Source organism: Magnolia sinica, chromosome 3 (genome assembly GCF_029962835.1).
Source record: "Magnolia sinica isolate HGM2019 chromosome 3, MsV1, whole genome shotgun sequence".
Lineage (NCBI taxonomy): Eukaryota > Viridiplantae > Streptophyta > Magnoliopsida > Magnoliales > Magnoliaceae > Magnolia > Magnolia sinica.
In genome coordinates, this window is record NC_080575.1 from 68,849,946 (window position 1) to 68,922,034 (window position 72,089).

Sequence of the window (72,089 nt, forward strand, 5' to 3'; positions counted from 1 at the left end):
TGTGAAATGGTTGAAATGAGAAATGTTCTACTAGTTGACTTAAATATTTCCCCTCTCAAGGGGCGCATTCGGGTGGTATGAGAGAACAGTGGTACTGACACGAGGTATTCAACTCGTCTAGCAAATGGAAAACCTCAAGTTTGGACTTGGATTAGGTACATACTAGGATTTGATTGGAGGGAGGTAGTGGTTACCTATGAAAAACTTTCAAGCATGCTTTCCTTCCGACTGCTTTGGATAGATTTCCAGCCATTCGTTTTTTTAGGACGCTCAGATGCTAGGATGCTAGGCGGGGCTTACTATAATGTTTGTGAGAAATCCACCTTCTCCATCTATTTTTGGAGAGCATTTTAATTAGGCATGAGACAAAAAAAAAATGAGGAGGATCCAAACTCGAGTAGGCAACATAAGAGGAAAATTTTGAGAAAGAACTGCACAATGTAGAAACCTTTTTGGGCTCCACCTTAATGTTTATATGCCAAAAAACAAAAAATCTAATACAAAACTTTTGTGGTCATACAAATGCTTCAACGGTGGTTATTGAATGTCCACTTTTTCCTCTAGTGCAGCCCACTTGACTTTTGGATCCACTTCATTTTTGTCCAAATGTTCTAAACGGATCTCCAAAAACAAATTAACAAGTAGATTTCTCACCAACATCACGATGGGCTCCACCAAGCATCCAAGAACGTCATGTTAAAGGTTGTCCAAGGAGATCCATGTTCCTTTGCTTGGCCACACATTTGAGAGGCAGATTGGCTGGTGCACCACACACGGCCGACCTGGCTGGTGTAGATAAGTGTGTACAAAGATGAGTGCTGACGCTCCTCCTGAGTTGTGTGAATGGTTGAAAGGAGATCAAATTTACATGGCCCCACAATGATGTATTTATCATATCCACACCATGCGTCCATTTGGAGAGATCATTTTAGAGCATGAGCCAAAAAAATAAGTCATATCCAAAGCTCAAGTAGACCACACAACAAATATCAGTGGGGGCAATGATTCTCACCATAAAAACATTTGTAGGGCCCAACATAGCGTTTATTTTCCATCCAATCCCTTCACAATGTCACACAAACCTAAATGAAAAGGAAAAACAAATATCATATTGATCTAAAACTTCTGTCACCCCAAAAATTATTTTTTGACGTTTAATCCTCCACTACTTTTTGCAATGTAATCCACTTAATCTTTGGATCTATCTTATTTTTAGGCTGAAGCCCTAGGATGAGCTCGTCCAAATGGACAGATAGTTTGGACATAACACATACCTCATGATGCAACCAATAGAAATTGGGGACGTCAACGCACCTGCCAGGTCGGTGGTGTTTGGTACACCAGCCAATCCGTTGCCACACATTTGACAGATTTCTATAGTCCAATCAAAATCCTGCAACATATCTCGGCACTAGAGTTGGGCATCAGACCGAGTCGGATCGGATTCGGTCCAACCCGATTCGATCTGGAATGCTAGTAGACTGATCCGAATTCGATCCGATCTGAGACCGGATCCGGGAGATCTGACTCGATCCGATCCGTTTCGCGCTTGGCCTGACCCGACCCGAGTCCGACTTGGCCAGGGAAACCGAGTCGGATCTGGTTGGGCATGGATCGGATCAAAACTTTTAACGGTGAAAATCATTATCCTCGCTGCTATTTTCAGTGTGGTCCATTTGAGCCTTAGATATGCTTCAACTTTTTTTCAAATACTCTAAAATGATCACCAAGATTGGATAAACGGTATGGATTTAATAAATACATCATTGTGGGGGCCATGTTATTTTCATTTCATTTGAGTCGTTTGTACAATTCGGAGGTCGAGATGTACACTCCCCTCGCCTTTACACGACACGTGGTGCAGATATGCTGTGCACGAAAGCATAGGGCAGTGGAAGCAGATTGCGTACGGAGTAACTCAGTAACCTTAGTGTACTGAGTAAACTTTGTGGGGTCCACCGTTATTTATATATTTTATCCACTCCGTTAATCCATATTAACAGATAGTTTTAGGGCTTGAGCCCAAAAAGAAAGCATATCCAAAGCTTAAGTGGATCACACCATAGGAAACAGTGTGATTGAACCTCTACCATTGAAAAATTTTTGGAGGCTACGAAAGTTTTAGAGCAAGCTGATGGTTGTGGTTTCTCTTCATCTATGTCTTTGTGATCCCATGAACAGGTTGGATGACAAATAAACATTACTTTGGGCCCCAGAAAGGTTTCAACGGTAGAACTATAGAAATCATTATTCCACACTGTTTCCTATGGCATGGTCCACTTGAGCTTTGAATTTACTTCAATGTCGGGATCAACCCTTAACATTAGCAGGAAAAATGGATGGACGGTGTGGATAAACTACATACATTCAGAGTGGGCCCAACTGAGTTTACTCAATATGATAAAAGCGTATGAGTAACTCAGTATGCAATCCGATTTCCAGGGTGGTGGCTTGCTTAGCAAGAAAGCACACCGCATGCACAGTGCATTGCACTATATTCACGTTAGCAAGTTACGTGGATTTGATCATGGGGTATGTGTTATATCCAAACCGTTCATGCATTTGGCAACCTCGTCTTAAGGCTTGAGACAAAAAATAAGATAGATCTAACTATCAAGTGAACCACGCGAATTGCTTAAGGTGAAAATCATTATCTTTGTCGCTATTTATGGTGTGATCCAGATGATCTTTGGATATTATTCATTTTTTGGGTAATGCTCTATAATGATATCTAAAAATATATAAACGGTGTAGATATAATAAATACATCACTGTGGGTCCCATATAACTTTAATCTCCTTTGAACCGTTCGTACAACCCAGAGCTCGAGGAGCGTTAGACGTCGCGTCTTTACATCGCAGGATGCGGATTTCCTGCGAAGGGCTTTCGCAGGAAGTTCCTGCACAAGTATTCTGGGTGGGGCCCACTGTGATGTTCATGAGAAATCAAACCTGTCCATCTATTTTTCGATCTCATTTTAGGACACGTGTAAAAAAAAAAATAAGGTGGATCCAAAACTCAAATGGCCCACAAGAGATGACAAAGTGAGAATTTATTTTTCACCATTGAAATATTTATATGGCCATCAAAGTTTTGTATCGGTCTAAGTTTTTTGTTTTCTGTAAAAATGACCTTATAAGCAGTTTGGATGGCATATAAACATCCAGACAGATCCTAAGAAGGTTTCAACGGTAGGAATTCCTTTTCCCACTATTTCATTTTGTATGGCCCAGTCGAGTTTTGGATCATTCTAATGTTTGGTCACATATCCTAAAATGAGATCAAAAAATGAATGGATGGGTTGGATTTCTCATAAACATCATAGTGGACACCACTTTGCATCCCAGCACAACAACTTCATGAGAAAACCTTTGCCTTTCACAGCAGGCGTCCTCTCTCCTTCATCCTGAGAAAACCTTTGCCTTTCACAGCAGGCGTCCTCTCTCCATCTTCCTGAGAAAGCCTTCCGTAGCAGCAAGTGACTTACAACAGCTATATAGCTGGTGTGTACTAAGTAAACTCCGAATCAGGTTTGGTCAGACCAGATCGGGTTTCGAATCAAATCGGTCCGGATTGACCATAGCCCGAACCCAATCCGAAAAATGTTCGGATCTGAAAGTCCCAACTCGACCCGCACTGATCCAGTCCATTGGTTCGGATCAGAACGGGCCGGATCGGGTAGGATTGGGTCGGATCCATCGGATCGGGTCAAAAATGCCCAGCTCTACCCGACACTAACAGGGTAGTACACAATCTAAGTCCCTCAATTTTACCTCAAGTCAAACACCGGTGCCAAATTCAGCCCAATCCAAAAGTCAGATATGTCACATAAAAGAGAAAAAGTTTAGAGTGTATGCCAACGGTTGATTTGAATAGTTGCCACCTTGTAGCTTATATGCAATCTAAGCTATTCAAACCCTCAGACCCTTCATCCGGCTTGTATGAGAAAATGACCACTGTAGACAAAACCTTTTACCCAGCGGTTTTTATGAAAGAAGACAAACTTAAGTTACCAAGTTAGACTAGCACGTGCGGACAGGGACTTTGAGGATGAAATTACCCCTCCTTTTTATTGCCGTTGCTTTTCCTCTCCCTCACTTCCCTCTTTCCATTTTCGAAAAAAGAAGACGAAAACTCCTGCACTGCTGCTTTTCTTCTTCCTTTCAACTGTTTTTTTTTCTCTCCCTCCTTTTTATTGTTGCTTTTCCTCTCCCTTTCCACTGCTGTTTCACTGTCATTGCTTTCACCTCCTTTCCTCACCCGTTAGAAAGACAAAAAAACACCCTTTCTGTGGGCCCCCCTTATCAACATTTTGTCTTCTTCTGAAAATGGTCGGTCCAATGAAGAAAACACGCACCACAGGTATATTTTAAACTCAGTTGGGCCCACATTGAATGTATGTAATATAGGAAACGGATTGGCTACTCCCCCTAACACCAGCCCCGTGGCTGGTGGTCGGTGATCCGTTGGCCCCACCATGATGTACATGGCTTCTGGTCGGTGCTCTGTGGGCCCCACCATGATGTATGTGTTTCATCCATTCCATTCATCCATTTTTAAAGTTCATCCAGGGCTTTATCCTAAAAATAAGAGGGATATAAATCTTAGATATACCACAATACAGGAAAACAATAGTGATTGGATATCCATCATTTAAATCGTCCTGAGGCCCACTGTACTCTTTACCTGAAATCCAATCTGTTTATTACGTCATAAAGACCCAGATGAAGGGTAAAAACAAAGATCATCTTGATCCAATACTTTTATGGCCACCAAAAAGTTTTTAATGGTTGATGTTCATTAAACATTGTTTCCTGTAATGTGGTTCAATTGAGATCAGGATATACCTCATTTTTTGTATAATATCGTAAAATGATATATAAAAATAGATGGATAGCATGGTTGAGACACATACATCATGATGGGGCCCACAGAGCACCGAACACCAGCCATTGGCTGGTGGCATGGGGAGAAGCTAATTCGTTTCATGTAGTATATCCACGCCATCCATACGTTTTTCTATCTAATTTAAGGGGTTGAGCCTGAAATTGAAGCATATAAAAATATGAAGTGGATCATACCACGAGAAACAGTGAGCATAATGATTTTCTAGTTTGTCCTGCTGATTTTCTAGTTTGATCCACTCAATTTCATATTTGTTGGAAGTGCATGGGTGGATGTATAACATACTTTGTAATTTTGGTAGATGATGAAATGATCATCTTTATACTTTGTCCCATTGTATTTTCAGTTTGTCTCACTCAATTTCCAGATTGGCCCGCTCAATTTCCAGTTTGGCCCGTAGTATATCCACGCTGTCCATCCATTCTTCCATCTAATTTAAGCGGTTTAACCCCAAATTGAAGCATATCAAAAGATCAAGTGGATGATACCACGGTAAATAGTGGGCATAATGATTTCCACCATTGAAACCGTAGTGGGCCCAACAGTGATGTTTATTTGTTATCACATCTTTCTTTTTTAAAAATTATGTGAATGAACCGCTTCGAATATAGAATAAGTAGCCTAACATACTTTTTTATTGTCTATATAAATTGGCCTACGTAATCACTATTTGTGAAGAAAAAAAGAGTATATTCTTTAGCACACATATAAATACCATGATCAAGTATACCTTTCAAATGATGCAAAATCTTTTTCCCTACTTGTAAATGAATCTAACCTAGAAATTTCATGTGGTAGTTAAGTAATTCCACAATATACAAGATGTTTAGGCTAGTATGAGTTAAGTATTTAAAACTTCTAATCAACAACTTGAAACCCTTTAGGATCTATTAGATTGTTTTTCTTGTCGTTGCTCAATTTCAACGTAATTTCCATGAGTATGCACACTAATTTAGAATGTTTCATCTCAATGATTTTTAGAGTTTCATGAATATACGTGTTCTCAAATGTAAAAATTACATCATGTATTTAATTTATCCTGATTCAAGATAATACGCCATAAGACCCATATTTGTCATTTCAAATTTACGAAGTAGCCTTTATAAACTCATCAACCATAACACTATCATTGTCTGTGAATATTAGATCACTAATGTATAAGGATGTCAATAATACATCACCATGTTCATTGTGTTAACATAGATAACATGCTCAATAGGATAACTTGTTTGTTTGTTATCAAACCTATTCATAAGATCATAGATACATTGTTTTCAATTATGTCTAATTTTGTCCACTATGTTTATCTTATGAATTTTATGTTTAATATGTTTTTCAATTCATCTCTGCAGGCGACGAATATTCTGCTATAATCTCTAACCCAACATCTAGGTGTACACTGACATGGTGGTTTGACAAGGTGAAGGGTGGAGTAGAGAAGCACGATAGTCGGCTAAATCTGTTTAGGCAATCCCCTTTCTCGTTTCTATTGCATATTACATCATTTAGATTTATAGGGGCTCTATTTCACATTCTTCTTGTAAGATACAAAGGTGATCTAGTATTTGAGATCAGGGGGAGACGATTACAGTTTACCGAGATGGACTTCGCCCTCATTACCGATCTTAAGACTGGAGATCTTACTGTACCAAATATTTCTTGCACTACGAGTACATTAAGAGACAAATACTTTAAAGAATATCTAGTATTAAAGAAGCACCTAATGGACGTGTTTGAGAGATTAGTTGACACCAATAAGCATGAAGACGTCGTGAAGGTTGCCCTACTTCTAGTTGTGGAGTACTTTCTTAGGGGAAACGAACCGAAAACCAGGTGTAACATGGATTATATTCATCTGGTGGACTCGCTAGATAATTTCTATAGGTATCCCTGGGGTAGTTTGGGATACAATACAATGTCGCAAGGAATCGAATCTGCCGTTGCCGCTTCAAGTTCCCCTCGGTACACTGTGTATGGTTGTGTCCTTCCTTTACAAGTAAGAACACCTTTTATTTTCTATATGTTTTCCCTCTATAGTTAATTTTGGATTTTTAACCGGTGCAATTTCATTCTAATAGGTATGGGCAGTATAGATATTACCAGCCCTACAAGAATGTGTTGTTTCATATGTTCCCCATCAAATTCCACGCTTCATTCAATATCGAGGCTGGAAGGGTTGGAGGTACAAGAGAATACATGCTATTTTTGAGAGTAAAGCTGTAAGTTTATATATATATATATCTCTTCCATTTACTTTTCTTAACTTGACGTATACGCTTTTATATTTAATATTACTCTTTATTCTTTTGCAGACATCAGTAGTAATGAAATTAGAACCAACACTACGAGAATGGGAAACAGATGCCGTTCACTCGGTGCGTGACAGTTTCCAAGTGAGATGTTGTGAAAAATGAAATATATTTTATCTACCATTGTTAAGTTATCCTTACTCTGACATATCCATGTATACATTTTGCAGCTCACTAGACTCAGGAAGATGATGAGGAGGATGAGGAGGGTAATGAGATTGATCATGAAGAGGATGACGAGTCAGATGATAATGATAAGAAAGGCGTGGAGGGAGAGGGACCGAGGGTGGGTACTATGAAGAATGTTCTTTTTATGGAGGAATGTCGGATTGAGAGGGAAGAGTTAAAGAAGGAGAGAGAGGAATTGAAGAAGGAGAGAGAGGAATTGAAGAAGGAGAGGGACGAATTGAGAAAAGAGAGGGAAGAGATAAGGAGGAAAGAAGCAATGTTTAATGAGAGGGATACCTTACTGAAAGAGAAAGAACAATTTAAGAGGGAGAAGGACTTATTTTTTGAGGAGAAGGAAAAGTTAGCGAATGAGAGGGAGGAGTTTAATAAGGAGAAGGAAGGTAGTCGTACACAAAAAGGACGTTTTGTGATGGAGGAGGGTGAGGAGTTGAGGAATAGAGGGGAAGTAAATAATATTGACGATAAAGAACCTGGATACGAGGATCTGGATGTGCAATCGTATAGTAATGCCAAAGGTAATGTATTAAATGCATCCACTTCTCATCCCGTTTATGAAAGAAGAACTAAAAGGATACCGAAGCCATCATATTACAAGATGTCTCCGTACTTGTCCCTGTCTGCATTCGACACAACCCATGGGTCGGTTCCTGAACCCAACCAAGTAACCGCCTTTGCTACTTCTCCGATACCATTTCCTTTACATATGGATCCTTTCAGAGCATTATCCGCACATGAGGTGAAAGAGGTAGAGGACTGGTATGAGAGAAACAAGGACATCCCAGCATGAAAATGGTTTAGTACGATATGGATGAAAGATGCGTGGGTTGATAGCAAGGTAATCATTACTAATTTATTCTCTATATGCATTGATTGACATATAATTAATTGTTATATTAATCTATGACTAAATCGTACTATCCTATTGATAAGGCTATCGACACATACATCAAGTTCCTTGAAAAGAGGCATAACAACCTTTCAATAACATATCGCCAGGATTGCAAGTTCTGTCCTACGTATTTTACAGTAACTGTTTATTTCGTCAATCTTTAATCTATTTGAAGATTTTATTTTCTTACATGTATTGAACTTTGAGCATGTTTATAACAGCAAAGCCTTGAGGGGTATTTGCCGGTTTTGATCGCATATCGGGCCTCGAAATCAACATCAGAACGGGCCTTGCTAATAGGCTAGCTGACCACAGCTTACACAATTGCCAAGCAGCGAGATAAACCATACGCCAAAGCGATTTGGTAACGGGTAATGCACTCGTCATAGAACATCATTTGTTACTGTTATGTGTTCTATCATGTTTTGACTAATATATTATTTTGTGAATCATGGACAGGTATATGCGCCCATAAATCATGAAAATTCACATTGGTTTTTGTTGGTCATCTATCCTAGAATAAGAGAAATCGTTGTTGTAGATAGCTTATGCACAAATGTAATGCCGAAGTATAAGCAGCAGATGAAGAACATGATTGATGCACTCCCCATTCTCTTCCATGCCACTGGAGACAGCATTGCGCTTGAAGGGAAGAATTGGTCCGTTAGAGTGGATGAATCTGCGCCGAAGCAGCACAATGGTTATGACTGTGGCATATTGGTAATGAAATTCATTGACATTTTGTGTAACGGTCTCACCTTGGCGGGAACAGACATGTAAAAATTCACTGCCGATTGGAGGAAGTCAATAGCATATGATTGCTTGTCTCTAGTCCGTAGATGATATTTGTCCAGGGCATGGGAGGATTTTTGGAAAGATGTTGTATTATATGGAGTATTAATTTCATTGTTGAATATACTTTGTACATTGTTGCCCCATTCATGTACCATTTCATGTTATATACATTGTATGAGGTTTACAGTAATCTTGGAGTGATAACAAATTTCCATGTCTATGCATTTCAGTTTGAGTTCCTTCTCTAATCACGATGGCCTTGGGAGGGTTGATCCGAGGGATGGGTTCACTGCAAAAGGGTCGATTAAAACTATATTGGATTATCTTACTGGTTCTGAAATTATTATGCCAACCAGCAAGATAACCCAATATAGTTTTAATCGGCCCTTTTGCAGTCAACCCATCCCTCGGATCAACCCTCTCAAGGCTATCGTAATTTGAGAAAGAACTTGGACTGAAATGCACATACTTGAAAATTTGCTGCATATTTGCCGGAAGTACATGGGTGGATGTATAGCATGCTATGTAATTTTGGTAGATAGTGAAATGAACTTTGTACTTTGTCCCACTGTATTTTCAGTTTGTCCCGCTTAATTTCCAGTTTAGCCTTCTCAATTTCCAGTTTGTCCCGCTCAATTTTCAGTTTGTCCCGTTCATTTCCATGTTTGCCCGCTCAATTTTCAATTTGTCCCGCTCAATTTCCAGGTTATCCCACTCAATTTCTAGTTTGGCCCGCTCAATTTCCAGTTTGGCCCGCTCATTTTCCAGTTTAGCCTGCTCAATTTCCAGTTTGGCCCGCTCAATTTCTAGTTTGTCCCGCTCATTTTCCAGTTTGGCCCGCTCATTTTCCAGTTTGTCCCGCTCATTTTCCAGTTTGGCCCGCTTAATTTCCAGTTTGGCCCGCTCAATTTCTAGTTTGGCTCGCTCATTTTTCAGTTTGGTCCGCTCAATTTCCGGTCAATTCGCTTCACTTCACGATCATTTCCATGCATTTCACGGTCATTCCCGGCGATTCCGTGTTGATTCACGATCATTTCCATGCATTCATGGTGAATTCCCTTCACTTCATGGTCATTTCCACGCATTTCATGGTCAATTCGCTCCACTTCATAGTCATATCCATGCATTTCACGATCAATTTGCTCCACTTCATAGTCATTTCCATGCATTCCAAGGTCAATCCCAGTGATTCCGCGTTGATTCACGATCATTTCCATGCATTTGACGGTCAATCCCGTCGATTCCGTGTTGATTCACGGTCATTTCCCTTCACTTCACGGTCATTTCCATGCATTTCGCTGTCAATTCCAGTGATTCTGTTTCATTTCACGGTCAATTCCCTTTACTTCACCATCATTTCCATGCATTTTTTTTCTAAACAAATAGACTAAAGTATAGGACTACTCCATTACAAGTCGTATTTTGTATCAAGCAATTTATTTGGGAGAGGGAAATCCAGCATATCTTGTTAGCTTGAGGGGAGGCATTGGAATTTCCTTTGCCTTCAACACAGATGATCTGCACTCAATTATAATTAATTTATAAGAAACTTATATATTAATCGAGTTCGTGTTGGGTCAGGCAACCCAAGACCTTAATCCGAGCTCAACCCAAGTTTTATCAGGTTGGTGTTTGTATGGCCCAACCCCAAGACCAAACTCGATACATCCTGCCCAAGCCCAACCCAATGTTGGGTCGGCCACAGGTTCATCAGGTTGAGCCCGCCCAACTTCTAGCCCTAAAATCATATACAGTACGTCAAGTAACTAATTTTGGTTTAGAAGATATTCTTGTTATATGAATAAAGAAAGAAATGAAAAAAAAAAAGCGATAATTTTTTTTTGGCATATGCTTATATATACATATTTATATAAATATGTGTTAGAGAAAAATGTAGGTAAAATAAAATTCTCCATGTAAAAAAACAAAAGACTGGATACGGATACAGTTATAGCTATGGTTATAATCCGTAGCGATAGATCAGGGGTGGAATTTCCGCATCCACGATTGATCGCCAATTGGGACAGCGACTTGCGGTGGAATCGCGGGAGCTGCGGTGGATCGCCGATCTATGGCTACGATTATAATCTGTAGCCATAGAAAACCGTAGCCATAGGTTCTTTCCTCTTTCATTTTTTTTCGATTCTTTTTTTTTTTTTTTTGCTGTTGTAATCCCCACGTCCTTTTGTGGGTCCAATCATGAGGTCTGTGTTATATCCAAACCGTCCATCTATTTGACGAGCTCATATTAAGGCTTGAGACGAAAAATAAGATAGATCTAACTATCGAATAGACAACACTGTAAAAGGCAATGGGGAATTGAACGTCTACCATTGAAACCCTTTTTGGTGTTATAGAAGATTAGGATCATTCTGAAATTTGTTTTTCTTCCTCATCCAGGTCTTTGTGACCCTATGAATGAACTTAGACAGGTAGGATTTCTCACAAACATCACAGTGGACCCCCAAAAAGTTTTTAATGGTCGACGCTCATTCAACACTGTTTCCAGTTTGTCCCACTCAATTTCCAGTTTCATTTGACATAAATCACTATGCATGCTTCAAAAAATCAGTACAGTGCAAGGCTTGTCGATGGGATTAAAGGGCATAAAAATGTACTTTTGTTAGATTTGCTAGTCCTTGTAGGAAAAACAGTTGCTTATAGTTTTTCTCTGAGTTATTGAATGAATGATTGTAATAAGATTAGTAGTGAAGTTAAAGTCTTATTTAGGTACATTTTTCATGCATTTCTCGGTCAAGGGCGTTCCCTTCATGGTCAAGTGACCTTACTGACCAAAAATGACCCATATAGGGTTAGTATGGGAGTATAAGTGCCACTAGGGCCATTTAGATCAAAACTAGAGTTATATATAACCCCATTTTCTCACACCTCTCTACCCTGCACGAATTTATGAAATCTCCTTTTCTTCATGTTATTAATGGTGTGGGATGATAGTACTCCTAGATAAATTTTGCTTTCCATTGAGCACTGCATTATTTCAACCACATGCAAACCGCTCATCTAGTGGGCCATTGCTTGAAAAGCAGCTGCAACACTTCCATTAACCTGTTAAGTTCATAAATTCTTGCATTGAAGAGGAGAAATGCTTTGGCTATATGTAAGAGAAATTTGGGAGGGGAGTGAGATTTTTAGTGGGAGTGGCACCTAGGTAGAAGGTTTGTGCAACTAAGGATTTAAGCCATTGGACACCTTGATATCCACCGGCCAACACCTCTCTGGTCATCAAGGATAGCATTGATCTAGAACATCAAGAGTTTTCATAGTCAGGCCTGTTTGGATAGGAAGAATCCAAAATGTGCATATTGGAAACCTCCATGGAAAACTAAAAATGTGAAAATCATGGATGGAATCCACAGTCTGCAATTTGTTTTGCAACTAAAATTTCCACGGAAATTTATTTGTTTTTACTTTTGCCATTGTTTGGATTGTTGCTCTTTTTAGTGTGAAAAACCAAAAAGAACTCTCAATGGTTGGTTGGTGTTTCCAGCGAAGAGAGGAAATGCCCACGGAGTAGCTTGTTTGGGAGACATCAACTCAAATAAACAGAAAAGATTGTGTGGACCACTGGGCAAATCCAAAATCCCAATATCAAATTGGACAAACAATCCTAACCTCTAGCTCGCGAACATTTGTTTGCGTAAATGGGACAGTTAGATATTTTTCATTGTTAACTGTCCAATAAATGTCCACCAATCTGATGGTCAGATAATCATATAAGCTCAATTTTTGGTTCATGAAACATCTACACTGGGTAACATAATTTGGACAGCTTAATTTGACTACTCATATGCAACATGTGCAATTTCTAAGTGCATGTGGATCATCCATCACACTCTGCCAGAGTATCAGAGTTTTTCTGTATTTTTTTGGAAACCTGTCTCTATAATCCCTTGGTAGATTTGCTTTGTGCTCGTCTTTTAATCTTCAGCTATCATTTTGTGATCTGAACTGCTTTTATCGAGTTTTACTGCAATTTTACAAGGTTTGCTTATGAAATATCTCTCACTCAAGAGTCAAGTCTATTAGTAGTTTCATATTTTGCTGCTGTTTGATATTCACATGTTCGGTTTTGTGATCTTCTTTCCTTTCTGCAGAATTTTAAAGTAGGTCCACTGGTTGGTTTCCACAATTTTCAATGCGTCTGTGTAATTTTCTTGCAATTTCTCACTAAAATTGATTACAATTTGCCCTTTGCTATGGTCTGTTCTTTGTATGTTAGGCACTGGTTTTCTTTTCTTTGTGCAGTCCTTGCATTATACTATAATAAATGGTCTGAACTAAGCTTCTATAATTTTTGTGGTTATTGATAAAAAGAAAATCTGAAGATTCTGAACTGTGCTCTGTTGAGTTGCTTTTTACAATTATTATTTTTTTTGTTAATTTTCTACTGGAATCAATATGCTAAAATAGATTCCACTTGTTAGTTTTCTAGAAAGTTTCCCCAGTCACTGCTGGTATTAATTGTTATTTGATGACACCAATTGGCAGGTTTGCTTCCTACTTTTGATCTGTGTAAATTAGGTTGCCTTTTCTTTCTGCATATTTTTCATTACAGTTCTGTTTACCCTAGTAATAATCTTAATTTGATTTCTAATGACTTTTGTATGGTTTTAGCATACTAGGTTTTGAGAACAAATAGAGTGGGATAAGTTGCTTCAAGTCACATAAACTTCTTTTGGTCTTTTTATTTATTAATTTAATTTCTTTTCAGTTCCAGGAATTTATACTCTTGATTAGAAATCCTGCAAAACCAGAAATTTCCTGTTTTTACAACTTCTCTAGACTTCCAACTGGAATGGCTATCGTCCCCCAACAAGGCATTTTGGGGCTTTGAAAGAAAAGAGTTTTGCCTCCCCCTCTATTTTGGTATGTTGAGAAAAGGTGGCCTATATATATATATATATATATATGAATTAGATCTAGCAAAATAGCTTTAGACATATGTACTTTCTCTTTAGTTTTCTTGCTACATTGTGAGTTTATTTTTTATTTTATTTTATTTTTATTTTTTTGAAATTATCCATTGGGACATTTAACTCTTTTTTTTCCTCTTGTTGTTGTTGTTGTTACTATTATTATTATTTGTTAGAGTTCTGTGTATCTTTGCTATTTCTCTTTTTTCTTTTTTCTTTTTGCAGAATTTTATTTGAAGTCTTTCTGTAAGAACTTCTCAGACTGAAACATTTTTTTTGTTCTGCGATTTTTGCTCTGTATTTCCTCTTCTGATAAAGCAGCTGTGGTAGAAGGCCTTTCTTTGCTGGTTCCGTAGCTCAATTTTGAGAATCTGGTTTAATTCGCCTTTTTAGCAATGGATTCACTGAAGGAGAATAAGCTCATGAATGCTGGCCTCATCTTTCTAGCAACAATTGTGTTTGCAAAAGTCATTTCCGCCATTATGATTGCTAGAGCTAGGAAACGTCTCCCTCCTACTGTCAAGGCGTGGCCGGTTCTTGGGGGACTTGCTCGGTTCATGAAAGGCCCGGTCGTGATGCTAAGGGAAGAATATCCAAAGCTTGGGAGCGTATTCACATTGAATCTTTTGAACAAGAATATCCAAAGTTTTGTACTTCTTTTCTAGTTTTTATATCTTTCTCTTCCATCAAAAGTAGCTGCAGAAAAGGTGAACTGCAGTTCTTCTGACAGGTTTACTTCCATTCATCGGTCAATTACCCCCCCGTTCATTTCCAGTGTTAAAGGGAGAGTGAATGAGTGAATGAAAGTGAAAACATGATCCATGTATATTATATACCAGGGGAAAGGTAGAGATAGATGAAGTTAATTTCACTATTCTTCCAAGCATTGTATATTTCCTCTTGTTGATGTCACAGATGATGTTTGATCTTTGATGCAAGTTGTATTACAGGCATGTGGAAGAAGGAAAGCAGTATCAGGTGCTATGTCAGAGATTGGCAAGTTTGAATGACGAGTTTATATCATACAATGCTCCTTCTGCAGCCTTTGATTTCATAGCTGGGAAGAGGATTGAGCAGAAGCTGGTTGATTACAATCAGGAGGTTAAGAGATTTAGAGGTAATGCTTTTTTCTTTTTAAACCTTCTACAATGTTCAGTGAGATCATGAAGTCTGGCAATGAGCTCGGCCTGTGCTGAGTAGAAGCCAGATTTTTTATAGGCCCACCCATAGAGTTCACGTGTATGATGATATTCCATGATGATGCCAATTGGTGGAAATCCACGTAAAGAGGGTGAAAGTAGTGAGGGAAAGGTTAAGGCAAAGAGGATTGATTCCATTTATATTTTTTTTTAAAAAGGAATATAGATATAGCTACGGTTATAATCCGTGGCCATAGATCAGTGGTGGAATCGCGAGATCTATGATTGATCCCCGAATGGAACATCGAGTTGGGGCGGAATCGCAGGATTCGCGATTGATCGCCGAATCTATGGCTACGGATTATAACCGTAGCTATAGTCGTATCCCTGTTTTGACATGTAAAATTTTATTCTACCTACAATTTTTCTCTAACACATATTTTATATAAATATGTGTATATATATAAGCATATTAAAAAAATTTCACAGTTATACTTTGTCTCATTTCTTTCTTTATTCATATAGCAAGAATACATTCTAAACCAAAATTAGTGAAGGGAAATGACCGTGAATCAACACGGAATCGCTAGGATTGACCGTGAAATGCATGGAAATGATCGTGAATCAACACGGAATTGCCAGGAATGACCGTGAAGTGAAGTGAATTTAGCGGGAATTGAGCGGGCCAAACTGGAAATTAAGCAGGACAAACTGAAAAATGAGCGGGCCAAACTAGAAATTGAGCGAGCCAAACTGAAAATTAAGCGGGCCAAACTGGCCTAACTGGAAAATGAGCGGGCCAAACTAGAAAATGAGTGGGACAAACTAGAAAATGAGCGGGCCAAACTGGAAAATGAGCAGGCCAAACTGAAAATTAAGCGGGCCAAACTGGCCAAACTGGAAAATAAGCGGGCCAAACTGGCCTAACTGGAAAATGAGCGGGACAAACTAGAAAATGAGTGGGACAAATTGAAAAATGAGCAGGACAAACTGGAAATTAAGAGGGCCAAACTGGCCTAACTGGAAAATGAGCAGGACAAACTGGAAAATGAGCGGGACAAACCAGTGTTTAGAGGCTGAAAATGAGCGGGACAAACTGGAAAATGAGCAGGCCAATTTGGTATTGAATTTGTCTTTTTAAAAAAAACATTCAATTTGTCTAGAGGCTGAATTACTCTCATCAAACCAGTGTTTTCTAATTGCCATGTTTACTTAATGTCATTATTACATTGTTGGGTGCCATGAAGAGACAGGAAGCCTCCAAAGATATTTTCAGGAGACAAAAAGAAAAAAAAAAAGGCTGGGATCTTCAAGAGTCTGAGATTTCAGCAAAGATGATATGACCTCAGCAAGCAAGAAATGTGCCACTTGTGTAGAGAAATAAAAAAATCATTCTATCACCTATATCTTGTTTGTAGAATGCCTAGGGATATGGAACTTCTTCAAACGCTTTTTAATTTGTTGGGTTCTCCAAAAAAGTGGCCTTGGTCGTAGGTGGTTGGATGAAATTGTTGTTTAATTAAGTAGGGCGAATTTTGAGGATGCTTTCATTTGACATAATCTGGTGGATCTAGAAGGAAAGGAATAAGAAATTCTTTGAAAATAGAGTATCATTAGAAGTGAGTGAGAGACATGATTAAGAATTTTTATCAGTTGGTTGAAATTAGTGAAAATGGGTTTTGTGTCACTTTGGCATCTGTATGGAAAGAGCTTGAACAGCGACAACATGGACAAAAAAATTTAGTTGGTGTTATGAGAAGTGACTAGGGAGAAACAATATGGTGTTTCAGACCGGTAAGACTCCAACAAGGCAGGTGAGTCTCATTTAGGCTGGTTAAAGTGGAAAGAGATGTAGAAAATGCAGATCAAATTTCATTGTTAGCAAAACTAAAAAAGTTGGTATAAGGTATGTGCTGATATTTTTATCATGTTTCGAGGGAAGCTGGTGTGGTCACTGATCATTTCCATGCATTTCACGGTCAATCCCGCTGATTCCGTGTTGATTCACGGTCATTTCCATGCACTTCACGGTCATTTCCCTTCACTTCACGGTCATTTCCATGCATTTCACGGTCAATTCCAGTGATTCTGTTTCATTTCACGGTCAATTCCCTTCACTTCACCATCATTTCACAGTTATTTTTTTCTAAACAAACTAACTAAAGTATAGGACTACTCCATTACAAGTCGTCCAGTGGGACCCACTTGAGGTATGTATTCTATCCAGGCCATCCGACAATGGGGCGTGGCATGCTAAGGGCCTCAGCTTCCACCTCCAAGATCCTATCGAACATTTGGTTGTCTGGGCTCGGCTGCATCCACTTCTCTTCTGAGAGGAGACTTGAGTAGTAGGTGATGACATCATCACAGATGCAAGCTTTATCTATCCATCTTATTAATGGAGAATTGGTAATACAATAAAACAGAGATAGCAAAGCTAGAAAACCAAGAAAAAACAATGAAATTATTTGGGAACAAAAAAGAAAAAGAAAATCATAGATGCTGAGTCTATTGACATGGTTAACTTGCTTATTTCAAGTCCTTGTTACACGGTGCCATGATTTTGTGCTTTGCGCTTTTTGTTTAGATTGAGATGGAGAAACTCCTAGTGCAGTTGGTAGAGAATGAGATGAACAAGAGATTGGTAAACTTCAATGTTGTAGGTTCATTATCTTTATCCTAAATATTCTGGTAGACTGACATATTAGTGGATCTGTTCAGAAAGAAGGTACTTACAAAGGAAAGAAATTCAATGCTATCTACCACTTCTTTGGCTATCAGGCCCGGGGTTCTTTACCATTGAAGTTTGACTGTGACTATGCCTATGTATGTTCTAAACAACAGCAGCTTTCTTTCCTTTTCCAGTTATGTTGATGATCTGTGCATGATTAAGAATCAAATCTGTGCAGGTTCTTGGGCACATCTGCTATCACATTCTAGCTGCTGGTTTGAATGGATACATGGCAACTGTGACCAACCTGAAAAATCCCTTGAACAAGTGGCGATGTGGTGCTACTCCAATTACAGTATGTTCTTTGTTCTATTTAATTAGATCAAAATGCTCGTTAGTTCTGATTTCTACAAGGAAATGTCAGAGATTATTCCCAGCAGCAAAAATGGAGAAATTGGAAGTTTCATACAAAAATGAAATCAGTTTACCTTTTACCTCAACAGGAAAAAAGGGATCTTCAGTGCTGCCTTCTAATTCTTCATGGTGTTTTCTCATAAAAAGAAAATTTCTTTTTTAATTTACAAGTATTGTTTTCTCATAAAGACAAACTCTCTCTCTCTCTCTCTCTCTCTCTAATTTATGAACTTGTTCTGATTACTGAAGTATTAACTGTAGCATTTGTGGATTTCTTATCCTTGATATCATTCATAATGGAGAAGCATAACATGGCGTTTTCTATGGATCTTAGGCAATGATGACTGTAAAGCGATGGTCGCGGGGTCCTAAGGCCATCTCGATAGGCAAACCTGCTGTTCACCCTGCTACTATTGACTTGAAAGGCAAAGCATATGAGTATGTCCCCAAGTCTCTATTGCTCTGACTTACTGGAGTTTTGCTTGTTGAAATCTTCCTCAGAATCTGGATTCTTGTATACTTGAGGGCATGTTCTGGATACAAGGAATCAGAGGGAAACTATGGAAAAAGTAATGATTATCCAATGATTGTTTCTTTGAACATTGTTGAAATGTGGAATCTTCGGATTTATTAGACAACGATCACCTAGTTTTTGGCACTAGAGAATCCTGATTGTGGATAAGTTTAATGATTACTTTGTGGAATCCACGCATCCAAACAGTCCAACCGTCTTTTCAGTGGAAAAAGTTTTTCTATTACCATATGGATTTTTATCCAAACATGCCCTAAATAGAAATGATTTTGTACAACAGCCTGTGAACTCATTTAAACTTTGTAAAATATTTAATTAATTAAAGAAAAATGGCTTCCTTTTGCTATCTTTATCTTATTTCTTTTTAATTTTTTGATTTCTAAAAAGGATGTGTTGTGGTGTGCACATAGATATGAGTATCTGTATCGTATCGTTTGTATCATATCCATGTCAACACTAGATGAAATGTGATACGTATTGGTCCGATATGAGAAAAGTGACCCGTATTGACCAATATGGGGCGTATCAATGTCGATACAGGGCCGATACAAGCCGATACACCCATAAAAGCCTAATTTTGAATGTTTTTTTTTTCAAAATTTCACTCGTCTTTTTTTTTCCCCCCCATTTAAACCATGGAAGAAACTCATTTTAGGCTAGATCCAAACCTATTTTGGGATCAAAACAAATTATTTTAATGGGATTCGACAAAACGAAGCGAAGTGGATCATTATGGGAAAAATCGGAGAGAAGGGTAAACCTTCACTTTCATTTTTATATTTTCATCTTCTTTTTGTTGTATTTCAATGTAATGGGCCCGAGTTCACCAAATCATGCTTGATTTGTGTTTAATTAGGGCCCATTTAGTTGACATTCAACAAATCAAATTGACATACAACATTCTCATCAAAGAATGGTCCGATACACCATTAAATACATTGTCGAAACACACACAGTCACAAAAGATAGATTCTTGGATATCTCTTTTTCCTCTTCTTCTTCTCCTTCTTCTTCTTTTTTTTATTTTTTTATTTTTTTATTTTTCCTCTTTTTGCTTAAAAAAATTTCTGACCAATACGGGCAGATACAACCCTGTTATCATTTTTCCGCTGGCCCGATACACCAACTGATACTAACATTTAGAACCATGGGTGTGCATAATGCCATCACCATTTACCCATCGATATATGTGGCATATGTGTAAGCCAATTTAGACCAGTCCAAATCATGACCTCCATTCTAAATGGACTAAAGCCAATTTAGACCAGTCCAAATCAAATTGACATACAACATTCTCATCAAAGAATGGTCTGATACACCATTGAATACATTGTCAAAACACATACACTCACAAAAGATAGATTCTTGGATATCTCTTTTTCTTCTTCTTCTTCTCCTTCTTCTTCTTTTTTTTTTTATTTTTTTTATTTTTAATTTTTCCTCTTTTTGCTTAAAAAAACTTCTGACCAATACGGGCAGATACAACCCCGTTATCATTTTTCCGCTGGCCCGATACACCAACTGATACTGACATTCAGAGCCATGGGTGTGCATAATGCGATCACCATTTACCCATCGATATATGTGGCATTCGTGTAAGCCAATTTAGACCAGTCCAAATCATGACCTCCATTCTGAATGGACTAAAGCTGAAAATCACACTAATTGGATGTCAGACCACTGTGATGTCAGAAAGGCTTCTCATTAGTCAAGGTAGGACTCTTAAGTCCTAACTGCAGTCCATGAGTATTGATGCCTAAGGGAAATGAATGATCATAAAAGATACTGTAGCTTAAGAGCTCTTTCCTCAAATGTTATCTGCAGCAAAGCAACATGTTGTCTTCTTAATGATATTCTAATAGTAAAACACATTGTTTTTGCTTGATTAGTCTTCATTCCTTTCTGACCAATAGAAAGATGTGCAGATCTTAGCTATTGTACATAATCCTTGCTGCCTTGAGCTGATTGGGGTTTTGGTACAGGATGCTGAGACAAAACGCCGCAAACTTTTTGATGGATGACTTCTACCGAAACCCAGGGCCTCTTCAGTTTAAGATGCTAAGCCCCTGACCCTGTGTGTCGAAGATCAGGACTACATGGGACGGATCAAGAAGCTTCAGGAGTACCTTGACAAGGTTTCCTTCCCAATTGTGTTGCTTTTGTTTTATAACTTTTCATTTTTTCATCTCATAGCCCTTCTGAGTGCTGCATCCATATTCATTATAATCTATATGAAAATGGCTGATACCCGATGGTTTCATTGGCCGGCCACACTGATACTCATGGTTGAAGCCAGTACCATCATGTATAATAGTATAAGGATATTTTGATCCGTGTGTGTGTGTGTGTGGTGTGTACTTATGGTTGAAGCAGATACCATCATGTATAAGGATATTTTGATCTGCGTGTGCACGTGCACATGTGTGTTTACTCTGTGTGTGCACATGCGCACATTCGCAGCTGATGGCTGCAATAAATATAAGGCTGGCACTGGGCCAGGCAAAATCAATATTTTGAGTAGGCCCAGCCGAATAAAACCCATCTCTGCCAGTTCAGAATCCATGCCCGAGGACCACCCCATTGCTAGGCCTAAATAAATTGCTGGTAGATTAATTTATATTATTTCCATTTCTCATTGACGAGGACACTCCCTCACCCTGTGTTTGTGTGAATAGTGATAAAAATCTTATTCTTGGCAATTTCTCAGCCTGGAAATTTCTAGGGAGATTTAAAAAAATGTGAGGTTTTTTTTTGGGATATTATTGGGAAAATCTCCCGAAAATGATATATATATATATATATATATATATATATATATATATATCTGTCTGCACGTGTGTGTGTGAAATGTAACTTCCCATGAGGTCAAGCTGTGTGGGCTCCACCATGATGTGTATCGAACATCCACACCATGCATTTGGTGTCTCTTGGTTACAGGATATCCCAAAAATCAGCGGTATCCAGAACTCAAGTGGGACACCATTTGAAACAGTGAAATCATGCCTAAAACATCTAAAAGCACTTGTTGGGATCAGCTGAGTTTTGGATACGGCTGAAACTTGGTGTGACCCCTCATCCAAGTGGGACACATGATGGATGGGTTGGATTTCTAAATCACATCTTAGTGGGCCATGTAAATGATCATGAAGATTTCAATGGGTGGATATCCACTCTCAATTGTTGTCTATGGTGTGGCCCACCTAAGTCATGGATTGCTCTGATTTCTAGGCCTGTGGCCCACCATGGAAGGAGGCATCTGATTGATGGGGTGGGTGTCCATCACACATCACGTCGGGGACCACAGAGCTCAACCTCATAGTACCTTTTCCACACACACATGGCAAATTCCTTGAGGTTTATACTATTTTGCAATTTGCAAGCTAACATCACGACAAAAAAAAAAAACGCAATATATTAAAATTTTCTGGTATTTTGAAAATCTTGCAATAGTAGTATTTAGTGTATTTTTTGTGATATTATCATGAATTTTTCAAAATCTGCTATATTTGTCACTGTTCATGGCTGCAATAAATTACTGGCGAAGTCATTTAAGGCAGCCCTTTTTCTTCTTTACAACTCTCTCCCCACACGCAACAATCTGCCCAATACCCATTTAAGCCATTCTTTTATGGGTCGGGATGAGAACTGGCAGGAATCTGTTTAATACCCGGTGGCCTATATTTAAAACGAAAGACACGCATGTCCAGTATTTTCTTGATTGTATTGCGTTCTGTTTTCTTTTCCCATCTTTAATGCTCATTTTTCTTTTCAGGTGAAGTGCATTGTGAAACCAGGTTGTTCACAAGATGTACTGAAAGCAGCCCTTAGTGCCATGGCTTCTGTTACAGACATTCTTACTGTAATGACTTCACCTTCCAGTGTCCAGACTCACTTCTAAGTTAAATGAAACTTGCCATCTCCTTAAGAGTCCAAGCAAGAGCAGCAAGCACAAGGCCCTGAACCCTTTCATATTTGTTTTCTTCATATTTTTATTCTCTGTGATATCATTAGGAAATTAGGATGCTTTTTGCATTGATTTTAACACTATCTCCTACCCGCCGCGCCAAGCATTTTGTAGCCTGCTTTAGGCCTGAAACTTGAATATGATAGTACAATAACCGTGAGTCTTGTTAATATACTGTTTTTAGGAATGCGATACAGGCGTTCTATCCTCCTGTAGAAGAAAATTTTGAACTCTCTGGGTGGACAAATGCACCTACTGAAATGTATCAAGATTGAATCCAGCACATACGATTTCCATGCACTTCATGGTCATTTCCATGCATTTCACGGTCAATTCACTTCACTTCATGGTCATTTCCATGCATTTCACGGTCATTCCAGTGAGTCCGTGTTGATTCATGGTCATTTCCACGCATTTCACGGTCAATTTGCTTCACTTCAGCCCTAAAATCATATATGATATGTCAAGTAACTAATTTTGTTTTAGAAGGTATTCTTGTTATATGAATAAAGAAAGAAATGAGAAATAAAAAAAGAGAAATTTTTTTTATATGCTTATATATATACACATATTTATATAAAATATGTGTTAGAGAAAAATGTAGGTAGAATAAAATTTTACATGTCAAAACAGGGATATGACTATAGCTACGGTTATAATCCGTAGCCATAGATAATAGTAATTCGGCGATCAATCGCGAATCCCGCGATTCCGCCCCAACTCGCTGTCCCATTCGGGGATCAATCGTAGATCCCGCGATTCCACCGCCGATCTATGGCTACGGATTATAACCGTAGCTATATCTGTATTCCTATGTTATTTTTAAAAAAAAACATGGAATCAATCCTCTTTGCCTTAACCTTTCCCTCACTACTTTCACCCTCTTTACATGGATTTTTTTTTATTAGTCGCATACTTGTGCAATGAAGACCCTCTAAGAATCAGATCCTTTGAATCGGAAGAAAGCTCTTTGATATCACCAAACAAAATTTCTACAAATGACTTTCCACTAGATATGGACTGCCATGGAATTAAAATGGATCACCCTAACATGAAATGATATAGCAGCAAAAAGATCTGAAAAACTACTAAACCACAATAACCAATAAAAAATCAAATTGAAAATGCACTAACATGTTTCCATGCTAGGAATTCAAACGATATATAGAATCACAAAGAAAATCAATTTAATTCAAAAGGCTAAAAGGGAGATGGGATCACATAGGTAATGTAAAAAATAGAAACATCATGGTAAGCAAAGAGGAATCATAAATGTAACTTCAATTCATTATTAGGTGAGCTAATATATGAGAAATAAACAAAAAAGTGAAGTTAACAGCTATGCTGCTCCTAAACAATAAACAATAAATGGATGAATAGTGAAATTAACTTCATCTATCTCTACTTTTCCCCTGGTATATAATATACATGGATCATGTTTTCACTTTCATTCACTCATTCACTCTCCCTTTAACACTGGAAATGAACGGGGGGGAAATTGACCGATGAGTGGAAGTAAACTTGTCAGAAAAACTGCAGTTCACCTTTTCTGCAGCTACTTTTGACTTGATGTTCTAGATCAATGCTATCCTTGATGACCAGAGAGGTGTTGGCCGGTGGAGATCAAGGTGTCCAATGCCTTAAATCCTTAGTTGCACAAACCTTCTACCTAGGTGCCACTCCCACTATAAATCTCACTCCCCTCCCATTTCCAAGCTATTCACATTTGGTCACATTTTGAACGAATGCTTCCCCACTCCCATACCCATACCTATTTCTGCTTCTCCCTTACCCTTTGTGCAGCTGTACTCCAAAACAGGAAACTAAACTTAGGCAATACATATCGTGAACTCCCCGTAGGGAGAAGATGACACCATGCTAGGGATGGGGCCACAAAAAGGGGCGGCATGAGGGCCTACTGCTCCTCAGAGTCAGGCGAAAGAGGGGGTGCTCCCTCTTTCTGTACACAGCACAGGACCGCTTTTACTGCACGGTAAAGCTTCTTGCCTAGCTTATCTTGTCTCTCCATCCTTGCATCAAGCGATTGGTAGAGCTCTCGTATTTCCTGTAAGGTAAGAGGTGTCTCGTTTGCCCTTTCCTTTTCGGAATCCTCTTCCCCATCACTTTCTTCTTCTTCTTCATCGCTCTCCTCTTCTTCTTCCTCTTCGATCTCATCCCCATTTTTTCCGAGCCTCGACATCTTGAGTTTCGGGCTAATGTTCATATGGTTGATCGTAGTTTCGTTGATGAATTTCACGGGCTCGGGTTCCCCATTCAGTTATATGCCTTTCAAAATTCAGTTATTTGCATTTCATATGTTGCTTGGTGAAGTTATATCATCTTTGCTGAAATCTCCCAGGCTGGAAGATCCTAGCCTTTTTTTGCTGTCGTAGCCTGAAAATATCTTTGGAGGCTTCCTATCTCTTCATGGCACCCAACAATGGAATAATGACATTAAGTAAACATGGCAATTAGAAAACACTGGTTGGATGAGAGTAATTCAACCTCTAGGCAAATTGAATGTTTTTTTTTAAAGACAAATTCATTACCAAAATGTTCCTAGATCTTTATTTTTATTGAACAATCGCTGCCCCTTTCTTGATGTATTTCGATTATTATGAATAAACGTGCCATTAAATGAAGGGGAAGTTTTTCCAAAGAATTGGACTGAAGTTGGTGGTGAGATCTTGTTAATTTGTATTATCATTATGTAGGGAGAAGTTTGCTTCAGTGCCTAATGGTTCAGTGGTGGTGGCTTTGCTGTGGCTGCAAGTGCCGGTGGTGGAGCTGCTGAGGCTAAGAAAGAAGAGAAAGTGGAGGAGATGGAGAGATGCTCCATTGCTTTCAGAGTAATGTAAGTTATAGTGCACGTAGTTGCTTTGGGATACCTAGTCCAATCCATTGATGTAGACTGTTCATCTTTAACCCCTACATATGATTCCAACGGATCACTCTTATTAGGCATTCATGACCATGCCATCCATTTTTAACAAATGCCAACTAAAGATGCCACTTTTGACTCCTGGGACAGTTTCCCCTTTTGTACGTAATATGTTGATTTCTCTGTTTCTACTGTGATTATGTGAATAGAGCTATTGTTACCAAACGGAAATAGTGTTGTGGCTCTATGGTAAAGTATTATCTCTACTCCATGAAACTAGAAAGTAGCTGGCTGATTTGCTTTGCAACTTAAGAAAATGGTAAGATGCTCTTTAGCTTTTGCTGGTTAGTGATGACTTATTCGTTTCAAACAAGCAAATTAATGCATACCTCCTACTGTTGTAAATTTCCATAGGTCAAAGAGCTTTAGAAGGCAACAAGAACCATACAAACCCTCTATTCTGAGGCCAAGGTTAGCTCTGTCAATCAAATCTTGCTCCCTTGATTAAAATTTATGGAAAATGAGTGGGCCAAACTAGAAATTGAATGGGATAAACTGGAAATTAAGCGGGACAAACTGGAAATTGAGTGGGCAAACATGAAAATGAGGGACAAACTAGAATTTCAGCAGGCCAAACTAGAAATTAAGAGGGCAAACATGGAAATGAGCGAGACAAACTAAAAATTGAGCGGGACAAACTGAAAATTGAGAGGGCCAAACTGGAAATTGAGCGGGGCAAACTAGAAATTGAGCCGGCCAAACTGAAAATTGAGCGGGACAAATTGGAAAATGAGCTGGCCAAATTGGAAAATGAGCCAGCCAAATGGGAAATTGAGCGGGACAAACTGAAAATTGAGCAGGCAAACATGGAAATGAGCGGGACAAACTAGAATTTTTGCGGGCCAAACTGGAAATTGAGTGGGCAAACATGGAAATGAGCCGGACAAACTAAAAATTGAGCGGGACAAACTGAAAATTGAGCGGGCTAAACTGGAAATTGAGTAGGACAAACTGGAAAATGCCACCTCCAGAGCCATGAATAGACCTGAACAAGGAGAGAAGGGCTAGCTTTGCCAACTTCAACTGCTCTTGGGAGTAGTTACTAAACTCTAAAAGATTGAAAATCCATTGTCCTTACACAAATGTGCAAGTCCTGAAACATGACAAATATCAAACTGGTCATAGCATTTTTTTAGGTACGTTAGAACGGTGCTTTGTTATAATGAATACCCTGGGAAATAAGCCACTTTCAAAATATCCACTAATATAACTTCTCCAATTTTACCAATTGTAAATGGTAAGTCTTTAGAATTTTAAGAAACAAAACTATGTGAGATTACTTCAGGATCATTTGAATTGGGGGCATCTAGATGCATCGGATATTTCAATTACCAGGCATTGCAATGCCTGGATGGTGTAACTACTGGCAATTGAACATAAAACAATGAAAAGCTGAAAAGCTGCAAACATAACAAAAAATAATGGCTCTTCGATATAAACACGTAAAACTTGTAGTAGAAGACAGAGAACTTTGTGGGGATGTTCTACACACAATGAAGCCAAAATGTGAACTATTTAGACCACCTAAGGTGGATCCCACATTTATAAGGACAGGGTATATCCAAGATTCTTCATCAGTTATAGGGGATGCGCCTAATATAAGTTTCCAACAACCCAGGGTATATCTACCAGATTACTCAAATTTTATGAAAATGTTCATAAAGCGTACATCCTAACTTATCCTCTTGGGGCTACATGCCTCCAGAATGCTAAAAATATCTCCTGATTGCTGAGAAACCAGTTCTGAATGGTCTCTCAGTTTGGTGCTGGATGTCTTGGAGGGACCAAACATCCAACCTTTTCTGATTCAAATCCTTTCAGATGGAAAATCAGAATAATATTGGGATACTCCATTATGAACCAACCCTATTGGTTCATCGATAAATTCGTGATCACTTCTTTGCTAATTGTGTAGTAAATTGGTTGTAGCATCACCCGTGGAGGATTATTTTATATACATTGACGATCTCCCATGTCCTAATAAGACTCCTCAGCTCATTTGCCAGTGTTGTTTCCGACCTTTTCTTAGGATTATACGTCATATGTTGTAGGAAGAATTTCAATCCTTCTATGAATAAATTCCATCTTTGTTGGGAGTATTTGAAATTTTATTAGGGTGAGAAGTTGGGGTTCTCCATCTTCGAATTGGTTGTGTGAATAATAGTACAATACCTTGTTTGCTTTTAGTGCTCGTATGTAACGGTTATGGGTTATCTACAAATGTGATGTGAAGAGTTGATCCAAATTACTTGTCTTCATTTTTTAGCAACCAGCCAAGGAAAACGTACCTAAATAAGACTTTAATTTCACTACTAAACTATGGAGGTGTCCCAAAAGAATATTTTATGGATCTTCTGAGGAATGCTTTGAATGATGCTCAATTTCCAGTTTGTCCCGCTCAATTTCTCAATTTTCAGTTTGACCCGCTCAATTTCTAGTTAGGCCCGCTCAATTTCTAGTTTGTCCCGCTCAAATTCTAGTTTGGCCCGCTCAATTTCCAGTTTGGCCCGCTGAAATTCTAGTTTGGCCCGTTCAATTTCCAGTTTGGCCCGCTCAATTTTCAGTTTGGCCCGCTCAATTTCCAGTTTGTCTCGCTCATTTTCCAGTTTGGCCCACTCAATTTCTACTTTCCGAAATTCCTCCATGCTACAAGTTCTCCAGATGCAAATAACTGAAAAATCATGAAAACATGTCCCTCATAATGTTGTTCTGTTTTCTCTGCCACCCCACCCAACACTTACACATCTGCCATAGAAGCCCTGCCAACCGTGAATTTGGGAGTGCACTCAAGAACACCCAAAATAACCTTTTGATTCTGTGTATGGTATATACGATGATCAATGTTCAACATTTTGATTGTGTTGTGGTTTTTTAGGTCGTATTGTTCGAAGGTTGGATGCTTGGTTTCAAACCTCTACCAAACGAAGTCGTCAAAGCAGTTGACCCATAGGTTAGCCCTTGAAAAAGGGATCCAGCGCTCACATCTGTTTAATATTGCATGTGCTGGTCCATGAATACTTTTGTGTTGTGCTGGTCCATGAATACTAAAATGAAGAAAAGGAAAGCTGTAAATTAGTGGAAATGTACTACACCAACCGAAAGAACTCATCCTGAAGAGGTGGTTTGATTTTGTTCTCTGATAATCCAAGCAAGACTAAGAATGGTTATAATTTTTACTATTGATTAGTTTTTGATTTTTGTAGTTATTAAAAGACTAGAAATTTGTAGTTTTCTCAGTCTTCCATCAAACTCTTCTTAGAAATTTGTAAAAAGTTAGCTTTTATGATAAATACTAGCAATTAATGCTATTTAGAAGATTATTTCCATGCATTTCACGGTCATTTCCCTTCACTTCACGGTCATTTCCATGTATTTTACGGTCAATCCCAGCGATTCCATTTCATTTCACGGTCATTTCCATGCATTTCACAGTCATTTCCCTTCATTTCATGATCGTTTCCATACATTCCATGGTCATTTCCATGCATTTTACGGTCATTTCCCTTCATTTCACGGTCATTTCCATGCATTTCCTAGCAATTCCCGAGACCTCAACCCAAGCCCAACCCAAGTTTTATCGAGTTGCTGTTTGTATGGCCCAACCCCAAGACCAAACCCGATACATCCTGACCAAGCCCAAGCCAATGTCGGGTTGGTCACAGGTTGGTCAGGTTTAGCCCGCCCAACTTTCAGCCCTAAAATTATATATGGTACGTTAAGTAACTAATTTTGGTTTAGAAAATAATCTTGTTATATGAATAAAGAAAGAAATGAAAAAAAGAGAAATTTTTTTTTATATGCTTATATTTACATATTTATATAAATATGTGTTAGAAAAAAAATGTAGGTAGAATAAAATTCTCCATGTGAAAAATAAAAAAAAATAAGAAAAAAGAAGGTGCATAGGGATACGGTCATAGCTACGGTTATAATCCGTAGCCATAGATCGGGGGTGGAATCGCGAGATCCGTGATTAATCGTCAATAGTGACAGCGACTTGCGGTGGAATCGCAGGATGTAGGATTGATCGCCAAGCTACTGCTATGGCTACGGATTATAACCGTAGTTATATCCATATCCCTGTGCATATGCCATTACCATTCTGCTTGAACGTCTACCGTTGGAACCCTTTTAGGGGCCACACAAGTTTTGGATCATTATGAAATTTGTTTTTCCTCTTCATCCAGGTCTCTGTGACCTTATGAATAGATTGGATGGAAAATAAATATTATGGTGGGCCCTACAAAAGTTTCAATGATGAAAATCAAATTTCCGCTGCTCTGTGGTGTGGCCCAGTTGATCTTTGGATATGATTTTCTTTTTTTTGATAATGCTCCGAAATGATCTAGAAATATGGATGAACGTTGTGGATATAATAAATACATAGCTGTGGGGCCATGTAACTTTGATCTCTTTTAAGCCGCTCGTACAACTCTCAGTTGGAGGAGCGCAGCGCTCGTCTTCGCGGTGAAAGTGAAAAGGAGGGGTAGTTTCGTCCTCAACGTCGCTGTCCGCACGTGCTAGTCTAAGTTGGTAACTTAAGTTTGTGTTCCTTCATAAAAACCGCTGGGTAAAAGGTTTTGTCTACAGTGGTCATTTTCTCGGCTTGTATGAAGGGTTAGGCCAAATCAAGCAGTTATGCAACTCGGTGGGCTCTGGATCAAATCAAGGATGGGAGTTCCTTTCCATTTTCTTCCCTGTTATGGGGCCTGCCTACGTGTTGGATCGGGCCTTTTTTTATTTTTTATTTTTTATTTTGTAATTGAAGCGGATTGCGTGGTTGACTTCTTGGTATGTTGACACCACGTTATGTGGGCCACAGCATGATCTGTGTATCATATTCAACACCGTCCATTCATATTTCGAAACCATTTTAATGCATATACTTAAAACATGAGGCAGACTAAAACTCAAGTAGACCACCCGGCAGAAAGCAACGGGAACAGTAATGTCCACTGTTGGAACCTTCTCAGGGTCCACCTTCATGCTTATTTGCCATGCAACCTGTCCACAAGCTCACACAGACTGGACGAAGGAAACACAAATATTAGGCTGATCCAAAACTTCTGTGGCCCCTATAACTTTTCAGTGGCAGGCGTTCAATCCCACTGCTTTCTGTGGTGTGGTCCACTTGAGCTTTGGATCTGTTTTACTTTTGGTTCCATGCCCTAAAAGGATCTCAAAAAATAGACGTACGGTGTGGATATAACACATGTATCATGGTGGGCCCACAGAACCAGTGACGTTAACGTACTGTCTAGGTCGGTGGTGTGCGGCACACCACGCAATCCGCTTCCATTTGACCTATCTGATGGTAATGTGAGCTTACGCATCTGATTGACTGGTTGGATGTCCTTCACACATGACCTACCCACATTTGGCCGGTACCACTGTACCGCACCTCTTCCCGTTACAGCCCCTGCGGGGTAAAAAAAAAAAAAGAAGATGGATTCTATCCTGAAAAAGTCAAATTTCAAAGAGCGGATTAGCTGTTTCCCGGGAACACCTTAGTGGGTGTTACTCTTACCATATCGGGCCCACTTTGATAAATTACTTTCATATCTACACCGATCATTTGTTTTTCCAGTTCATTTTAGGATGTTATAGAAAAAATTAAGCAGATCCAATTATCCATTGCACCACACCATTGGAAAAAGTGGTTAATGATCATTAAAACCTTTTTTTAGGCCACAAAAGCTTTGGATCAATCTGATCTTTATATTTTTCCCTTCATCTGGGTCTGTTTGACCTTATCAATGGGTTGTGTGGCAAATAAAAATTCAGGGTCTGCTTTCCATATGCCCTAGGAAGTTTTTAATGGTGGGCATTCAATAACCACTGCTTCATGTAGTGTGGTCCACCTGAAATTTGGACTTGCTTAATTTTTAGAACCACCTCCTAAAATGGGCTGGAAAAATGGTTGGACTGCGTGGATATACAACACATCATCAAGGCGTGCCCCATGGTAAGCTTAATGCCTAATTCGTTCCCACATTTCCAAACATACGCGGAAAGCATTGCTATCTCCGCATAAATTGGCGTAACTAGAAAATGTTATTGCGCGGCCTGAAAATTAATACTATTTACATTTTGACAAAAGAAAGCGAGTGTTTGAGGCGTCGGAATCTCCGCAACACTTTCACATGCTGGGTGTTTGGCATTTGGTTTCGTTATATTTGCAAGAGAATCTTTGCCGTGTTTCTCTTCTTTTTTTTTCTTTTTTTTTTCTTTTTTTTTTCTTTTATTGGGTGGTAAATAGTCATTGAAAGTGACCTAATGGTCCCTTACACACGTAGTACAGTGACAAGCTTCCTTTAGTCTATGATCAGACTTGCACGTGTTTCAGATTTATGTGTGGTCGGTTATCTTCTCCAGCCAAGTCAGTCCGAGTCTACCGAGATTTCGGGAGATTGGTAACACCCCATATGTTTCCTTGCTTTGAAACCATGGACCAAGAGTGTTGTAAAAAACCGGTCACGAAGCCATTTTTTCAGCTGTTGTGTCTAGCCTCAGACCAATCAAGTTCGAAACATTCAACCATGGTTTTTAGACTCGCTGACTCTGATTTACTTGTTCAACCTTGAATTCTGTTGAGATTCACTTGAGTTGGGGATGACCCGTGGAATCAAACCAGATCGTGTAGTATTGAATTTAACTCAACTCACAAGTTGTATCGAATTTAAACATAATTCCAGCTCAGGAAATTCGCTTGAATTTTTACTAAAGGGATTTTTACGGAAACATTCCTCACTAATTTACCACCTGCTAATCGAAAATTCCAACTCAATCTTTTATCACCGCCCTGTATGATTTTGAGAAATTAATGAAGTAGTAAGGGATGACATGGACAGCGCCGTCCATGGCGACAGTCCACCTGCAATGTAGACCATTGAACGGATAACCCAAAAATACCACCCAGATGGAACAATTTCAATCCTTCTTGGTGCTCCGCAACTAGACCGTGAGGAAGGGAGTTCGGATCCGGTGCGATCACTTTTCATTGGTACACGTTATTGTGGTGTTTTTTAAAAATATAATAAAATATTAAATTTCAAAAATAAAAGTTTATTTTATTAAGTAAATAAACATATTGATAATTAAAACTTTTCATAAATACAATGTGTAATCCGATGGTAAGAGAATGATTTTTTTGCTTTTGCAACTAGGGTTTAAATCTCCTTAGAAGCATGCGATTGCACTCTTTATTAGGCAAACTACGCATTGCATGTGCGCATCGTCACATAGAGCCAAAATAGCCTTAGTCTTTTTAGCATTGGTTTAAATCTTTTTGAGCCACAATGCAACTTGAATTGAACTAGGGTCTACCATGAAGTATTTTAACCTAAGTGTTGATTGAGAGTGACTGTGACATGGTTGTACAATTTATTTATTTTTTTACACACACCCGACACACACACACACCCACGCATGCCGTAGTGGGATTTCACCACCTATGGGTTTCGAACCTAAGACCTTGTGTTGAAACTCCTCAGAGTTTACCACTAAGGTAAGGACTGGAACCAGGTTGTACATGTGACACCTATGCCACGTGTTGCTTATGTGCCAACAGTTAAGATGATTTGAACATGTTGTAACACCCCGAACTTTTCGATACCCGAGTATTGAAAGTTTTCGAGTGTTATCATGAAATTTAATGTGATATGTATATGTATACAACACCAATCTAACTATTCTAACCTTACATCTATTCTTTGACATGAATTCAACCATTGGAAATGACCTTTATTCAATAGATCAAGCCATTTGAACGTTGATTTTAAGACAAGACCATCCACCATGTGATTTGACATATAAACCATCCCTTAAATGAATTGACAAATAACCCTTCATTCATAATGATTTACACATAAGTTCTTTTCTAAGAATTACCTAGAAACTTGCTTACAACAATGTAGAACCATTAGTTTTCACGAAACTCTTAGATTAGCAATAATTATGAAAATGTCATTAACCTATACCCCTGAATTCTAGATAACATGGTTCCCAGGATCCATTTAATGTAAAATCCTACACCAGGCCTATGTATCATAAATTAGCCATACATGTCAAATTTCAACCCTCATATCATTGTAAACGTGACCCAAATTACAGATCAGCCCCTCAACCGTTGATTTTGGTATCCAACAAGTGAGGAAAGGTCATGGGCAGTCATAGTAGGATATTTCCCTTTCATTTATGACTGTATGATCTTATGAATAGGTTGGAAGACAAACAAACATCACTGCAGGGCCTAGAAAGGTTTCAACGGTGGAAATCACAACACTCACTGTTTCATGGAGTATGATCAACCTGATCTTTGGATATGCTTCAAATTTGGGCTCAACCCCTTAATTTAAATGGAAAAATGAATGGACGATGTAGATTTCCTAAAAACATGATTGTGGGCCCACAATCAGTCCCATTGTACATAGTACACGTGCATTAAAAGCAAAAGTCGAGTCAAACCTAGTTTAACCCAACCAAACATGCAAAAGAAAAGGAAAATCGTTTTCCTTCATATGTTAATTGCAGAAGACCGTCCACTGGAACGTGTTGGGGCCCACCATCAATGATTGGACGACTAATCCAAACCATCCATCGGGTAGCCCGGACGAAACTGTCCTAACCCAAGTAGTCTCATGTGAGACTGTACATGGTTGTACTCGCGACCTCCGGTAGAAAGAGGGCCTATGCACTACGATATTAACAGACAACGTTTGTTTGAGAATCAATGTGGCACACCATTGTGAGTATTCGGAGCGATCTAATCCATCCAGAGTGCTCTCAGGTTGAATTCGATCGAACCCCAACACTTTCCACTCCTAATTAAAATCAAGAAGATGGTCAGACTTCTCCCAAAGCTACATCTGTAAGCAAAGTAAGAAGGAAACCAACCTAGTTTCGAATTCCCTGCGTAAGGGAACCTTGTGGAAGATAGTGGGATGATCAGAGCCATCCAAATCTGGGTAAAGACAATTCCGACCACATCCAAGTCGAGATTAGACGGAGGAAAAGAGTTCAAAGAGATTACGTTGCCCGGTTTCCAAGCAAAACCCGATAATCTGGTTTGAATGGGCCTCTTTGCAGGACCACCTTCGATTGTTCGAGCACCTAAGAACGTAGCCACGGCCTTCCATCGGTGGACCTCAACTAAGGGACGAATCAGATCAACTAGCAAGAAACAGTGGAGAGGAGAAGAAGCACCGTAAGAAAGCTTCTGCACGCAAAACCTGTTCCGCGTATACCTTATGCTGGAAGCTTCTGGGTAATCTTGATTTTTGTATAAAAACCCCTCACCATGATGGTGATAAGCACAACAAGAAAAGAAAAGAAAAAGAAGAAGATAGAGAGAAAGAACAAGAGGGTGAGACAGAGATGTCTCCCTCGTTGACTGGTTTCTGTAGTCAGGCCTGTGACTATCCATCCAACTTAGGCCGATTTTGAGTTCATCCAAACGCTAATCTGAATCTCGTCTTCACTGTGTAAGTGCTATGTTTCCTAGTTCCTATTATTGTCTTGTGTAGTGCTTCTACAAATTCAAGACATTGCATCTCATGTACAAGATCAAAGATCTTTACTTCAAGAACTTCAAATGCAAGATTACATATTCATGTTCAAGTATAAGACCAAGTGTGAATTCAATCTCTCAAGCTTCAATACTTCAAGTTTTCAAAGCTTCGTCCAAGTCAAGACAAAGTTATTTACTTTGAACCTCAAGCTCAAGCTTCAAATGTTAGTCATATTCAAACTTCAAAAATCTCAAGTTTACGCTTCGTGATCTTCAAAGAACAACTATCAACTGAAGCAAAAGAAGGTTCAATGTTCATACATCATGTATAAGGTATGAATGACCCTAGATTGATCATAGGGTAGATTATTTTGAATACATAATTTAAATTGAGTCATTTAATAAGTGCATATTTTGTTTCTCGACTAGTCTTAGACTGTAAGACTTGTATCCTAGCCCGTATTGTTCCGTAGGCTTCTGTGGTCATTCCGGTCAAATTTCGGTGACCCGTGAATAGTTATCGATTTTTACGCGTGACCCTGAGATGTGTCCCGTATATCTTAGCTGGCTCGACCCGAGACTTGTACCAGTGCGACCGCGCCGTCGCCGCGGTTCCGATGCCGCGTCTTGCACGCCGATGCGTTACCCTAGCCAGGAGATGTGGGCCTGCGTTCAGTTCGAGGTTAAATGCCGCGCGTTACAATCCCTAAAAAATACACATCAATCACATCAATCAAGTACACATCACTCCCATCATTCACACCCATCCCCAAGTACAACCACCCCCCTTAAAGTCAACTCTCCCCCTTACACAAGTACACCCATCACCTCACTCACCCATCCCATCCTCTCTCTCTCTCTCTCTCTCTTATTTTCTTCATTTTTTTCAAGCAACCATGAGACTTCCATGTCCATGACTCCCATGAGAGAGCTGGTGTGGCCCACCTCCCTATCTCCCATCTCCACCATCTAAGGATCATCTCCACCGTTGAAGTTGTCTCTTTGGGGCTCTATCATGCATTGGCGGAAGAAGGAAGAAGAGATCTCGAGGTGGGTGATTTTCTTTTGTGTAGATCTTGACCTTTGGATCATAGTGTGTGCTCTATTAGGCCTAGATTCCTTTTTTTAATGAAAGGCCAAGTGAGGCCTACCGATTGATGGTATGGATCTCACTTTGGACCCTAGGTGTGGCCGATGACCCACCTTGATCCACATAATCGTTCCATGATGGGGCCATTCTCCATGGACCCCATCATGATGTTTATTTTCTTTGCTTAGCTAGAGGTCATCTAGACCGTCCATTTTGGGTGGAGGAGGAATCTTCACCGTTGATCTTTGATTTGGTGGGCCCACATGTATTGGGACCCACTTGATGTATGATTGAATGCATGGATCGGAGGGCCCATAGTGCCGGGGCCCCTCCATTGCATGTGTGTCTCTCTTTCTCTCTCTCCCTTTCTTTTCATCTTTGTTTTGTGGTAGATGGTCGTGTGGCCCACTCGGATGGTCCCTACCTTGGTGTATGTTTTATCCACACCATCCATGCCTATGGTGGTCCACCAAGATAACACATCTGAAGGTAGGGCCCACCTTGATATGTGATATCCAAAACTGTTCAGCGTCCTTGGACGCTGGACGTCAAAGTGAAGCGTGAGCTGTGTGAGTGTACTGACTAAAAAAAAGTGTAGATATAAAGGTTTTGGAGAGGGCCACTTATACAAGCCCCACCTTGATGCATGTTGTTAATCCACGCCATTCATTCCATTCCCGAGCTCATTTTAGCCGTTGAATCGAAAAATGAAGCTGATCTGATGTTCTGGCGGGCCATAACATAGGCAACAGTGTTTTAACCTTTGAAACCCACCTTGATGTTTTTACTCGCCAAAAATACACTGCATATTGGGCTCATTTGGACGGTCTTAAGCCCTGGAATCCAATGGGTGGAGTGGATCCACCAAAAGTGGGCCCCACATGTGAAAAACCTCAATAAAAAAAAAGAGTGCATGTGCTGCAGCAGGCGTTGCTGTTGTCAGCAACGTGCGCAGGCACTGCTGCGCTGGCGGGCGGACGGTCAGACTAGCCAGGGAGCACGGTCCCATATGTGGGCCCCACCATGATGTGTTTTGCATATCCACGCCGTCCATTTTTTAGGCGCTTAGGGCAATGGGCCGCCCTCTAAATTTCAACCATATACGTGGCTCAGGTGGCCCACAAGGCAAGAAATAGTGGGATTTAATGTCTGCCATTGAAACCCGTTTGAGGTTTCCACATAAGTTTTGGATTAATATGAAATTTATTTTTCCTTCATTCAGGCCGTCCAGCGTCTCTGGACGCTAGACACTGCCACTACATGGCTTCACACACACACACACGTATATGTATATATGTATATATAAGACATATAATATATTATATTATATATTATATAATTACTGTGGTTGGCCACTGTTATATGGGACCCACCTATTTCATCCATGCCATCCATCTATATGGGACCCACCATGATGCATGTGTTGCACCCAAACCATCCAACCTTTTTGGGCAAGCTCATTTTAAGGCTTGAAACGAAATAAGACTGATCTATTTATCAAGTGGACCACACGGCAATGTGAGCATTGAAACGTCTACCACTGAAACCACCTTGATATTCATAAGGCCCATTTGAGGAGGCCCACCTTGATGAATTTGTGGCTTATTGTTGAGGCCTACCTTGATATTCATAAGGCCCATTTGAGGAGGCCCACCTTGATGAATTTGTGGCCTATTGTTGAGGCCCACCTTGATATTCATAAGGCCCATTTGAGGAGGCCTACCTTGATGAATTTGTGGCCTATTGTTGAGGCCCACCTTGATATTTATGAGGCCCATTGTGATATATTTGGGGCCCATGGGTTGAGGCCCATTGTGATGTATTAGGGCCCATTTGGTAAAGCCCATTGTGATGTGTTAGGGCCCGTGGGTTGAGGCCCATTGTGATATATTTGGGGCCCATGGTTAGGCCCATTTGATGTATTTGAGGCCCATAGGTCGAGGCCCAATGGGATGTACATGAGGCCCATTGAATGTGATTCCACCATGGTTTGAGTAATGATATTATGGTAGGCCATGCCTTGGGAGCAATGTTGGTTTGACGTCCACATTGTAAGAATGATGTTGGTTAAATGTCCGCATTTAACCCTCCCTAGGGCCCATTGATAGGCCCATGCTTGTTGTGTATGAGGCCCCTGCGCAGGGACCATCTGTAATATATATTAGACCCAGGTGTAAGGCCCACCTATTGTGCATTAAGGCCTATGGGTTGAGGCCCATTGTGATGTATTTTCGTCCCAGATAGCAAGGCCCGATGTTATGTATGAGAAGCATATGGGATGTGGCCCATCCGATGTATATAGGCCCATGTGATGTAGCCCATGTGATGCGTCTTAGACCCATGTGACGCGGCCCATTATGATTGTATGAGGCCCATTGTGGTGTATTTGAGGGCTAGACTATAGAGCCCATTGTGATGTATGTTAGGCTCATGTGAAAGGCTCATCATGATGTGTATTAAGCTCTTGAATGAGGCCTATCATGATTGTATGTGAGGCCATGGACCCACTATATGTTTGGCCCTATGTAGGTCACTCCTTGGGAGCAATGTTGGTTAGATGTCCACACTGATGGGCAATGACGGTTAGATGTCCTCAATGTGACCTTTCCTTAGGCCTTGTTAGGCCCATTCTCTTAGTGGGTTAACCCAAATAAGTGGGCCCCATTCGCCATAGACGGATGGCTTCGTGCCACAAGATCTGGTATAACCACGGTCATGGGCCGATCTTTATATTATGGTTGACCAGCTGTCCATCTATGGGCCCTGCCTTGTTTATATGCTGATTGTCGGTGCTGATTATCGATGTTGATTATCGGTGCCGATTGTCGAGGCCAATTCCAATTGCCGAGGCTCATTGCGATGTATTCGAGGCCCATGAGACGTGGCCCATTGTGACATATTTTCGACACATTTAATGATACCCGACTTGATGTATATTAGGCTCGTGTGAGCGGCCCTTGCGATGTATATTAGACCTGTGAGATGCGACCCACTTGATGTATATGTGGCCCATGAGTAAGGCCATGATGTTGTATATTTGGCCCTTGTGCGAGGTCATGGGTCCACTATATGTTAGGCTCTTTGTGGGTTATTCTTGGGGGGTAATGTTGGTTAAATGTCTACATTATTGAGGCTGACAGTTGATGCCGGTTATTGATACCGATTATGAGTACTTAGCATCATAATACATGCCCATACGCATCATCTGTATGTTTATTATGAGATGTGGTAGATTATTGCATATGTCATTGAGCGTGTTAATATAAGACTCCCCGATAGACGGAGGTTATCTCATATGAGGGCGCAGTTTGCGCAGGATTGATGCATGACTGGATTGTATGACTCATGCATCTCGCATTATGATAACTATATGCCCTAGCGACATCAGGGCCGTAGCCTCCACAGGCACATCATGGATGCCCAAATGAGACACCGAAAATGTTTAGTTCTAGCATACGTGCGTCATAGATGTCCCTGGGTGAAAATCCCTAAACCTCCGTGGCCAGGAGACTCCCCAACGTCGAGACCGAGTGGATACATGAGGGCCCGAGTGCCGAATACCAAGAAGCCGCATCTCCCACTGTGTCGTGGTCGGTTGGGAGGGGGTGTGGCCTTACCCGCCCGAGGGTAGGGGGCAATACTATGCTGAGTTTGACTAGCTCGTGAATGGGTCCGCTATCGACATGCTGGATAGGTATTGACAGGCTATTGGCTAGGCGGATAGTGAGGTTTCTTACGCTCACTTGGACTGTGCGGCTGGGAGAGCGGCAGTGCCATTTGGAGTGTACTAAACCCCGGTGATGATCCCAGAGATAAACTGTACTGATATGTGGATTTAGTGAGCATGAGTTGCATACTCATTCATGCATTCATTCATTCACTATCCACTCGGGTTGGTGGTGCGCAAGTATTTATTACGTTTGCCTTCGCAATGACCAGGATTTCGGTTGGGGCGCGCGACTAACTTGAGATCAGGAGTTTACCACATTGAGTCTGACTATCCAAATTTAGATATGAGACTAGTTTGGATAGAAGTCCCTTGTGATGGATCTTATAGCCTGCGATATTACGTACTATCATCCCGACTTCACACTCCAGTATGGTCATCCCATTTGCACCGCATATTGTATGACATTCGCGGTATACGAGATTTTAGGTTACTGCGTTTCTGTATTTATATGGTCTAGATACGGTTGGCGTTATTCGTGAACTCATCAGGAATTGTATATTGCATCGCATCCTCGGCGTCTGATATTTGGCTTTTTTATGACTCCTTATTTGCATAGCTGTTCTATAATGCTTACTCTGTTATCTTATAATTTATGATCTTATAATGCTTACTCTGTTATCTTATAATTTATGATCTTGTCAGTATTTCTGCGATAATTCATGATCTTGTCCGCCTTTCTGCTTATTCTGATAATGTATGATTTATGGATTACTAGTATTTTCGGTATTGTATAATGATGACATTGTATTGAATATTTGGCACTTACCTTGTGCACACACTTACACCACCCTCTAAGCTTTCTATAAGCTTATGCACGATAGATGCGTGCAGATGATGATAGGTTACCGCAGTGTTGAGCTTGTAGCGTGCAGCGGTCTTCTGGAGCTTGACTTTTGATTTACGTATTTTCCTTTCAGTATTGTATTCAAATGTTTATATTAGTGGATATATGATGATGATGTTGTCTTTGCAAATTGGGTATACTTTTGTTTATGCTTATTACGAGTTAAATGTACAAAAAGAAAAAAAAGAAAAAAAAATCCTCCTTGTAGGATCTCAGGATCGAAATCTGGCGTATGAACGTTAGGAGCCGAGAATGGGGTACTATGGAGGCTGTCGACACTAGATTCGGTGATCGGGGTTCCTGTGAATCCGATTTTTCGGTTTGGGGCATGACATAGATTATGTTCGACTAGTCCTAGTACTAGCTCGACTAGTCCAAGAAATCCTCGACCAGTCTTAAGGTTGTTACTTATTTTTAGGATTTTTTGTTATTACCTCGACCAGTCCTGGAGACTACTCGACCAGTCCTGTGAACAGTGCTCGACCAGTCCTGTAGGCTCGACTCAAAGTCCAACAACCAATTTGAGTTCTACACGACCAGTCATGGACAGGACTCGACCAGTCGAGCAGTCCCTACGACCAGTCATGGAACGACCTTATCTTATTGCACTTAAATTTTCAAAAGTTTGTTGGTCCTTCGACCAGTCGTGGTGACCTTAGGACCAGTTGAGAATACGATTTCTGCACTTATAAATAGAGCACGAAATTCAGAGATTGGTATTCAATTCAAGCAAAATCAATATGTCACTCTGAGAGATAAGTTAGTGATATTCTTAAGCTATTTAGTGTTCATTTCATATTCTCTTTAATTAACTTTCTTTGTATTTGATTTTGAGTTTCTACATTCCAATCATATTTGAAGAAGGGATTGAAATTTTCCCATTTCTTGAAATCAAAATCAAATCGAGCTAGCCCAACTTGATTTAATTTTAAAATCATTTAGAACCTAGAACCATTTCATAAGTGAGTGTGGACATTGAACTTTTACTCCGATTTGGTTATACCGGGCTGCATCAAAGGAGAATATTTAAATAAGTCTATTTTACTGCTTTGTAAATTTATTGCTTTGGTTTTTGAAATTGTGCCAGGAAAATCTCTGTTTTGGTTTGTCTAAGGTGATCCAGAAAACTCAGAGTGTAGGGTTTTTGAATTGTGTAAGCCCACTTGAAAGACACAATTATGAGGGTTTTAGGTGAACCTTGAAAAACCTAATTTCATAGTGAACGCTAATATCCATTGTGTGAGGATATTAGGAGTGGAGTAGTTGTGTGGCTGTTTTTCTAAATAGTTGGTGTACACACAAATGAACCACTATAATTTCTGGTCTTGTGGTGATTGATTGTTTATTTCATTTTGTGGATGTTGTAATTTTCCTTTACGTATTTGTGGAGAATGTTGTAATTTCTTTTATGCAAGTGTGAGATTATTGTAATAACTTAGTTATTTCCTTTGCTATTTATTTCTTTATTCCTCTGTATCTGTTTGATTTTTTGATACACAGACCGTTCTAGAAATTAGGTTGTCCTACCATAAACCTTTGGTTTTTGGTGTAAGGTTGTTCTTAGAACAACATCTGTATTAACCTCTCAGTACTTGTACACTTGAGGTTGTTTTACATTTCTGTATTGTGGATTGTTTAATTACTATCTTTTATATTTGTTTAAATTTCGCTATTAAAATTTTAATTTGGCACAGTCCTATTCACCCCCCCACCCCCTCCTAGGACTCATAGCTCGGCCTTTTCAAGTGGTATCAAAGCCTAATAGATCGTTTTAATAATTATTTCTTTTGGCTTAATTTCCTTAGCTAATCGATCTGAGCTTTGTAAGATGTCAAATTTTGATAGCCTTTCAGTCACTAGGCCTCCACCATTTGATGGCTCCAATTATGCTTATTGGAAAGCCAGAATGAGGATTTTTTTTAAAATCCATGGATGAAAGCGTGTGGCAAGCCACAATGACTAATTGGACCCCTCCTACTACTGAGTAACTGGTACTGACGGATCCAAAACTATGAAAGTCTCACCTTATTTTTCTTGGACCACTCTTCAAAAAAGTAAGAGTAGTGCCAATGCAAAGGCTTTAAATGCAATCATTTGCGCACTATCACCGGATGAATTCAAGATGATTATATCCTGTGATACTGCAAAGCAAGCCTGAGATATTTTGGAAATGACACTTGAGGGAACAACAATTGTCAAGAAATCTAAAGTTCAAATCCTCACAACCAAATTTAAGGAAATACGTATGGAAGAAAATGAAACTTTCATGGACTTCTATACAAGATTAAATGACATTGTCAACTATATGTGGGGTCTCAGTGATAGATCCCAGAAAGTAAAGTCTGTGCAAAGATACTACGCTCACTACCTAAATGGTTCAATTCAAAGGTGATTGCAATCCAGGAACTTCGTGATACAGATAATATGAGGGTAGAAGAATTAGTTGGCTCATTACAGACCTATGAGTTAAACGTTAAAACTCCTAAAGGTAAATCCATCACTCTTAAATCTTCTAAAAGTATTTCTCATGAAAACAGTAATAATTCTAATTTAGAAAATTCTGAAGATGATATGATCCTTTTAGCTAAAAAGTTCTATAAGATTTTCAAAAGTAAAAAGAGGGTTGATTTACAAAAACCTAATGAAAAGAAAAGATCTAAATCTAAAACCTGAAAATCTTTAAAAGACAGTCAGTGTTACAACTGCCATGAATATGGGCATTTAGCGAACAAGTGCCCTAAAAAGGACAAACCTAAAACGAAAGGTATGTTGCCTACTTGGGATGAATCTTCCGGCTCTGAAGCCTCTTCCAAATCAGAAGATTTTGAAACCGAGTCAGGTAATGAAATCAAAGCCCTTATGACTCTAACCAAGTTCACTTTTTCAGATCATGATGATTCAACTAGTGAAGAAAATCTGAATAGTGATCATGAAAATAAAGAAGATCTTCAAGATGCTTATAATGCCCTATACAAGGAGAGTTGTAAAATTGCTATAAAACTAAAACTTTAGAAAGAAAAGTTTTCAAAGCTTAAAGAAAATTTTGATAATCTTGTTTTAGAAAAATATCACATCTCAGATTGTTTTGAAAAAAACTAAGTGCGACTTAGATTTCAAAAACTCCCAAGTTGAAAACTTAAAATCTAAAAATGAAAAGCTAAAACTTGAAGTCTATTCTCTTTTTAGTTTAAAAGACATATGGATGTATGCCCAAGGTGATCCTAAGTTAGAAAAACTCTTATACAGATCCAGAAAATGTGGCGATCGATCCTGATTGGGCTACGACAAAAATATTCCTCCTAAACATAAGAATACTCCACCCAAATTTGTGAAAGGGGAGTTTTCAAACTCAAAAGGGAAAGGTCTGAATCAAAACTATTCTAAAAATGCTAAGACTTTTTAAACCTTAAAACCGAATAGCAACCATATCAACTTTAAAAATTAGAATCAAAATCTTTTAGCTGAGAAAATTGTTGATTTACTTAAGGAGCTCTTAAAATCTAACTCAATGGGTCGGTCTTATATCAACTGCAAACATAAGAAGACCAACTATACTCCTAAACCCAAAACTGTAATGAAATGCGTTCCTAAGGTTACTTACTTGGTTGCCCACACTGCTTTCAAAGCTTCTAGCCATTTAAAGTGGTACCTAGACAGTGGATGCCCCAGACATATGACAGGCGATAAGGGTCTGTTCACCAATCTTAAAGATATGACTGATGGTTCAGTCACATTCGGTGATGGTAGCAACTGCAGGATTATTAGCCAAGGTACGATTCAAATCTTTAACCTCCCTTTATTTGAGAATGTTTTATATGTAGAAGGGTTAAAACACAACTTATTAAGCATTTCTCAAATATGTGATAATAATCATAGTGTAAAATTTACTAACCAAGGGTGCGAAGTTCTAAATAAAAATGACTCTATAATATTAATTGGTCACAGAACGTCTGAAAACTGCTACACTGTGAGTGATTTAAGCTCATCTAATCTATCGTGCTACATGGTCTATACTAATGAAACCGAGTTCTGGCATAAACACCTTAGACATGTACACTACTGCAACTTGTATAGATTGAGCAAAAGAGAGTTGGTAAGAGGCTTACCCAAAATACAGAAAATAGATAAGATATGTGGCGAATGCCAGATTAGCAAACAAACCAAGAGTACTTACAAAAAGGGGAACTTCAATGCCACATCTAAACCGCTCGAACTTCTCCACATGGATCTTATTGGACCAACCAGAACGGAGAGTCAAGGTGGCAAGAAGTACATACTGGTAATTGTTGATGACTTTACCAGATATACTTGGGTAGTCTTCTTAAGGGACAAATCAGAAACTCTCGATGAAGTAAAAAAGGGTACTTAAACATATCTAAATAGAAAAATGATCTCAAGTCTATAAGATCCGTAGTGATCATGGATCAGAATTTAAAAATAGTAGTTTTGATAGGTTTTGTAGTGATCAGGGAATATCACTTGAATTCTCTACCCCCATACCACCACAATAAAATGGTATAGTAGAAAGAAAAAATAGAGCACTTCAAGAAATGACAAATGTAATGTTAAAAGGTATGTAGCTCCCTAAAAATCTTTGGGCTAAAGCCATAAACACTGCTTGTTATATAATTAACCGCGTTTATACTAGAAAATCAAATGGTAAAACAGCTTATGAAATATGGTTTGATAAAAAGCCTACTGTCAAATACTTTCGAGTTTTTGGCAGCAAGTGATATATTTTACGTGACCGAGAAAATCTGGGTAAGTTTGACACCAAAAGTGATGAAGGGATATTTTTAGGGTATGCTCTAAATAGTCGAGCTTATCGAGTTCTTAATAAAAGAACCGGTGTAATTCAAGAGTCCATTAATGTGGTTATTGACGATCACTTGAATACACCTGTCTCAAATTCAGAAAATGATGAAGTACTTTTAATTGATAAACTAGATACTTCATCAAGTCAAAATAACTTTAAACTAAGGACTGTTAAAGACCATCCAACTAATCAGATTCTTCGAAACCCTCTCACTGGTGTGTGCACTCATAAACAATTGGAATATGTATAATTACGTGTGCTTTACATCTCAGATTGAACTGGCTAACGTAAAAGTAGCTCTTACTGATGAAAACTGGATAGTTGCGATGCAAGAAGAGCTCAATCAATTTGTTAGAAATGATTTTTGGTACTTAGTTCCTAGACTAAAAGATAAACATATTATTTGAACAAAATTGATTTTTAAAAATAAGTCTGATGAACTTGATAATATTATTAGAAACAAGGCTAGGCTAGTTGTACAAGAGTACACTCAAATTAAAGACATCGATTATGATGAAACCTTTACCCCAGTAGCTCGTCTTCAATCAATCATACTATTTATATCCATTGTATGCTTTTGAAAGTTCAAAATATACCAAATGGATGTAAAGAGTACTTTTTTAAATGGCGATTTACATGAAGAAGTGTATGTTGAACAACCAACAGGTTTTGAAGACCCTAAGAATGCTGATCATGTATACCGCCTAAAAAAGGCCCTTTATGCTTTGAAACAAGCTCCCAAGGCATGGTACGAAAAATTGACTAAATTTTTACTAAGTCATAACTTTATAATGGGAAGTGTTGATAAGACATTGTTTGTAAAGAAACATAATGATCACATTTTAACAGTGCAAATTTATGTTGATGATATTATTTATGGATCTACCTATGCTAACATGACTATTGAGTTTATAGATCTTATGAAATCTAAGTTCGAAATGAGTATGGTTGGGGAATTGAATTATTTTCTAGGGTTGTAAGTTAAAAAGTTTGGATTTGAGAGTGGGAAAATTTTTGACTCTTATGAGTACAGCGTTAAAACTCTCAAAGGACTCTACGGATAAGAGTGTGGATCTTAAACTATATCACAGTATGATTGGAAGTTTGCTTTATTTAACTACGAGTTAGCTTGATATTGTATTTAGTGTAGGAATTTGCGCTAGATATCAATCTGACCCTAAAGAGTCATATTTAACTGCTGTTAAGCGGATTATGCGATATGTCGCTAGCTCAGCTAATCTTGGTCTCTGGTATCCACATGATACTAGTGTACAATTAGCTGGTTACATAGATGCTGATTGTGCTGGTAACATTGATGACTGAAAATCAACTAGTGGTGGTTGTTTTTATGCAGGAAACTGTTTAGTTTCTTGGCAAAGTAAGAAACAAAGTTCCGAATTGCTCTCAACTAATGAGGCTGAATACATTACAGAAGGTAATGCATGTACTCAGCTTGTATGGATGATGTAACGCCCTGAAATTCGGGGGTCGAGCATAACTCAGCTCCCGAGTTCCAAAACATCACTTATGCAACATAATTAATGAATGATGTATGTTGACTGTATTAGCACATAAACATGGGATAGATTAAGCCAAAACGCAGATATGATTCAGGGATAAGTGAATAAAGCAAGCGGAAGACTGATAGTAAAATATGTGTACAAGTGTAAGTCCCTGAATTACATATACAACCAGATCGTGTAAAAGTGTTATTTATCAAAATTATAAGTACAAGTTACATCATTTTAGATCCCAAAATAGTAATCCCATAGGTCCCGCGCAACTGACCGAGGCTCGCTAGAACCCGTCGAAAACCGCATATAGGAGAAGGCACTGCGTCGTCATCCAGCCTCCGCTCTGCCTCGACGCCGTCGCATCCACATCTCGCAACATCGGGGCCTAAGAGCAGTCCGGTGGGTGTGAAACACCGCCGTAAACGTGGGAGTGAGAGATCAACTCAGTGGAACAATAAGGCACATTGGTTAACATGCTATCAGTTCAATCAAACAATAATGATAAAGCAGACAATTAAATAAATCCTAAGTACTCTTGTTAATGCTGGTATGAATTCAATATGATGCGTGCCCTCAAGCGTACTCCCTCTGCGTCTTCATCTTACGTTACGCATGACTTAGGCTCATTGTGAGCCACATCTAAAAAGCAAATTCAAATTCGGTGCATGGATATTATTACCAAGTTGTTATTAGTCCAATTCATACACAGATTGGGAAGCTAAGATACCTTCCTCATATCACCATCCAACAGTGATCCATACTAGGGTCGTCAATCCTAGACATCTCATACGATCATATATTTGAGGTCGTAGCAAAGGGCTCGTCACCAATCAATGCACGCCTTTCATGCCCTTACTACTACAGATCAGCTCGTCACCTCCTTGCGGTATCCAGGTATGCTCGAGGTCACTATAAAGGGCTCGTCACCAATCAATGTAGGCCGACAGCACGAATATAGTGTCCCATACCACCATAATCGGCTCACGAGTTAAGTTGCTCACTGGTCACTACGGGGAGGCTCGTCACCCCAACGTAGGCCGACAGCTCGACCACGGTGTCCCATACCACCATGTCCGGCTCATGAGTCTTAGTGGATCAGGTACCATGGTTATTAGGATTTCACTGGTAAGTTCGGTACCCTAGATTCAAGCAGTAGCGTCCATACATGGTTAACATACCTGGACAATCGGGTTAGTTGACGAACTCGACTAGCACGAGCGCACGTTGAATTGAACGACATAGAGTGCGCAAACACTCCGCGTGGCCAAACCACTGCCGCCAACTCTAATACGACTCGGGTTCGTCTAATGCGTCTCACGTGGCGAAAGCAATCTCAACCACGACCAAAGGGTCAATTACCGATTTCCTGGACTAAGGCATAGTCCCAAACATCCTACACTACGACAGATATTCATATGGAATGTAAAACAGTAATGGAACAACCACTCAAATCATGGTGCATACACATCTGAAGAATATCAATTTAACATAAATGTAAGCATAGGAATGCTTGAATTTAAATAACTTGGAATGTAAATGCATAAGGGAAATCATGCGCATCCATAGAAGTATTGAGAATCACTTCTCAACGCCTGCATTTAGTGTAATCAGTTACACGTAGGTCATTCATGCATTTCTACAAACACTTAGCATCCATGGAACAACATACCTGACGCATGTTGAAATACATGCACTTAGACAATTCCTTCTTCCAAGGAGTTGTCATACATGCATCTAGCATACATACATGACCAAAAATCATGGCAAACATAGGTGCGTATTTTATACGTATACGGTACTTTATAAATACACTTAGAATACACAAATCTCAACATAGCACATGCATATCAAGAAAGCAATGTAAACATAACATTTGACATGTGAAATCTCATCCATAACAAGAATAAATCACTAATCGGGATTGAAAGCCTTGAAAACCATAACCTATACACTTAAAGTCCGCACCTTCAGCACAGTAAGAACCTCCGAACTGATTTAGACGAGTGGTCTCCGTCAACTGCGCAATTATTCCCTAAAATAAGGATAGAAATGAGATACAACAACACCAAGTCTAGTCTAAGCTCTAACACAGGTTAGGGTTAGGTTAACTTACCCCAAAAGAACTCAGAATCGTCAGAGGAACGATTCAAAGTAAAGGTTCAAAGGTGAAGAAGAACAAGGAAGAATCAAGATGATTCACCAACCAATCTCTCTCACTAACTCTCTCTTTTCCACTCTCTTTCCAAGCTAGGGTTAGAGAAAATTCGTATGGAAATGAGAACTAGGGTTTAAGGACTATATATAGGCCTTAAAATGATGGAAATAACCCCATGGTCAAGGTATACTTAGGTTATAACCAAAGTACGCCTTTCTCGATCCAACGAAGCACTTCCGGTGGGCCTATAACCACGAAAGGTCGGACTTAAGCTCACCGACCATGGATCTAGGTCAGCCTGAGTTTCGTATCGACCGGCTCTACAGATCACCGTGGCGGACCACACTCAATTCAACGGTCACAAAATCATCAAGTCCACAAGCACTAGGATATGCCTGGCCAACCATCCTATTCGAGGGTGAAATTGGGTCGAATCCAACGGTCGAATGCTTAAAATCGTCGCACAAGCAACGACTCAGATTTCATAAAAGCTTATTAAATTCCAACCGTTCTCACACTCTTCACTCCGAACTCAACCAAATCGACCTAGAACATCAGATCGACTTGATTTTTGAGGTGACCAAGCCCAACTCAGTGACCGCAACAGCCTAAGATCATCGCCATCGGACTTTCGACGCGCGGTCTAGGTCCGATCCAGATCTTCCAAAAATTCCCCAGAACAACTGGATTTAGCGATGGATCCCAGATTTCAGAGTAACGTAGCGCTCACTAATCTACACGTTTAGAGCCATGCAGATACAATTTAAAGTGATTGATGCGAATTTCACAAGCAATCAAGTAAAGCGCTAATTACCCCAAAAACAACTACTTAAGGAAAGATTAGCACAAAAATTTCCAAGGTCGTTACAATCTACCCCCCTTAAAGAAAATTTCGTCCTCGAAATTCATACCTTCATATAATCCTCGAGGATCAGAGGGTAGGTCTTCCTGACCTCAGCTTCAGATTCCCAAGTAGCCTCTTCTACGCCATGATGCGTCCATAGCACCTTCACGAGAGGGATAACCTTGCTACGCAGCACCTGCTCCTTTCTATCCAGAATACGCGTCGGTCGCAGTACATAAGTGGCATCCTCACTTAACTGCACTTGCTCCCAACTGATAATATGCGAAGGATCAGGAACGTACTTCTTCAGCATAGAGATATGAAATACGTTATGCACGCCCGCAAGAGGTGTGGGCAAAGCAAGGCGGTAAGCTACCGCTCCCACTCGATCCGTAACTTGAAATGGACCAATAAATCTCGGCGTCGTTTCCTTCTTACCGAACCGCAAAACTCCCTTCATAGGAGAGACCTTCAAAAACATGATCTCCCACTACGAACTCAAGCGGTCGACGCCTCGTATCAACATAACTCTTCTGCGTACTCTGCGCCGTCAGAAGTCGACGCCGAATGATGTCAACCTTCTCTCAAGTCACCTGCACCAACTTCGGGCCAAGCAAACTACGCTCACCAATTTCAGCCCAACAATGTGGTGCTCGCACGGCGACCATACAACGCCTCGAAGGGAGCCATGCCGATACTCGCTGGAAACTATTATTATACGCGAACTCGGCATAAGGGAATCATCCCAACCGTCTTTGAAATCCAAAACACAAGCTCGCAACATATCCTCCAGGACTTGATTCACGCGCTCCGTCTCCCCATCTGCTTGCGGATGAAACGCGGTGCTGAACTTCAGTTTCACACCCATTGCTTCCTGGATACGAGTCCATAAGATAGATGTAAAACGCGTGTCTCTATCAGACACAATCTCCAGGGGAACTCCATGTAGACGCACTATCTCCTTGATATACAACCTAGCCAACTCGTCTGCAGAGTAAGTGACTCGATCGGTAAGAAATGCGCCGACTTCGTTAATCGATCGACGATCACCCAAATAGAGTCAAATCCCTTTCTCGTCCTCAACCCATAAATAAAATCAATAGAGATGAAATCCAACTTCCATTCAGCTATGGGTATGGGATGCAAAAACCCAGGAGGTCTGCGATGATCTGAGTTGACATGATGGCAAATGAGACAACGAGAAACTAATTCAGCAATATGGAACTTCATATTGTCACACCAATAAGACCTCTTCATATCCCGATACATCTTCGTGCTACTGGATGCATCGCAAGCTTAGAACTATGGGCTAACTCGAGAACCTCACGCCTCAAGTCAGGGATGTCAGGAACACATAACCGGCCACGAAAACGTAGGCCCCCATCGGAACTAACACTCCAGTCGGAGTTCCCATCTGGTACCAACCCGCCGCCTCATCTTCACCAAAAGCTCATCATCCGCCTGAGCTGCAACGATCCTCTCGCCGATAAGCGGGCCGTACACGAATGTGTGCGATAACCTCATACGGCTCAACCACCGTAAGTTTCGCTCAAAATCGCGCACGAACTCCAACATCTCCCACTCTGCTATCATCACGGAGCCGCAAACTCCAAAGCCTTCTTGCGACTCAACGCATCCGCCACAAGGTTTGCCTTACCGGGATGGTAAGAAACATCGAACTTGAAGTCCTTCAATGTTTCCATCCATCTGCGCGCCTCATATTCAAATCACGCTGCGTGAAAATATACTTAAGGCTCTTGTGGTCGCAAAAGAGCTCGAACTCCTCACCATAAAGGTAATGTCTCCAAAGCTTTAATGCGAAGATGACAGCCGCTTCCATGTCGTGCGTAGGGTAATTCTCTTCGTGTTTCCTTAATCGACGCGAAGCATAAGCAATCACCCCGTCCCTTCCGCATAAGGACACAACCCAGGGCTAACGCGAGAGGCGTCGGTATATATAATATACTTAACCCCTTGCTCGCAATACTAGCACAGGGCGGACGTCAACTTGTCCTTCACCTCCTGCAACTCCGCCTGCTCACTCCAAGCAAACTTCAAATCCTTCCGTGTCAGCTGCGACAACGGTCTGGCAATCTTCGAGAAGTCCTGAATAAAGCGTCGATAATATCCTGCAAGGCCAAGAAAACTCCTCACCTCAGTAACTGAACCAGGCTGCTTCCAGTCCTGCACTGCAGCTACCTTGGCAAGGTCGACGGCTATACCTTCCTTGGACACCACATGTCCCAGGAACTTGACTTCCTCTTTCCAGAAATCACACTTCTTGAACTTGTGCTTAACCAAGCCTCGAAGATCCACCATCTCCTGGCGTAAAGCAGCTTGCCCTTCTTCAAGCCGTGTAAGACGGGCATCTCTGGCAACCTGCTCTGCGCCCTGCTCTGGCACCACAGGAGGAGAGCGATCACTCGAATCCTGTGCCCCAATCTCTTCCTCGTCTTGCTCTGCTTCTTCCTCAGACTCCGCACCACCTTCAGCATAACTCTCATCATCACTCTCAGACCCGGCCTCACCCTCAGAGGCAAGCCGACCAGAACCAACCTCCATCAGCTTAAGGGTCCTCAAGTTGATATAGCGAACAGGGACCGGCTTCTCAGCTCCAAGCCTATAGCCAAACTCATGTGCGATCTTGCAAATGAGGCGGCCAAAGGGAAGAGACTCGGTCCGTCTACTCGAACGAGCGATGAGAATAATCTGGCACAGGACGTACGTCGGCACACATAACTTCGCTTCCTGCCCCACCTGATATAGAAAATCCACCATCAGGCGCGTACACTCGCTGCGATTGCTCCACCTGGGATACACATTGAACGTAAAGATGTGGTGAAGCAAACGGAAGTCGTCCGTCATGTGAGAAGCCAAAAGACTCCTATTCGGCTGCCATTCGACCAGACGACCACACAAGGATCGGGTGCGACGATCCCTCTCGCGCACACTGTCCACATTCTTCTCGCTGGCATGCACTTCCCCAAGTGGCACCTTCAAGAGTCGGGATATCAAAGCAACATTGACAATTCCAACTCGACCGCTACCACAGGGAATCTTGAACTGCAGAGGATCCAGCGAAGGCTCCAGAATGTTGGCATAGAAGGCCCGAACAGTGCTAGCATTCGCGCGATACTCGCCTTCGAACAAGGGACCCCAACCGGCCCCTTCTAGGCGCTCCAACAAAAAGAACTCTCCAAAGAGCCGCGGATCAACATGAGCCTCAAAAAGGACTCTACGCCCCTCATAGACTCCATGCGACAATTCCGCCAACAAGGTCCTACTGACAGGAGCTCGAGGATCGAGGTCCCGCTTCGTCTGGAACTCGCGCGTGGCGGACGTGCTAGCGGCGGCACCTCTCGGCCTCCGTGCACGGGTTGGGCGGCTCGGCCCGGCTTCATCCACGGGCGCTCTCTTCTTCCCCATCAAGGAAAGAAGGGAAGAAATGGAAAAGATGGCCGTCACAATCTCAAAGAGGGCCATGAGAAATGAGAGAAAGAGAGAAATAGGAAGATGGTGAAGCTTCCACACAACTATGAGCCAAAAAGGGAATGAAAGGGCTCAAATGAGAGGGAAAAATGGAGAAATCAGCAATGGAATAGAAGATTTGAGAATGGGGTGATGGGTTTGCACGAAAATGGAAGGAAGATGAAGATTTGGGAGAGATTTGAGAGAGTTTGGAGAGGTTGTTGAAGAAAAGGAGAGCTTGGAAGAGGGTTTTGTAAAGGAAATAGGTAAAAGGAGTGGTTTTAAAGTGAAACCCGTGGAGGGGTGGGCCACACAAGCCTCATGGACGATCGGCCCGCGTCGGCCCGGCCCGCCGACCGGCTCTCGCCGAACCGGCGATGGCATCGCCGGTCTCTGGACATATCGGCGATGCCTCGCCGATTTGGCGAGGTCCTCCTGGTCCTCCTTGGTCCAAATGATGTGCTTCCCCCCTGGGTCCCACGGAAAATGCCCCGATTGGCCCCTTGTGTAATTTGAAGCTTATCGGGTCATTCTGACAGAAATCTGATACAAACAGCGATTTCTGGAAGGTTTAAAAATGAATAATGGGAGGGTAGACCATCTACACTCATTAATAGAGGGTCTAGAACAGTATTATGTTCGCTGTGTGAGATCAGGTAAGGGTACAGACTCGATCTCGGCAAAGGTTTTCAGGAAACTTTCGCCGATAGAAACTACGGAGCACAAACACAAAGCGATGATAGACCGCACCCAATTACACTATAGTGGTGACAACGTGCGGTGTGTGACCATAACCCAGGTCCGGTTTAATCCAGATCATGCTCGATACCAACTTGTAACGCCCTGAAATTCGGGGGTCGAGCATAACTCGGCTCCCGAGTTCCAAAACATCACTTATGCAACATAATTAATGAGAGATGTATATTGACTGTATTAGCACATAAACATGGGATAGATTAAGCCAAAACGCAGATATGATTCAGGGATAAGTGAATAAAGCAAGCGGAAGACTTATAGTAAAATATGTGTACAAGTGTAAGTCCCTGAATTACATATACAACCAGATCGTGTAAAAGTGTTATTTATCAAAATTATAAGTACAAGTTACATCATTTTAGATCCCAAAATAGTAATCCCATAGGTCCCGCGCAACTGACCGAGGCTCGCTAGAACCCGTCTGAAAACTGCATATAGGAGAAGGCAGCCTCGTCGTCATCCAGCTCCGCTCTGCCTCAGACGTCGCATCCACATCTGCAACATCAGGGCCTAAGACAGAGTCTGGTGGGTGTGAAACACCGCCCCAGAAACGTGGGAGTGAGTGATCAACTCAGTGGAACAATAAGGCACTGGTTAACATGCTATCAGTTCAATCAAACAATAATGATAAAGCAGGACAATTAAATAAATCCTAAGTACTCTTGTTAATGCAGGTATGAATGCAATATGATGCGTGCCCTCACGCGTACACCCTCAGCGTCTTCATCTTACGTTACGCATGACATCGCCTCAAAGTGCGCCACATCTACAAAGCACATGCAAATGCGGTGCATGGATATGATTACCAAGTTGTTATTAGTCCAATTCATACAGCAGGATTGGGAAGCTAAGATACCTTCCTCATATCACCATCCAACAGTGATCCATACTAGGGTCGTCAATCCTAGACATCTCATACGATCATATAGTTGAGGTCTTAGCAAAGGGCTCGTCACCAATCAATGCACGCCTTTCATGCCCTTACTACCACAGATCGGCTCGTCACCTCCTTGCGGTATCCAGGTATGCTCGAGGTCACTACAAAGGGCTCGTCACCAATCAATGTAGGCCGACAGCACGAATATAGTGTCCCATACCACCATAATCGGCTCACGAGTTTAGTTGCTCACTCGTCACTAGGGGGAGGCTCGTAACCACAGCGTAGGCCGACCGCTCGACCACGGTGTCCCAGCCCACCATGTCCGTCTCATGAGTATAAGCGGATCAAGTACCAGGGATATTAGTATATCACTCGTAAGTTCGGTACCCTAGATTCAAGCGAGCGTCCATACATGGTTAACATACACTGGACAATCGGGTTAGTTGACGAACTCGACTAGCACGAGCGCACGTTGAATTGAACGACATAGAGTGCGCAAACACTCCGCGTGGCCAAACCACTGCCGCCAACTCTAATACGACTCGGGTTCGTCTAATGCGTCTCACGTGGCGAAAGCAATCTCAACCACGACCAAAGGGTCAATTACCGATTTCCTGGACTAAGGCATAGTCCCAAACATCCTACACTACGACAGATATTCATATGGAATGTAAAACAGTAATGGAACAACCACTCAAATCATGGTGCATACACATCTGAAGAATATCAATTTAACATAAATGTAAGCATAGGAATGCTTGAATTTAAATAACTTGGAATGTAAATGCATAAGGGAAATCATGCGCATCCATAGAAGTATTGAGAATCACTTCTCAACGCCTGCATTTAGTGTAATCAGTTACACGTAGGTCATTCATGCATTTCTACAAACACTTAGCATCCATGGAACAACATACCTGACGCATGTTGAAATACATGCACTTAGACAATTCCTTCTTCCAAGGAGTTGTCATACATGCATCTAGCATACATACATGACCAAAATCATGGCAAACATAGGTGCGTATTTTATACGTATACGGTACTTTATAAATACACTTAGAATACACAAATCTCAACATAGCACATGCATATCAAGAAAGCAATGTAAACATAACATTTGACATGTGAAATCTCATCCATAACAAGAATAAATCACTAACTGGGATTGAAAGCCTTGAAAACCATAACCTATACACTTAAAGTCCGCACCTTAAGCAAAGAAAGAACCGCCGAACTGATTTAGACGAGTTGTCTTCGTCAACGGCGCAAGAATACCCTAAAATAAGGATAGAAATGAGATACAACAACACCAAGTCTAGTCTAAGCTCTAACACAGGTTAGGGTTAGGTTAACTTACCCCAAAAGAACTCAGAATCGTCAGAGGAACGATTCAAAGTAAAGGTTCAAAGGTGAAGAAGAACAAGGAAGAATCAAGATGATTCACCAACCAATCTCTCTCACTAACTCTCTCTTTTCCACTCTCTTTCCAAGCTAGGGTTAGAGAAAATTCGTATGGAAATGAGAACTAGGGTTTAAGGACTATATATAGGCCTTAAAATGATGGAAATAACCCTATGGTCAAGGTATACTTAGGTTATAACCAAAGTACGCCTTTCTCGATCCAACGAAGCACTTGGTGGGCCTATAACCACGAAAGGTCGGACTTAAGCTCACCGACCATGGATCTAGGTCAGCTGAGTTTTCGTACCGACCGGCTCTACAGATCGGCCGTGGCGGACCACACTCAATTCAACGGTCACGGAAACTCGATCAGTCCACAAGCACTAGGATATGCCGGGGCCAACTCCTGATTCGAGGGTGAAATTGGGTCGAAATCCAACGGTGAGAATGCTTAAAATCGTCGCGCAAGCGACACGACTCAATTTCATAAAAAGCTTATTAAATTTCAACCCCTTCTCACACTCTTCACTCCGAACTCAACCAAATCGACCTAGAACATCCGATCGACTTGATTTTTGAGGTGAAGACCAAGCCCAACTCGGTGACAACCTAAGATCATCGCCATCGGACTTTCGACGCGCGGTCTAGGTCCGATCCAGATCTTCCAAAAATTCCCCAGAACAACTGGATTTAGCGATGGATCCCAGATTTCAGAGTAACGTAGCGCTCACTAATCTACACGTTTAGAGCCATGCAGATACAATTTAAAGTGATTGATGCGAATTTCACAAGCAATCAAGTAAAGCGCTAATTACCCCAAAAACAACTACTTAAGGAAAGATTAGCACAAAAATTCCAAGGTCGTTACAGATGAAAAGAATGTTAAGCGATTATGGAATTGCACAAGATTCTATGGTTTTATATTGTGATAATTCCAGTGCAATTAATATATCTAAAAATCCAATCCAGCATTCACGAACCAAGCACATTGACATTAGATATCATTACATTCGTGAATTAGTGGAAGAAAAGACAATTTTTTTGGAATATATTCCAACCGAGACTCAACTTGCTGACATATTTACAAAATCACTCGACAAAAGTAGGTTTGGTAAATTAAAATTTGATCTAGGTATGTGCAATTTGAATTGATTATTCATGCATTTCTATATCATAATGTACATATTTGTTATTTTAAATATTTAAAATTTTAAATTTTATGGAAATTGCATATTTTGGGCTGTGCACGGCCAGTCGAGTACATACTAGACTAGTTGTGGCACGACCGGTCAAGCATATACTCGACCAGTCGTATAACACGGGTTTGATGCTTTATTTGGGAGAAAAATCCCTTTTTCCTCATTTGAGGTGTCTTCTCCAACGGCTCCTAGGTCGACCAGTCGAACCCATCTCCTATTTCTTCAAGGTTAGTGCATGGTTTTCATTTTTCTTGTAGAATCAAGTTCCTTGCACTCCATTTTCATCATTGGTGTGATTTATTTCTCGATTCATAGTTGTTTTTGACGTTTTCTACTCCAAATCTAATCTAGTGAAAATTCTCTCTACCTCTTTTGTAATCTCTTTGATCTTTGTTATCTTTGATTCATATGGATGGTAGAAGAAAGGATCTCATGATCCTTCTACTTCTCGATCAACTCCTATAACAATGCGCCACCTTCGGTCACCCGAAGATGATCCCTCTTATATATAGGATATTAGGATGCGCAATGTTATAGTTGAACGACCTGTTAATGTTGATCATCTAGCTCCGTTTGATATCCTTCCTCTTCTTCAATCTGTAGGATGGGATAACATACTGCATTGGGGTGGGCCGGCATACCGCTCCATTGCGTAAGCTATGTATGCTTGTATTACTGATTTTTCCACTGAAAATTTGACATTTACTATTGCAACTAGAGAACGTCCAGTCAATGTGGATCGCTATCTTATTTCTAGACTAATGGATTTACCTGTCAATGATGAAGGTATTCCCATTAGCAGTCTAGTGGCAAAACCATCTAAAATTGAGAAACATAGGCTTACTAGAGATTTATGCAATGTAGATGCAGAATGGAATACTGCTGGAAATGCGCTTGCCTCAAAGTATTTGTTACCCAGATACAGAGTCCTTCATAGGATATTCATTTCGAATGTCTATCCTCGTTCTGGTACCATAACTGAACTCACTACATTCATGGTATGTATTCTACATTCCATCATCTCTGGTTCATCTATTTGTCTTCCTTCATTGATTTGTCATTGCATCATTCAGTTCCGTCTCCATCCAAGACACAGTGACATTCCCTTCGCGTATCTTATGACTGTGTTGGCCACAGTTTAGTGGCTATGCCTGTAGGAGGAGCTCCCATCCATCACCTACCATTCAACAACTCTAATATTAATAAAATGAATTTGAAGTTGGCCCCTGGCCAAGTCAATGTGGGTGTTGGTGGAGCTGATGCCGTAAATGAATAAGAAGGTGATTTGCCTCCAGATGACATCAATATGGATGATATTTTTGTTGAGGTCAAATCCGATTCAATAAATGATCCTGATTATCAGCCATCTGACTTTGATGCGCGATTGTGCTCACTTGAGGAGAAGGTAGAAAGCATGAATGTTTCCTATGATTTGCAATTCAAATATATGCGCAATTATCTTAGGCACCTTAACAGGGGACTTCATAAACTTGATCCTTTCATACCTGCTCCTTTATCGGGTTTTGATTAGTGTTTGCTTATCTGGTTTGTAATAACTTTTATGATACTTGGACTTCTTTTGTTTAATATGGTTGAACATAGTTGATCATGCTTGAACAATGTTTGTTTATGGATTTACTATCTTGAATATCTTGTTTATTTATTCCTAGTTACTCTTCTTATTCTTCCTTTTTTGTCTACTTCCACTAGAATTTATTGGTTCTTTCCTTTGTCATGTTGTGACAAAAAGGGAGAGAATTTTATCATGCTGTTATGTGTGAGTTGTTGATATGAGTAGCCATCCATTATTTTTTTATGGGGGAGTAGATGTGAATTGTTTTGACCTATTAATAACTGGTGCATGATTCTTTAACTAGGTTGTAACTGGTTTATTTTAATAATTAATGCATGATTCTTTACTGTGCAAATTATGCTTATTTTGAATGAAGTGTGTTTTGTCACAAATTTAATAAAGGGGAGTGCTATGTTTTCTAGCTCCTATTATTGTCAAAATTTGTAGTGCCAAAACCTCTTGGAATTTGTGTCTTGTGTAGCGCTTTTACAAATTCAAGACATTGCATCTCATGTATAAGATCAAAGGTCTTTACTTCAAGAACTTCAAAAGCAAGATTGCATGTTCATGTTCAATTACAACACCAAGTGTGAATTCAATTTCTCAAGTTTTAATAGTTCAAGTTTTCAAAGCTTCGTCCAAGTCAAGACAAAGTTCTTTACTTTGAACCTTAAGCTCAAGCTTCAAATGTTAGTCATATTCAAGCTTCAAAAATCTCAAGTTCAAGCTTCATCATTTCAAGCTTCGTGATCTTCAAAGAATAACTATCAATTGAAGCAAAAGAAGGTTCAATGTTCATACATCATGTATAAGGTATGAATGACCCTAGATTGACCATATGATAGGTCATTTTGAATATATAATTTAAATTGGGTCATTTTAGAAGTACATAGTCTGTTTCTCGACTAGTCTTAGACTATGTTCGACTAGTCCTAGCACTGGCTTGACCAGTCTAAGAAATCCTCGACTAGTCCTAAGGTTGTTATTTATTTTCAGGATTTTTTATTATTGCCTCGACCATTCCTGGAGACTGCTCGACCAGTCATGTGAACAGTGCTCGACCATTCTTGTAGGCTCGACTCAAAGTCCAGCAACTAATTTGAGTTTCACACGACCAGTCGTGGACAGGACTCGATCGGTCATGGAGGCGACTCGACCAGTCGACCAGGACCTACGACCAGTCGTGGAATGACCTTATCTTATCGTGCCTAAATTTTTAAAAGTTTGTTGGTCCTTCGACCAGTCGTGCCGACCTCAGGACCAGTCGAGAGTGCGATTTCTGCACTTATAAATAGAGCATGAAATTCAAAGTTTGGTATTCAATTCAAGGAAAATCAATACGCCACTCTAAGAGATAAGTTAGTGATATTCTTAAGCTATTTAGTGTTCATTTTATATTCTCTTTAATTAGCTTTCTTTGTATTTGATTTTGAGTTTTTACATTCCAATCATATTTGAAGAAGGGATTGAAATTTTCCCATTTTTTGGAATCAAAATCAAATCGAGCTAGCCCAACTTGATTTAATTTAAAAATCATTTAGAACCTATGACCATTTCATAAGTGAGGGTGGACATTGAACTTCTACATTGAGCTTCTACTCCGATTTGGTTCTACCGGGCTGCATCAAAGGAGAATATCTAGATAAATCTATTTTACTGCTTTGTAAATTCATTGCTTTGGTTTTTGAGATTGTGCCAGGAAAATCTCTATTTTGGTTTGTCTGAGGTGATCCAGAAAACTCAAAGTGTGGAGTTTTTGAATTGTGCAAGCTCACTTGAAAGACACAATTGTGAGGGTTTTAGGTGAACCTCGAAAAACCTATTTTCATAGTGAATGCTAATATCCATTGTGTGAGGATATTAGGAGTGGAGTAGTTGTGTGACCGTTTTTCTTAACAGTTGGTGTACACACAAACGAACCACTTTAATTTCTGGTCTTGTGGTGATTGATTGTTTATTTCATTTTGTGGATGTTGTAATTTCCCTTTATGCATTTGTGGAGAATGTTGTAATTTCTTTTATACAAGTGTGGGAATATTGTAATAGCTTAGTTATTTCCTTTGCTATTTATTTCTTTATTTCTCTGTATCTGTTTGAGTTTTTGATACACAGACCATTCTAGGAATCAGGTTGTCTTACGATAAACCTTTGGTTTTTGGTGTAAGGCTGTCCTTAGAACAACATCTGTATCAACCTCTCAATACTTGTACACTTGAGGTTGTTTTTCATTTCTGTATTGTGGATTGTTTAATTCCTATCTTCTATATTTGTTTAAATTCTGTTGTTAAAATTTTAATTTGGCATAGTCCTATTCACCCCCCCCCCCTAGGACTCATAGCTCGGCCTTTTCACACTGTCGTCTAGGGTAGAAGAAGAGGAGCTGAAGAAGGAAAGAAGGAGTAGAAAGGAAGAAGAAATAAAAAGAGATAAACAAAGAAAACTAAAAAGGAAGAGATGCAGTTGGCCTCACAAGTCCCCTGGATTACAGCTTGAGTTGAGTTCAGGTCCAACCCAGTTCCTCCTTTTCTTTTTAGATTCCCCCATCCCTTCACTACAATAAAGGTGCATGGGATATAATTCCTTTCACAACAAAGAAGTAGAATATAATCCACACCTTTCAAGACCACTAAACTTAGGTGAGATATAATGATGTTATAAAATATGCACTAACCATATCATTTAATTCGTGTAAGTTAGGACAAGGGAGTGGGTTCTGATCCTAGGATTACTTGAGGCCTTTAACCTTACTATCAGACATCAAATAATTTAAGGTGAGGGTTTTATTCCTTTAAAGATTACGGTAATTTAAGTTAATATGCTTTATCTTACCTGTTACATACTATGTTTTCATGTTGCTATGATTTTCTTCCTGCAATTATTTAATTTATCATCAACAATTATCTACTCCTTCGGAAATTATGATATGATGATTATTTACAAGTGATCTTTATAAATTTATGTGGAGTGATGGATACAAGCCTTGCCCTTGCCTTTATCAATTTGTTGAGTTAGCTCGTGCTACTCTTCTCTTTATTGAGTTGGCCATTGCCACTCTCCTTATTATTGAGTTGGCCATTGCCACTCTTCTATTTGTTGAGTTAGCCATTGTTGTTGTCCTTTTATTGAGTTGACCATTGTCACTCTCCTATTTATGAGTTAGCCATTACTATTCTTTTCCTTACCTTACTAGCCTTGTGTTATTTACCGCTAAGGCTCGTGCATGTGTCTTGATATTCCAGAACCCCCATGATTTGGCTTTTGTTCTATATAAGTGCAAGTGATGTGTTAAAAGGTATCACAACTAGTGATTCAAATATTTTATCGTGGACGTAATGCACTCTGGGTAGAGACCCTCTTGGTCAACGCGTAATTCCATGAGTTTTGGGTAGTGCTGCACAAATCGATGTAAGTAATTCGCAATGCGTGTTATATCACTTCCAGGATTGGATGTCGTAAATAGTCACTCCATGAATAAATCGTGTCACTTAATCTATCCAACTCATGTGTTGTGCTGCGTTGAGGTGTTCGCGTAAATCCACAGTAGCGTTGGACATGCCAGTGAATCTTCATAGTGTAAGAATGCAGGGTGATCTGGATTTTCTATAAATCATATTCCACATTGGAATGATCACTATGTATGATGAGATGCACACACTTTGCTAGGGATGCATCTCATGTAGGTTGTTTTCGCATGTTGATACCCCTCGTAGTAGTAGAGTGCAAGACATATCAGAACCCTTATATTACTTTTATGAATCTCTTGAATTATTGTTAATCTTAAAGGATAACCATCACTATGAGTAGGGCGTTAACCATCTCCAACCGTACAGATGATGTAGGTGATGTATAGATTAAAGACCTAGAGGACTATCTCCTTATGGAAGATTATGCTGAAAGAATAAGAAGATAGTCTTGTGATTTAGTTCTATACTTCCACTGCGAACTCGATAAATATAATAAGCTTCCATTGAGAGGGCATTTGATTATTTACTGAATTCTTTTACTCTAATGAAATAATCAATACACTAGATTTTATTCTTGTGAATGTTAACATTATGAATGTATCAGGATGTGATCTAAACGGAAAAAAAATAAAGTACAATTTTTAAAGCATTCAATTTATATATTATTAACACCCAGTTTTCTCGGGCACGAGTATAAACTCTAGCCATGAAAATTTAGGATGTTACACATGTGGCTACAGTTTTATACTGTTAGATAATTATTTCTGTCTGAAAGGGTATAGAAATAATTGTCATAGTACAAAAAGTCACGTCCTTTCATGAAAGACAATTGTTTACTATGAATGGGTATGGATTTCTTGAAAAGGTATATTAGCATCTCTTCAAGAAGAATTCCATAACCCTTCAATTGCTATAAATCCTAGATATTATAATCTAGAAGATATACTCTTCATTATTAAGATAATATCATCTTCTGTGCAAGTACTCTCGATCTGACCTCTTGCTAAGTTTTTTCTGAACGTCTTAAAGGCATATTGGTGTCAAATCTAAAGATTTGTTCAACAATTAAATGTGTAAATTTTTTAGTTGAAATTTGGATTGAGAGTTTATTGTATCCTGAAGACAATTTGAAGATTTCCTATGTTTGAACTTGTTGGAATTACCAGAAAAAGGGCAACAAATTTGTCTTGAGATATTGAATATTCAAGTCAAGCCTTGAACTCAATAGATATGATCGTCTCATTATCTTTTTCCTCTATCCTCTATTGTGTACAAGATTCTTTATTTTCTAATAGTTATTGCTAATCAAATCAACTTACAAAACAACAAATTTTCTTTCCAAATAGATTGGGCACTACACAATGCAACGTTTAACGTGTGGAACTTCTATTGACCCATCATGATTTATATATTCGATCCATATTGTCCACCAATTTTTTTAGATCATTCTAGAGCATGATCCCAAAAATGAGGCACATCTAAAGGTCAAGTGTAATATAAAAAGTAGTGAGGATTGAATGAACTAGCATTATTGAAACCATTTTAGGGCCAATCATGAGGTTTATTTGCCATCTAACCTATTTATAAGGTCAAACGTCCGAAGGGAAAAATATCACTTGATCATAACCTTTTGTATCCCCAAGAAGTTTTCAACGATAAGTGTACCAATTCCTATTGTCTCCTGTGGTGTGGTCTACTGAAGCTTTGCATCTGCCTAAGTTTTGTGCTCGTATCCTAGAATGATATGAAAAAAATGGATGAACTATGTGGATCTAAGAAATATATCATCATGGGGCCCACATAAATTTCATAGGTCAAGAAATTCTACCGTGTGGTGCAGCATGGGGGAGAAGAAAACCTGAAGAGTGTTAACATGTAGAACTTCTATGGGCCCATCATGAAGTATGTGTCAAATCCACACCATCCATCCTATTTTTCATATCATGTTAGGGCATGAGACAAAAATGAGGTAGATCTAGGGCTCAAGTGGTTCACATTATAGGAAAAAGTGGGAATTGTACGCCTGCTGTTGAAATTTTTTTAGGCAATAAAAGGCTCATATCAAGTTAATATTTGTTTTTTTCCCCCTTCATATAGGTTTGTGTGACCTTATGAAAACGTTAGATGGCAAATAAACCTCAAGGTAGACCCTAAGAAGCTTTCAACGATAGTCATTCAGTCGTGGTCCACTTGAGCTTTAGATGTGCTTTGTTTTTGGACTCATGCTCAAGAATGATCTGGAATAATTGATGGACGGTGTGGATCTAACACATAAATCATGGTGGACCTTAGATAAGTTCCACAACTTAAAGTTATGTTGTGTAGACGCAATCTATTAGGGAGAGAGAAAATCAATTTGTTTAACAAGCTAGTGTCATTGCAATGACATGGACTGGTGAGAAGTGATGGCCTAGAATTTCCTTGTGGCCTTCAACATAGACGATCCACACTCGAAGGGAGAGACTATAACAACGTTGCAATTAGTGGAGAAAAGGCTAAATATTACAGCCCTAAGATCTTCCAATCTCATAAATTTTATGGGAATGTGGATCTGTGTCGAGCCCCATCAAATCGACGGTCTTGATCACTGAGTGGTTGGCCTCTTTTACAAAATCAAGAATTGGGGATTTTCCCTATATCTTATAACACTTGTGACTTTTTGAATACACACACACACACACAAAGATATATATATATATATATATAATATATAATATTTTGAATTTGAGTGAGAGAACCAAATCTCTCCCTCATCTCTTATACCCTAATCTCTCCCTCTTATTTCTCAACTGTCCCTTGTATCTCTCAACCAATTTTTCTTCTTAAGGAATGAATCATGAGAAAGGAAAAATTATATTCTAACTCTATAACTCGACACATCCTATGTACATAAAAAATAGAATGAGAGAGACAAAAAGAGACTGAAGGATCATGGGGAGAATATTGCCGGTTAGTACAATATTTCCTTTTATTAGAAAGTAATATATGGCCCAGATCTATGTGATGGACGACCTAAGTTAGCCATCTGTTCATCTTACACATCTAAGTAGGAAAGTTCAATTTGTTGCGCAATTATGTTATGACTCTCGGTGTAAAGAATCGCTCCATGCTTATGGAATTTGGTGATTCCATTTATATCCATAGGGCTGATTGGTTGGGTTATTAATTTTAGTAATCTAAGGTTTTAACTATTTGAGCAAGATAATGAACGAACCCGATTGGATGTACACACATTGTGTTGTGAGATCTGAAACATCTAATAAAGAACACCCAAATTCGTATGCAAGTGTTGCTATCAGGTGGCATAGAGGTTGGAATGGGCTACCAGGATTTGTGTGACTAGATCCACACCGTTCATCCAACTTTTAGGGTCAAAACATGATATGATCCCAAATATTTGAATGATATGATCATTAGGTGGGCCACATCGATATGAATAAACATGTTAGATCTATTATATATTGTTAATTCTATCGAATCCTTGGACAAGTGAGGTTTGATATGATCAGATTGATCCATATGATCGTTGGAATCAAACTACATTAAGATCCCCAAATTGGAGAGCCACACTGATTGGATTTCCATTATCATTCAACCTCATAGTTTTGATTAAAAGGAAACATGAGTGGTTCAGTTCAATCGTTTAATGAACCTCTCTCTTATAGTTAATCAAAAGAGGACTAGTGACTAGCTTGAATTTGTCCAAGATGCCATATTGGACCCTAGACCATCAAATTAGAGAAATCCCTAAATATTCTGATTCTAAATTATCAAAATTTGATCAAATTCGGCGACGATTGATTCTACCTTTGATCAGAGTTCCATCAATCGAATGGGTCGAAATTTGTTCAGAGACTTAAGTCCCCGATTTTTTCAATTCAATCGATTAATGACCGATTCAATTGACGAGCATCGATTTGAATTGATCAATCGATGGTTTTGATCGAAGGTGTCGAAATTGGTCTAGAGACCCAACTTTTCGAATTCCTATTTATTGATTCGATCGATCTGTGATCGATTCGATCAAGGGGGCATCGATTTGAGTCAATCGATCGATAGTGCTATATAATAATTTGTTTCATTCTGAACTTTAATATTTAGGTTAGTAACTTATAATACCTGTAATTTCACTTACATTGGACCAATTATGGGTCGTTGAAAAGTGATCAGCCACTTTAGTATGATCAAGTGGTCAACACTGTGTGAAATAATAGATCATTAAATAATTCTGTTTGTATGATTATTAGGGAACTTAAACTTGAATCTATTTAAATATTTTACGGAATCATCTTCACCAGATACAGGTGAGTGATCCTAATGTGTTTCATTGCATTGTAATTAAAATAGTTTTATTCATGTTTATTTAATTGGTTGATGTACTATTTTGATGTGCTATCTCAATGTTGTTTGATTTTTTTAAAGTGTTCACATGTTAATCTATAATGTATGTTCATATGTTGAATTATGGTAATTTTGTACATTAGATTCACATGTGTATTTCCTGAAAGAGATAAGCATCTGTTAACATTTAAGGAATGATGAAACATAACATCATTAATCACATTACTCATTGTAAAGTCGATCTTGGGGGACCTCCATAGAAGAATGTTGATCCTGGTGGAATCGTTACTAGATGCGGGCCATGCCTATGGCTACCAAAAGGTGAAAGCCTACCTAATGGGTGGATGCGGGTTGACGATTAGCCAACCCAAAGAGATGAATGGTTATCCCATCTAATGCATTTATGCATCGTATGCATTCATATAATTGTACACTTTATGTTTCTGTACTATTTTATTATTGGTTTGTGTGAACCATGTTGGGTTTTCTCACTAAGCCTGACCAACTTATGTTTTATTGAGAGAAAACTCGTATAGATGAAAGTGTAATTGATGAGTTAGCCTAGGAAAAGGAGGATGCCGTTGAGCCTGAGAACGATCCACGTGAGATGTGGTCGTACCTTTCAGAAGAGGAGTTGGCAATTTTGGACCATCCCTAATTGTCAGTTTTAATCTCATTCGATGTGATTAGTTTGACTGATATATGTTGAATGTTGGTATAAATTTTAGGACTTTAAGTATTTTATTGATTACATTTATTTGAATTGTTTTAGATCTATAATAAGATTTCAAATGATAGGTTGTATTGATAAATGGAAAGTATTTAGCTAATGTAGTTTGAACAATTTTTGAATGTTTATAATGTATAGATGTTGGTGTTTAATTATTTTGTGTGCAGGGGACTTAGAATGGGCATAACATTGCCTCTTAATAAACCATTCAGTTGACTGAATTATGTACACCTAGTGTATGAGTTGCTATCCAAAACTCAAGTATGAAGGTGCACACTCTATACTCAGATTCTAGGGCATGACAATTTGGCATCAGAGAATTATTTTAACAGTAGGTGACATGTAGGTTATGGATCCCACAAGTGCATAATGTATAGGTTCCTAAAATTAAAAAACCACACTTAGGAGTCCTTGCATGATTGTTGTGATAATTGAAGAACTTAAAAGTGTACGTTAAACTTCTTTTATGAGTTTAAATGAAAATTAACTCTATTCAGGTTATGCCATTCCTTAAAAACATGAATATGAACCTTTAAATAAATTTTTTTCATTTGTGAAATTCTTCTTGACAACAATGAACAACAAAAATTGATAAACTTAAAGAAAAAAAATGAGGCAATTCAAAAGCTTGATCATAGTTAAATAAGTCTAAATTAAAGGAAAAATAACTAGAAAATCCTAATCTATAACACCCCATACTTTTTAGTATTCAGGTGTTACCATTTAAATCAAATTTAACATAAACATGTGCAAGAACATGAATAACCTATAGTTTATACATTACCTAATTACTCATGATTCGTCATGTTAATTTCCTAATGTGGGACTACACAACGTACCTGCCTAATTTGATATCAATCACTCTTGAAGTAACCCTAGAGTTCTGAATGTAGGATTACATCATCAATGGTTATTCAACTCATGACCTAAATCGGCTAAGGGAGGTCTGTGATAACATACCTAAATAACTTAAATCGATCCAGGTATAAAGATAAACCAATCTCTTGATTTTGCTCCTAAATCAACATGAACAATCTTCATCAGAACCATGAAATAAGGTCAACCATGCAATCAACGTCGAGATCAGTCTATAAACTCAATCCTGCATCAATCTAACTGTTAAGAACACTTTCATCCATAGGTCAACTCATCCAATTGATTGATTTTCAAGGTGGACCCCTACATTAATGGAGAGACCTATTTATAGATTTCCATTTCCTAGATAGATAAATCCAATCATTTATCTTAGATTTAAAAGTCTGAATCACGAGATCCACCATTCATCATATCTACAACATTCCGTTGATCAATCTAACACTTGATTTCCTTAATTCAATAATCGGATTATAAAATCAACCTTTAGGTTGTAATTAGACAGCCATAGAAACCATTAAAACTGTTTAATGTGGACTATTGAAGACTCTGCTCTTAAACCATCTTAAAATTAGGATCCAATTCACCAGACCTAGTGATTATCAGGCCTACAACACTCAAGTTCATAGCCCACTGCTTAATCATCCTTATCCGAGCTTCTGGTAGGTGAATATACCATTTAAATTCACTTTAATAGGCCCTAGGAACCTATAGATAGTTAATGATCAAATCGGGTAACAACTTGACCATTAAATTGTCGGTAATTGTCAATTAGACACATCGATCAAGGATGTGGCACATATGTTAATCCATTATTTGGTTACACAATTTAAGCATTAAATGGAAAATATATATAGTTATATTTACTCCAGATAGTCAATACAATGCTTAAGACCATAGATGAGTAATTTTATAGTGATCTAACCATTGGATTATAAAATCGATCGTTGGATTGTTCGTGGCCATCAAATAAACAAAAAAGTCTTTGTTGTATGGCTCATTGATCTATGGATCTGCCTCATAATCAAATTGATAGCCTTTCTTAGGCTTTTAAAATGGATGGACGGGTTAGATTTCTCAAAGCATCTCTGTGGAGCCCACCTTAAAGTGCATGCGCATGAAGAGTGCGTGCACCTGTGGTGCACTGAGTGTCGAAACCCAGTCAAACCAGGTTGACCCAACCTGAAGAGGTAGAAACCTCTCCTACTATCAATTTTTCCCACAGAGCGTTGTTCAAACAAACAATGTCCATTCGTGTCAATCGTGACACACCATGATCATCCATCTGGATGATTTGAACTGTCCATCATGAGTGGAAGACGAATCCGACCAAAACCCTAAGGGTTGTTTGTGTAGGTACACGAGTGAGAGCTCACAATTTCAACCATGAAATGGGTGTGCATGAGTTGTTACAAAAAATAAAAATCCATTTGAATGCCTCGCTGGTAATCTGGGTGAGAGGATTCCTCTCTATCCCAGCCGTCCATTCCTAAAAATCTCTGCCATTCATGAACCGCTCAAGATAGGGTTTCCGCGAAGAGATCTTTTGCGTGGAGGGATTATTTTTGTTTCTCATGCTGGAACAATCCTAGCCGTTAGGTTTTCTTCTAGGAGCCTTTTCAGGCAATCCCTAACGTCTGTCCTAGGGCAACCAACACTCGCAACAACCTCCAATTCTCGTGTAAGATCTCAACGAATCGATCAATACCATCCGGACCCGAGTATCTCATTCACCACTGAAAATTTGGTGATGTTCCTCCAAATGGTGGGTCCCACAAGCATCACTAAACAAATCTAGTCCATCCATGATTCATGGATCGAAGGAAAAACTGTAACGCCCTGAAATTCGGGGGTCGAGCATAACTCAGCTCCCGAGTTCCAAAACATCACTTATGCAACATAATTAATGATGGATGTATGTTGACTGTATTAGTGCATAAAACATGGAATAGATTAAGCCAAAGCACAGATATAATTCAGGGATAAGTGAATAAAGCAAGCGGAAGACTTATAGAAATATATGTGTACAAGTACAAATCCCTGAAGTACATACACAAACCAGGTCGTAATGTAAGTGTTATTATCAAAATTACAAGTATCAAGTTACATCATTTAATTCCCAAAAATAATCCCAGCATCCCGCGCATCAGAACAAGGCTCGCTAGAACCCATCTGAAAACTGCATATAAGAGAAAACAGCCTCATCATCATCCATCTCCCGCTCTGCCTTAGAAGTCGCATCAACATCTGCAACATCAGAACCTAAGATAGAGTCTGGTGGGTGTTTAACACCGCCCCAGAACGTGGGAGTGAGTGATCAACTCAGTGGAACAATAAGGCACTGGTTAACATGTTATCAGTTCAATCAAGTAGTAATGATAAAGCAGAACAATTAAATAAATCCTAAGTACTTTTTTTTAATGCAAGGATGTATGTAGAATGATGCGTGCCCTCACGCGTACACCCTCAGGGTCTTCATCTTACGTTACGCACAACACCACCTCAAAGTGTGCCACATCTACAAAGCACATGTAAATGCGGTGCATGGATATGATTACCAAGTTGTTATTAGTCCTTTTCATACAGCAGGATTGGGAAGCTAAGATACCTTCCTCATATCACCATCCAAACAGTGATCCATTCTAGGGTCGTCAGTCCTAGACATCTCATACGATCATATTGTTGTAGGTCGTTGCAAAGGGCTCGTCACCAATCAATGCACGCCTTTCATACCTTTATTACCACAGTTCGGCTCGTCACCTCATTGCGGTATCCGGGTATGCTCGAGGTCACTACAAAGGGCTCGTCACCAATCAATGTAGGCCGACAGCACGAATATAGTGTCCCATACCACCATAATCGGCTCACGAGTTTGGTTGCTCACTGGTCCCTACGGGAGGCTCGTCACCCCAGCGTAGGCCGACAGCTCGACCACGGTGTCCCATACCACCATGTCCGGCTCATGAGTCTTAGTGGATCAAGGTACCATGGTTAATAGGATTTCACTGGTAAGTTCGGTACCCTAGATTCAAGTAGTAGCGTCCATACATAGTGAACATACATCGGACAATTGGGTTACTTGACGAACTCGACTAGCACGAGCGCACGTTGGGTTGAACAACATAGAGTACGCAAACACTCCGCGTGGCCAAACCACTGCCGCCAACTCTAATACGGCTCGGGTTCGTCTAATTACATCCGTTGTGGCGAAAGCAATC

At 39.6% G+C, this 72,089-nt stretch overlaps 1 pseudogene; it reads left to right on the top strand.

Annotated features, from left to right (window-relative positions):
* The first annotated feature begins 14,416 nt into the window (after positions 1–14,416).
* LOC131238919 (pyrophosphate--fructose 6-phosphate 1-phosphotransferase subunit alpha-like) lies at positions 14,417–22,911 on the top strand (annotated as a pseudogene).
* Positions 22,912–72,089: the final 49,178 nt, after the last annotated feature.